This window comes from Linepithema humile, chromosome 5, assembly GCF_040581485.1.
Source record: "Linepithema humile isolate Giens D197 chromosome 5, Lhum_UNIL_v1.0, whole genome shotgun sequence".
NCBI classification, from domain to species: domain Eukaryota; kingdom Metazoa; phylum Arthropoda; class Insecta; order Hymenoptera; family Formicidae; genus Linepithema; species Linepithema humile.
The window spans coordinates 13,508,723-13,580,811 of NC_090132.1; the positions used below are offsets into that span (position 1 = coordinate 13,508,723).

Sequence of the window (72,089 nt, forward strand, 5' to 3'; positions counted from 1 at the left end):
GTAGGTTTTTGAGGTGGCGTAACCCGGTTGGTGTTAATTAGTATAGGTGGGGTGCATCTCAGCGTCTTAAGATCTGGGTGGGCGTAGTCTTTAGACCATACGATGGAACGATGGGTGGTCTATAGAAGTGCTTACCCCGATTCTCGGCTTTCGGATTGGATGGTTAAGAATTGGTATATAAGTTCGCAAAGCCTTGGGTCACTGATCTAATAAATTTGACAGTTTACGACTGTCGCGTGCCCTTGGTGTCGCGTGGAGAGTGCGACTAATGCATCTCGGTTTCCCAGACCTACTAAACACGTGCGCCGTATCAGGTGTCGCGCCTTCTCGGCATGCGACTGCGGTCATTCCCCGATCGTTACTCGGTAAAACCCTATCTACTAGCTAGAGTTCCCGTAGGTGGAATCCAAGAATATGACTAGTTGGTGCCAGTTTTTCTTTTTATCTCTTACTCTAACCGTCTGGAGTCGGTTAAGGACTCCAGCTACCGCGAAGTTTTGACTTTTACGGTTTTTCTGGCGACGATAGGCACGCTGAGCGGCCAAGGTATTTTGAAATATCCATGCTATTTTTCTCTGTGAGAAGATTCGAGCTTCTGGTGTCTCATGAGAAAAACAGCTCTGGCGTTATAATATTTCTTAAGAGTTTTTGTTGGTTCCGCGTTTATTAGGTCTGGTATTTAATGAAAAGAAAAGAATCGTGTAGTCTGATCAGGACGTAACAAAATTTAAACGTTAATTACTTGATTTGGCGAACAGTTTCCTCAACACATAATCGTCATCCGCGATCGAAACCGATTCTTCTCTCTCACGAGAACGTAATATGCAATATAATTTATGTGATACATAATAGTCATAATCATTACGGAGCTCGCAGTGACAATTTGAAGTGTTGTAACTTTAAAGAATATGTGCAAACAATTTTCTCAGCAAGCATATTTCTACTTTTTACATAGTGTGTGTATGTTATGTTCAAATAATTAAAAATTATACTATTCCTTGCATAACGTGTTATATTTTGTTATATTTTTTAACCTTTCTTATTGTATTGCCCTGTAATAAGTTATATTATTGTTTTCAGAGCGTCTCAGTGTAAATTCTCTCCATATCCTCATTTCTGCAAAATAACATTGCGCTTGTATGCCTTTGTAAAAAGAGGAAATAAAATAATCAGGAAGACATGTATCAGAAGTTAAAATAATTATATTTAATATTTGTAACAAATTCTTTGATTTTTAATTAGTTATATCACTATTTTAAGCAAGTGTTGTATGTTTATCTAAATACTTTTTAATAAGAAAAGTTTAGTGATTTATTACATTATATTAATTTATTTATAACAATATCTTTCAATAAATAATTAATTTTTGTTTTCGATAATATAACAGGTGTCAATATGATGGTAAACATATCATTGTGCAATATCCATTAGTGCTGTGAGAGAAGTCATTTACAATGCAAGTTGCTGTTTCAGAAGTTTTAAGATTTCCTACATACTAAATCTTAATAGAGTATGTATAGTGATATGTGCTAATAAAGTTCTATTAAAATTATTGTGCTTATATGAAATTTAAATATATTGTGCTATTTAAAATCATTAAATGCCTATTTCAGATTTAAAAGAGCTTCAAGTCATATATTCTGTGCATCCAAAATAATTTACAAGGCAGCTCTCTAGCTGTTATCAAGTATTAGAAGAGAATCCATTAACAAGACATGAGATTCTTTTAAGCGAAAGTTTTTTTAATATTTTATCCGCTATTAGAATCTTTGTGACATGTTGTGCAAATATCAGCGTTCATCCATATAATTTAAAGATTTCCTTGAAATATTAAAGTCTCTTTTATTGTTACAATATTTTAGGATGGCATACATTTATTTTCTATAGAGATAATATACATATATGAATTAAAATGTAAAGCATGTATTTTAAAGTGTTGCATTCAAAAACAAATACTATGTATTACATGGTGTATTCGTTGTTAAGTACGACAGATGTCAAATACTTGTGAGTTTCTGAACAAGAATTTCTTTTACCATTGTATAAATAAACAAATTTTTGAGTTATTAATTGACTACAAAAATAATTCAACCTACATGAAGAACATTTTAAGAAAAATAAAGATAAAAATTTAATACATGATTTAAAAATAACATTGAAGTTTCTTTTACTATTATTTCTTGGATCAAGCATGATAATTTTTTTTCTTTTCTTGGCTAATTATTTATAAATTTAATTCTTAAAAAATAGATAAAAACTGACCCAAGTAAAAAATGATATAATTAATAGAAAATAAAAACTTCTCTTATTAATTTCTTTTCATGGAGAAATCCTCTCCACATGAGATTTTGATAATTTTCAATGTAGGAAAATTGGATATGGATTACTTGTTAGTAATCCATATCCAAAAGCTTTAAATTTATAATTTTATGGATCATTCTTACATTATGACTAATTAAAGAAAATGCCATGCACATAAAAGCTTCTTTAACTAATGACTTAATCCAAGTAGATTTAATAAAGTATGACAGTTGTCATATTTTATGTAGATATGCTATATATATCACATAATTCAAGGCTTAAATTGATTACATTTTCACTTACATACATGTATTTGTAAAAATACATAGATATAGCAGATACGACACATATTGTTTGAGTTTTAAGTACTGTGATGTAGATAATATATTACTCTGCATTCTATGGATAACCTACAGACTATTTTAAAGTATACACATACATGCATTTACTGGATAGGAACATTAATACTTTACATACGAACATACGTTAACTGTAGAAGCACGTTGATTCTTTAATAAACACAACTTAATTTGTTAAATGGCCTTAGGGAGCTCCGCAGGGAGGGGGATATCCCTCCCGGCGCGGTCGACCGTATGAGACGGCGGGCCCGGGCTCGGGCCGTCCGCTCTTGGGAGCAATTCCTGGAGCGGGTGGTCCGGGTGGAATACCATATTGTTAAAAACAGCAGATAATTCCATAACATTCCATAAAATTCTTAAAAACAGAGACAATAATGAAGAACTCTCACTTAATAGAATTTCATACCTTGTCAATAGATTCTCTCTTGATATTTGATCAGTTAAAAATTTCATTTGTAATTACTACAGATGCAAGGATATGTCGCTCTTAACTTTTTTAAATGTGATTAATTTTAGATGTGATAAATGAATTTGATATTTAATAATCTAAATTAAAAGCATTATGTTCAAAAGCAGAATTTCATGTACAGGTTATAATTTGATTAAAAATGTTGTATTAGCATGTATATTTTATTAAAGTTTATTAATCAACTAATGTAGAGATTAAAAATAATTATTTTAGACTATAAATACATATTTCTTACAGCACTGTTATTACGTTGACACAGTGATATATAATTTGTAGCAGTAATGTGGTAATTAGTTGTACTATTGAAAGTCTAAAAGAGAGTAATTAACAATTGGAACACAAAATATCGCTAATTTGTAATCTTGGATCATTATTTAATTTTAGTAAATAACACTTATAAATAACAGTGATATACTTTATGTGTAAAAAAAAAAAAAAAAATTATTTGAAATTACTCAAATAAGCAACTTATCACGGTTAAAAGTATACTTATGCAAAATGACCCATAAAGATCAATGTATGTAAAAAATTTTAGTCGTAGTTATTAGGACGTTAAGGCCTGTTTTACAATGCATCGTATATCACAGTCGAATATCCCATGCAAACGAATCAATTATTATCAAATATTCTTATGAAAATGTTGTGAAAATGTTTAATTTTGATTAGTAGTTAATTTGCCTACAGACTTACGAATACAACTAAAACTTTTTCATGTATAATGGTCCTTAGCATTAGCCACAAGCAATCGTGCGGTCTCCAATCGTGCGGTGTCCAATCGTGCGGTGTCCAATCGTGCGGTTTCAAATCGTGCGGTTTCCAATCGTGCGGTTTCCAATCGTGCAGTATGCGTTTCCAATCGTGCGGTGTCCAATCGTGCAGTATGCGTTTCCAATTGTACGGTGTCTAATCATGCGGTGTCCAATCATGCAGTGTCCAATCGTGCAGTGTCCAATCATGCAGTGTGCGCTTCCAATCGTGCGGTGTCCAATCTTACAATATGCGTTTCCAATCGTGCGGTGTCCAAACGTGCGGTGTCCAATCGTGCGGTGTCCAATCGTGCGGTGTCCAATCGTGCGATTTCCAATTGTGCGGTGTCCAATCGTTCCGTGTCCAATATTACGTGTCCAATCGTGCGGTGTCCAATCGTTACGTGTCTAAACGGGTGTCATCCCTGGCCGTGGGTCACACGGTCCAGAGGTGCCCAAGCACAGAGGATCGCCGATTCAACTGCTACAAATGTGGCCAGGTAGATCATAAGGCCATAGATTGCAAAAATAAAATTACCTGTCCGGTTTGCCTTGAGAGAGGGTTGAATGCGGATCATTTGTTTGGAAGCGCCTCCTGTAAGCCGGTACCGCCCACCAGGATCTCATCTGTAAATAGCAAAATAGTTAATGACAATTCTAATGGAAAAGTAAATAGAAATAACGATGGAAATGAAAATGTTCATTCTAATGTAGAAAACACTGAGAGTCGGAGCTCTCAGTGCACAGCGGGACCCTCCGCTGCAATGGATTGTGATATTTTAACCTAGATTATGTTTATTTTACAATGCAATGTAAATCTATCCAAACAGGCGCAGGATAATCTAACTCACCTGATGGATGAAAGAAATGCCGCTCTAGCGGTAATAAGCGAACCGAATTCGGTGCCGGAGGATGACAGGTGGGTGACAGAATTAAATACTCCCCCCAAAGCTCCCATCCTATGGCGAAGGGTCAAGGACAAATTCTCTCCTATGGTAAAATTACACCAGGGCAGAGGCTTTTGCGCGGTCAGATGGAACGATGTAGTAATTCTAAGTTGTTACTTTTCACCAAATGCACCACCTCCTGCATTTAACGATTTCTTGGACGACTTATATGCATTCCTAGTGGAATATAGAAATTCCCCCATCCTTGTACTTGGGGACTTTAACTCTAGACACCCGGATTGGGATGGGAGAAGAAGTAATAGTAAGGGGAACTTGCTGAAGCACTGGCTCGATAACTTGGATCTTATTATTCTAAATAAATACGTCTCAACATGTATAAGACCACGGGGTGAATCCGTCATTGACCTTGTCATCTGCAACAGAAAAGCGAAGAAAATGGTCAATAGCTGTATAGTTGACATAGATGCAGTCACGGTCTCTGACCATAGATTAGTAGTCACTGAGATAGACTCTAAACTAGCTGGGAAGAAAGCTAGAGATGTTGGTCGCAGCTTTCCTAAATGGAACGCCAGAAAAGTGGATCTAGATGCGCTTAGGTCGGTAGCGATCCTCAAATCGTGGGGATACAAAGAATCCAATTTTAATTTGGCAGAGGAATTAGTTACATGTATTAATGCGACACTGAAGCAAATATGTAATCACTCAATGCCCAAGAATAGCGGCAGAAATAAAAAATCGGCCTACTGGTGGAACGAAGATCTTGCGGATCTTAGGAGAACTGTGACCGATTCCAGAAGAGTTCTATCAAGGGCTAGAAAGAAACGGGGCGAGGAAATCATTAAAAAAAGATATAGGGAGTACCGGTCTTCTCTTCTCAAATATAGAATAGGTATTAAAACTGCCAAGATTAGGGCATGGAACGAACTAATTAAAGAATTAGAAGAAGACCCTTGGGGTCTCCCGTATAAAATTGTCTTAAAAAAGTTGAAGCCCGTCTCACCACCCATATGTGAGACATTACAGTATAAAGATATATTGCACATTGTAGATGCACTTTTTCCGAGAAGAGAGGACAAGGTTATAGATAACTATACGAGGTTCTCGGACTGAAATGAGGATTTGCTAGTCTCTGAAAATGAACTAAAGGAGGCGGTGAAGAAGATTAGAGGTTGCAAAAAAGCTCCTGGATCAGATGGGGTTCTGGGGGCGGTATTAAGCGGTAGCATGGGGGATCTCATGGGGGCATGGCTCTCCTGTTTTAACAGATGTCTCAGAGAGGGCATTTTCCCTCGAGCGTGGAAGAAGGCTAGATTGGTTCTGTTGAGGAAGAGAGAGGGTCCACCGACTGATCCCAGAATCTACAGACCGATCTGCCTTCTAGATGAACCCGCTAAATTACTGGAAAGGATTATTGTGTCAAGAATACATGACCATCTGGAGTTGACTAACTCCCTCTCGGTTAACCAATTTGGTTTCAGGAGGGGAAGGTCGACTCTAGACGCGATCTTAAAGCTAAGGGAAATCGTTAGAGGGGAGTTAAGTGGGGAGAAAGTGGTGCTCGGAATTAGTTTTGACATTGAGAACGCCTTCAACTCTATTCCATGGGGGGTGATTAGGGGAGCCATGACTACTATGGGATTCCCAGATTATCTATATAAAATCATATGCGCCTACCTGTCCGATAGGAGTCTATCCTTTCTCGACTGCGACGGTGTCATCCGGGTATCCCGGATGTCATGTGGAGTCCCGCAGGGTTCGGTTCTCGGACCCACCCTGTGGAACATAGGGTATAACGGCATATTCGATCTTTCTCTGCCTGAGGGCTGTTGGACGTTGGAATACGCGGATGACACCATCCTGTTGGTCTCGGGGATGGAGTACGCGGAAACGAGGAACAGGGCGATGTTAGCAGCGGGTATAGTTGTGAGGGAGATTGAGAGGTTAGGTCTGAAAATCTCCCCACATAAAACTGAAATCATAGGTTTCCCGGCCTCTCTGGTTGGGCGTGGACCTCCCAGAAGCCTCTTTATTAAAGACAGGGAAGTTAAAATTACTAAAAGCATCAAATATCTTGGAATAATTATAGACGGGGATTGGTGCTACACGCAACACTTTCGATACGTGTCGGCGAAGGTAGATAAAATTATTAGGGCTTTATGGGGGATTATGCCCAATTGTAGGGGCCCGGGGGAGAGGAAGCGAAGACTCTACCTCAATGTAATAATGTCGATTATTCTGTATGGAGCGCCGCTATGGTACGGTATCTATTGTTCCAACAGGGCCGCAAAGACCCTGATAAAAAAAGTACTTAGAAGAATAACGCAGAGGGTATGCTGCACATATCGCACCGTTTCCTTCATGGCGTCCATGGTTCTGTCGGGTACTCCGCCTGTGGAATACTCTGCCAGGAGACTGGCGGTGTTCTTCAGGTTAAGGGAGGCTAGATCTATGGGAGAGGAAATTTCCCCCAGATCTAGGGAAATTGCATGCCTCGCGGCAAAGGAAGGGGCTATATCGGCCTGGAAAAGGGACCTGGAGATGCTGGGCGACGATCAATCGGGGTATCGAGTGAGGAGGGCTATAGTCCCGGTACTCACCGAATGGGTTAACAGGAACCATGGCTGGGTCACTTTCCATATGGCCCAGATTTTTACAGACCATGGGTGCCTGAACGAGTTCCTTCATAGAATCAATAAAGCGGATTCACCGCTATGTCAACAATGCTTCGCAGGCAATGACAACGCCCAGCATACTCTGGGGGCTTGCGAAGCCTGGGCTGCAGAGCGCGAAGAGCTTGCAGAGGTGTTGGGCGTGGACTTGAATCTACCATCGGTTGTAGAGGCCATACTGGGGGATCCTGAGAAGTGGAGGGCCTTCTCGGGATTCTGCAGCAGAGTTATGTCCAGTAAGGAGGCGGACGAGCGGTATCGTAGAACTAACGAGAGGAGGAGAAGAAGATGAGGGGCTGGTCACTGGGACTCCGAAGCCCCAGAGTAGGACTTGATTATAATTATTGTTGTTCTTATATTTTATTGTGCAATTAAGAAACAGGTAGCTCTCCTCCTGGTCTTAGTCTGTATATATAGTTAGGGTATGATTAAGTTATAGGTTAAGCATTATAAATTACTATATATCATATATATAGGATTTTTATAACCACTAGAAGTTCCCGTATAAAAACCTTAAGAAAGGGCTTTATTTTAAAGCATAGTTAGGGGATGGTTGGAGTAATGCTCCCGCTAGTAATCCCAACTATCTTCTATATGACCTAAGGGGGGCGTTGAGGTGAGTTGTTTAACTGGTAGGCGGTCGGGATGGTCATCGGGATTCGGTAGATGCGGGGATGCGCACTCCGTCCTCTCTGGGTATCCAACTATTCCGCTACCCGCATAGAATGCTGGAACCTGGCCAGGATGAGAGATGGTCATCTTGTCTGGGTTTTGCTGTAATCCTCGATGCGAGCCTCGGTCAAATCCAGCACTATCCTGGAGTACGGGCTCCAGGATGTCTTTAGAAGATTTTTCTCATCTCCCGAAACAAAAAAAAAAAAAAAAAAAGCTTGCCAGTAATGTTCTCTGAACGTCTCCTCGAGATGGTAGAGTTCAGCTATTGCATGGCGAACATACACGCCCCAGTTTCGGAGGCCTATCTGCACCCCTCTCGTTGTGCGCCACCTTGTCGTGGTGAGAGGGCTCACCGTGGGAATACCTGAAAAGGTGTTTCCACGGTGCTAAGAGCGCACAGTTCCTTCTTAGGAGGGAACAGGGAGTCCGGCGGCTCCCCAAGGCACTTTTCCCATCCGCCGGTAGGAGACGGGGACTCTGACTTCAAACCCCCGGTGGCACGGCACCGTTAGGGGGAGATTTCTATCTCCCCTCCGTGCACGGGCGGCCAGGCTCGTTAGCCCAGTGGGGCGGCTGGCCAGGGGGGTGCTCCCCCCACGGTTGAGGCCTGTCCTTGTCGGGGCTGCTGCTCCGGCGGGACGGGTCTCTGGTGGGGTCACCTGTGGTGGCCCTGTCTAAAGGGGTGGATGTGGGTGCCGGTCCTCTCGTGTCTGGGGCCGATCCTTCTTCTCCCAATCGGGGGGGATGGGATTCGGTCTGGCACGGGGAGAAGCGGTGTCCCACAAGGGTGGCCCTTCCTCTCCGCCCAAACGACTCGTGGACGTGGTCCACGAGTACGCGGGCGTGAAGGAGGGCGACAGGGACGTACACCCCGGCATTATTGCCGGAGTGCAGACCGTAACCCCAATTTTATTGGGGCCGGGGGCCGTTACTTGCATTGAGCTTGCACGGGTCGCGAGGGTGGTACAACCTTTATAAAAAAACCCGGGCAGGACGGGTTCGTTAGTCTTGGTAGACAACCGTCCTAGTGGAAGGAAAACCACGATAAAAAACCCGGAGAAGACAACTCTGTCAACAAATAACAACCATGGATAAATACGATGACAACAAAGAGGACGACTTTACCGCCCCAGGGAATTCGGACCCCCAGGGGCCGGCGTGGGGGGTATCCGGTCCCGGTGCCCCCCTCGTCGTCATCGTGCGACGGGCCATCTAGGGCGTGCCACGCGGGCGCCCTAGACGAAAGGGTTACCGCGGATGGAGACTTGTGGGCAGAGGCCCACAAGATCTTGCGGATTCTCCTCGTCCTCCTCGAGGAGATCCGCGGACGACGCGGGCGGAGTGAGCCCGTAGGAGGGGGTAAACGCCCTGGAGGGGAAAGGGACCCCGCATCCCTTTCCACCAAAAAGACGGACCGGTCAGCGCCGGGCAAATGCAATGCCCAGACGCAGACCTGGGGAAGGGTGGGGCCACAGCCCGCCCGCATTGGGAAAAGGAGGGGGTCAGGTGATTCCACCCTCCCCCCTCGTTGTTTCAGATGCCTCACGAGGGGGCATGAGAGGTGGCGGTGTCCCTCGCAGGTGGACAGCAGCAAATGCTGCCACCACTGCGGGGGCGCCGACCACTTGGCCGGGGCATGCTCGCGCAGGAGGGCGAGCTGCCCCGTGTGTAAGGAGGCGGGCAGGGACTCGGCCCACCGCATTGGTGGCCGAGTCTGCCCGATCGTCCCCCCAAAGAGGAGACGAAGGAAGAGGAAGAGGAGGGAAAGGGGGGGATACCCCCAATTACCTTCCCAGGAGAAGGAGGGGGACCACCCCCCCTCCACCCCAATTATGGAGGTAGAGAAAACGGTGGAATCCTCGGGGGAGGGGGAGTGTGCGGGGGGGGGAGAAGTTTCTCTCATCCCCATCATCACACTCTCTCCCGACCCTGTGATCATGGAGGTGGAGACGGAGGAGGAGGGGAGGAATTCTTTCTCTCCAATTTCTTTGCCTATGGAGGAGGAAGGGGGGAAGCCCCTCGCTAAAAAAGCAAGGGTGTCCTCACCTCCCCCTTTCAAAAAAGGAAGGGGGAGGGAAAAGCTGAGGGAGGGGGAGAAGAAAACCCCCCCATCCCCTCAGGGAGGAAGGGATTAAGAAGGGTGTAACTAACACCCCTTATAAGGAGGACACCAACAGGGAACGGGGAGAATAAACACTCCCCCCTCCTCGGAGGTTACCCTCCTATGGAAGAAATGTGGCCCATACATCTTAGACTCATGTAAGCCGTCGGAAACGAGGCCACACTACAAGGACGTAATCGAAGAGGTTCAATACTGGTGGGGAACCTATGAGGATGCCCACCGGGACATGGACCTCGGTACCCTGGACACTTGGCAAAACCGGAAGAAAGGGGGGAAGGATACTCCCTGGTTGAGGTTTCGGTGCTGGCCTGGTGATGGTCTTTACCGACGGATCAGCACCGGGCTTCTCGGGAAAATATTCCAGAAGATAAATCTGGAATACCCCAAATGGGAGCTAAAGGCGGAAACTAAGCCTCTCCTGGTAACAGCAGCGACAGCCCCAATAGGACTGGCTGGGGCTGGGGACAGTAGAAAGGAGGATAATGGTGAGGGGGGGGAGGCTTCACAAAGCCTCCCTCTTCCTCCCACTATGGATAGAAAGGAGAGTGATGAGGGGAAGGCCCCTAGGGGCCTTCCTCTTTCCCCCACTGGGAGTGGGAAAGAGGATGTGGAGGGGGAGGGGAGAGCTATTAAAAGCCCTCCTCTTCTCCCCGCAAAGGAAAAAGGGAAGAAGGCAGATGGGGATCACCCCCCCTCTGCCCCATCACCTTCCCCACTTTCGAAGTTGGGGAGCACAAAGCCCCCACAATGCCCGAAGGTGGGGAGGATAGAGGGGGGAAAAAAGGAGAAATCACTCGTCAAGGCGAGGATATCTCCGTCCCCTATCCCTATCAAGGGAGGGGAGGAGGTAAGAGGAGAAGGGAGGGAGACATCCTCCCCTACCTCTAAAGAAGAAACGACGAGGGGAGAGGCTAGTGATACCCCCCCCCTATGGGAGTGCGACTCTGTCGGGGGATGAGATACGTCTCTCCCCCCCCCCCTCGGAGGTTGTCTTCCGTTGGAGGATGAAAAGCCCCACCTTGCCCTGGGAGAATCATTTTCCTGGGGATGGGGAGGTGGAGCAATGGATAAAGTGCGCTCCACCTAACGGGAAGACGATGGCCGGTCACGTCGAGAAGAGGTGGAATGCCCTTCAGAGACGTGACCTAGGTCAGATCAGGTTTGGGAAGATAGGGGATAACCCCCGGAAAGACCAAACCTGGTTGGTTGTACAGTACCGGGACGTGATTGGTCGCAGTCACGTCTGCGGTACAAAACAACTAAGGAGGGTGGCAGCGGACATCGCCCGGGAATTCCCATACTGGGAACTTATGTCTGAAATCCGGCAATTAGCCGGAGGAAGGCCTAACCCGGCGATGTCCATCAAGGCCGCCAAACCTCCCCCACCTTTGGGGGAGATAAACAAGTTCTTCCTGGCCGGCCTGGGGGGAGATGTGGATCTAGATGGATTCGATCCATCCCAGTCCCCCTCCCAAGGGGCCGTGCCGGAGAGGAAAAAGGGAGGGAAGAAGGGGGGGCAGGAATAATGAGGGAGAGGACTTTGCTCCTTCCACTCCCTGCCTCTTCCCCTTCTGGATTCTTTTCCCCTCTCCAATCAGGAGAGAGAGAGGGAGCCGTAGTTGGGGGGGCCGATCAGGGGCGGGGGCCCCTGATCGACATTAACCCCTCAACAGACACGGGATGACGGGGAAAGGTCGTGGTAGTCCGATCTTTTCCCATGGAAAGGATTAATCCTCTCCTGGGAAGAGGCCGACACTCGGCCAAACCCAAGAGGGGGTGAGATGAATGCCGCTGGCGATGCCTTACCCCCTCTTACTATGGGTTAGGAAGGCTACCGGCAGGGGTTTTAGTGGGTATACCTCAGGGACACCTTCCCTGAGGGACTCCCACATAACCCTCGGGCTCTCCCCCGAGACCCGAGGGTATCCATAAAGGATTTCTCCCGCCTTACCAAAAAAAAAAAAAAAAAAGGCCTATCTGCACTGTCTCATCTCCGTTCATCTTTGTAACGATGCCGCGTTGCCATCCTCCGTTCGTTTCGAGGGCAACAATGTCGCCTAGTTTTGTATTCGAATGAAAAAATCGGCGTTTGTTCATCCGCTGGTTGAAATCCTCCATCATTTTTTGGAAAGATTCTTTACTATTTTCCAGGTGAATCCAAATCAACGTGGGCGAAAACACCCTTACTATTTTAACAGCAAACGGCGAGCGGCTCAGTGTTTGAGTATCGAGGTGTTCGATCTCCATGTTTCTATAAACAAAAAGGTGGTGTTGGGGTTAGGTGCGAATTTCGGGTCGCAACCGCGAGACCTCATAATAAGGAGCAAAACAGATTAAAATGAGATAAAACAATAAAATGCGTAAATAAGAAAAATAAGAATCGTCAGAGTTGGCGCTTATGTAAGGTTGGTAGGGAAGCTGTTGTTTATGTATTTTTTTTCCTTTTCTTCTTCCTATTTCCCTCTCTTCCTTTTTTTTTTATCCTCTCTTTTATTTAAGGGAAAGAGAAATCAAGCGGTCAGTCCTTCAGTGCGAATGTATAAGTGGATGCGTTCTTTGCAGGTAGTAGGGGGTAGGTTTCCCCCCTTTGTGAAGAGTCTTCTATCGGGTTTCGTTCTGCGGACGGTTGCGTAGTTTCTCTGGTTCAATCTCGTGGTTTTTTCAGTTTTAAGTGTAATAGGAGCTGAGTTAACGAGTCCCAAATGGCTCCAAGCAGGTATATGGACCATCCGTATACTGTGTGTAGAGCATAGCCATGCACAATGGTATCCAATATTAGTTTTACTGCTCTTACTGCCAAGTAAATTCCTAAAAATCCAGCGCTTATATTGCCGAAAATTAGGAATCAAAATTTCTGCCATGCTGAGATAGCTATTTTTTCAACTGATGCCTCATCTAGGAAGTTTGCAAAAGATCCTCCATCGTGCATAATCGTAGAGTGGCCCATCATTCCTCTGGCCAAAGTGTTTAACATTGCTGGTCTCTCAGCAGGAAACATAATATGATCCCTGAGATCGCTTAAATCTCCTTCAGTATATATGCCGCTGGTAGCAAGTGATCCGGGGCTAATATATTTCCAGCTAGGTGTTGTCATCGGTTTCATGGTCATCGGCGGTACTGTATGTATTGGTTTAGGAGTGAGTTTATACCATACATCTCCCAGAAGATACATGGGTGGTGCGAATAAATTGCACGTAATCTGCGTTTCTTGTCGTAACAGTATATGGGTTTGCGGTGTTAAAAATTGTGTTCTGTTTTCTCGCGTCACAGGCAATTGATCATAGCATTCTTCGGTGTGTGCTACTCTTACTTCGACAGGCACACATTTTACTATGTGTATTACTTCGCCAGCCAGTAGGGCCATGTATCCTGGTCCCTTCATGAAGTGATAAGCGAAGACATCCGGCGATTGGGTGGCTATGGCTAATGAATTGTGTAATATTTTCTGTTCGAGCTGACATTGTTGTAGTAAAATATTCTTGTATAGTTCACTAAATTGAGTCTGCACATGTTTCTCTACATATACAAATTTAGAGTTCATATAGGTGAAGATGTCCAAATTAGCTATGCGTGATTCTTTTTTAAAAATTGCTACGCCTGGCGAAGTTTTGAAAATTACTAATTTTGGGTGTTCCGTGTGGAAAAGAGTGTATCCACAATTCGAATAGGAGTCTCTGCTTGCCAATGCAAAAACTGTGTCTTTTGTAGTCATGGAATAAACAATTTGCTGTTGTTTGTTGACGACGTCTATTATTCTGTGTGCATATCCTTCATATAATACTCCATAAATGCCGAGCCTGCAGGTATCCGTGGGCATGGATGCCCAGTAGGTATCTCCACCCTCGATGTCAGTGCAATGTGTTGCGCTCAACGCGCAGGTTACTCCAGACCTCAGTTGGACTCGGTTTGTGTTTATCTTCACGTCAGCTATATAATCCTGTAGTGTAATTTTTATGTGCGAGTACCACGGTTTTTTTCCATGTGCCAAATGGATCGCTATATATTGTTCCGGAACAGGTGCCATCATTGTTTACGTGTCCGGCCAGTGTTACCGGTCGTGTTGCAGTTTAATTGGATTTCAATCCTGTTATTCGAGTGTTCTCAATTTCGTAAGTACCATACATATGCATTCGTTGGCAGGCGTCTCTTGATACTTCTTCTATATACGCGTGCTTTCCGTTGTACACGTCCATGGAGTGAGAGAACATTCCGCATCTCCTGATTAATCTGTCTATTTCTATTTTGCATTGTATAACTCTCGCGGAGGTAAATTCGTTAATTTGTAGCAATTGTATATAAATCTTCTGAGCTGCTACTTCTGGCTGTGGTATATCACATTCCTCTATCCTCAGTAATGATAGAGTCGTAATGTTCGTCGATGCAGATCCGCAGTCATATCCTATTATGCCTTTAGTGCCGCGTAACCAAAAATTTAGCACGGCAATTATGAAAAATCCTCGGAGATCCATCTGAAATTTAGCACGTCTAAGCAGTGCTGCCAGTCGGGCCGGGTTGCCCCTCCGTTGTTTAAAGTCCCGCGCGCGTAACCATGGTAACCGCAGTAACGTGTTATGGGCGCGCAGCTGTGGCGTGACCGCGTGATCCCAGTAAACAGATAGGCGGTAGACGGTAAGACGCAAGACAACGTGTGATGGTGTGATGTGACATGAAGAAGAAGAAATAGGAAAAACAAATAGCTAAGTAATTGTGATATGTATATCTGTGATAATTATTTGTAATTATCTGTGATATTAGCTGCAATAGCGGCAGCGGCAGCGGCAGCGGCAGCGGCAGCGGCAGCGGCAGCGGCAGCGGCAGCGGCAGCGGCAGCGGCAGCGGCAGCGGCAGCGGCAGCGGCAGCGGCAGCGGCAGCGGCAGCGGCAGCGGCAGCGGCAGCGGCAGCGGCAGCGGCAGCGGCAGCGGCAGCGGCAGCGGCAGCGGCAGCGGCAGCGGCAGCGGCAGCGGCAGCGGCAGCGGCAGCGGCAGCGGCAGCGGCAGCGGCAGCGGCAGCGGCAGCGGCAGCGGCAGCGGCAGCGGCAGCGGCAGCGGCAGCGGCAGCGGCAGCGGCAGCGGCAGCGGCAGCGGCAGCGGCAGCGGCAGCGGCAGCGGCAGCGGCAGCGGCAGCGGCAGCGGCAGCGGCAGCGGCAGCGGCAGCGGCAGCGGCAGCGGCAGCGGCAGCGGCAGCGGCAGCGGCAGCGGCAGCGGCAGCGGCAGCGGCAGCGGCAGCGGCAGCGGCAGCGGCAGCGGCAGCGGCAGCGGCAGCGGCAGCGGCAGCGGCAGCGGCAGCGGCAGCGGCAGCGGCAGCGGCAGCGGCAGCGGCAGCGGCAGCGGCAGCGGCAGCGGCAGCGGCAGCGGCAGCGGCAGCGGCAGCGGCAGCGGCAGCGGCAGCGGCAGCGGCAGCGGCAGCGGCAGCGGCAGCGGCAGCGGCAGCGGCAGCGGCAGCGGCAGCGGCAGCGGCAGCGGCAGCGGCAGCGGCAGCGGCAGCGGCAGCGGCAGCGGCAGCGGCAGCGGCAGCGGCAGCGGCAGCGGCAGCGGCAGCGGCAGCGGCAGCGGCAGCGGCAGCGGCAGCGGCAGCGGCAGCGGCAGCGGCAGCGGCAGCGGCAGCGGCAGCGGCAGCGGCAGCGGCAGCGGCAGCGGCAGCGGCAGCGGCAGCGGCAGCGGCAGCGGCAGCGGCAGCGGCAGCGGCAGCGGCAGCGGCAGCGGCAGCGGCAGCGGCAGCGGCAGCGGCAGCGGCAGCGGCAGCGGCAGCGGCAGCGGCAGCGGCAGCGGCAGCGGCAGCGGCAGCGGCAGCGGCAGCGGCAGCGGCAGCGGCAGCGGCAGCGGCAGCGGCAGCGGCAGCGGCAGCGGCAGCGGCAGCGGCAGCGGCAGCGGCAGCGGTTTGCAATATTATTTGTGTAATATATATATATATTATTTGTGCAATATTATTGTGATAAATTTAAAAAATGAGTAGTCTTAATAACGATAATAATAATATTGAGAAAGGAGCTATTAAAAAAAAGTTAAAGTTAGAAATTTTAATCAGTCGTGGTTAGAGGAAGATATTTTTAAAGGATGGTTAGCTCCCCATCCAGAAGAAAATAAAGCTTTGTGCGTTATATGTAATAAAACTATCAGATGTTGCAAAACGGATTTAAGACAGCATTCACAGACGGTTACACATATATATAATATGAAGTGTCAAACTCAAAGTCTCGATAATCATAACAAGCATTCTTTGCAATATAATGAAAGAGTAAAACGCGCGGAAATAAAATTAGCAGCTTTTTTTGCCAACCATAATGTAGCTTTTTCTACTGTAGATCATTTAATACCGTTAATAAAAGATATTTGTTTTGAACCTAAAATTGCACAAGATCTTACACTAGGCCGAACTAAATGTATTCGTATTGTTAAAAATATTATTTCAAAGCGCGAAGAAGAAAAATTAATTTCTATTTTGCAAACATGTAAATTTTCCATTTTAATTGATGAAAGTACAGATATAACAAATACAAAATTCATGTGCCTGCTTGTTAAATATGTTTCGCCAATTAATAAAAAAGTAAAAACACAATTATTAGAGTTATTAGCATTAGATGCTACAAACTGTACTGCAAGTAAAATTTTTGAAGTTTTTAAAACATTTTTAGAAGAAAAAAATATTAATATTAAAAATATTATTGGAATGGCAAGTGATAACGCTGCAGTAATGACCGGGTGTAATAATTCTTTTTTCTCGCGTTTAAAAACTGAAGTACCTGGTGTAGTATTATTAAATTGTATTTGTTATTCATCCGCGATTGTGGCTAGTAAAGCTTGTGAAAAATTGCCACAAAAATGTGAAACTACCATTAGAAATGTTACAAGTTATATTTCGGGTAGTGCAAAAAGATGTGCAATTTTAGAAATGGTTCAAAACTCTTTAAATGTTGAAAAACATAAAATGTTAAAATTATCTAATACAAGGTGGCTTGCTTTACACCAATGCGTGACTAGACTTCTTGATAATTAGGAAGTTCTGCAAAATTACTTTCATTCGGCCGTTGTAGAAGAAAAATCTAGATCTGCAGAAACTATTCTTGCGCAATTAAATGATAATGCCATTAAAGCCTATTTATTATTTTTAAAATATTCGTTAAATTTTTTCAATACATTTAATGCTCTTTTTCAGTCACGCAAAATTTTAGTACATGAATTATATTCTAGTAGTCAAAAAATAATATTTAATATGGCTGATAATTTTATGATTTTAGAGACTTTGGATGACATCTCTACTTTAAATGTAGATGATGAAAATAATATGAAACAACTGACCGATATATGTGTGGGACCATTATGTGAAAGCTTTTTGCAAACTCAGCCTTTAGAATTTGTGCAAGTAAAATTAAAATGTTTAGATTTTTATAAAACAGCTGTTAAAGAAATGATGAAACGTTTACCTTATAACGATCCTTTATTTCAACAATTAACTTTTTTAAATCCTAAAATTGCATTTTATCGTGAAGGTAGAGTTCAAATTAAAGATTTGTCATTTATTGCTACGCGTTTAAATATTGAAAATATTGATATTAGCAAATTAGCTGTAGAGTGGAGAATTTTGCCAACTTCTTTTAATGATTTAGAAAAGAAAGAATTAGTTATTTTAGAAATTGATGAGGTGTGGAAAAAAATATTTGATCTTAAAAATTTTAATGAGGAAAAGATGTTTCCAAATTTAGAGTTATTAGTTAAGTCCGTTCTTACTTTTCCTCATTCAAATGCCGAAGCGGAACGGATCTTTCCAATAGTAACGGACACAAAAACTAAGAAAAGAAATTGTTTAGCTGATGATACAATTTCCGCTATTTGTAAAATTAAATCTAGTTTTCAGGCTGAGAATATTACTTGTGTAAATTTTGAAGTAGATTCGCGACATATAGAATTGCACAACACGCAAAACTTATATCCGAAGCAACATACATCTGATAGTAATTAATTTTTTTATTTTAATTTTTTTAATTTTTTTTAAATTTAAATTTAAATTTTCATAGTTTTAACTTTTTTATTCGCACATGTAGCAATTTTTTTAATTAATTATAAAATATTAATGTTCTTTTTTAATTTCAGATATTCTTGTCTAGTCTTTAAGATCTTTTTATTTTATTTTATGATAATAATATATTTTATTTCAGATAAGAATATTTTATTTTAGTCGTTCATAATAATTATAAAGTTTATTTTATGTTATAAAAAAAGATGAAAAAAGACTGATAATTTATAATATTAATATATTAATATAATATTAATATGTAATATAATTTATAATTATATAATTTATAATATAATATTTTATTTTAATGAAATGTTTATTTTTATGTTATAAAAATATTATAATTTTTGTTTTCATGAATACTGGTAAGGTTTTTGGCAGTTTTCCTTACCCTTGTAACAAATGTTGGTATTCATTATTTATTATTTCTGCCAAATAAAGCATTTCTTCGTAATTATAAAAATGTGTCTTTACACTTATTTTCCTATTATATTCTATTCTATCCTATTCCTTTCTTTTAAATAAATATTTTTATCGCTTCCTATTCTCATTCTAAAATTCTTTCCTTATTATTAAAAAAAAATAAAAATTTAGATTTATGTTTACTGGGATCCACACATCTTACAATACAGTACTGTGCACGGCCTGGTTTGTGGAGGGGATTGGAGGGGCAACCCGGCCCGACTGGCAGCACTGCGTCTAAGGTATATTAATATAGCGCACCTTTAATTGTCAAACTTGTTGTTATTATTATTACTTATTTACTTATTTGCTAACTAATTTATTATTTATTTATTTATTATTATTTTTTTTTATTTGTTGTTGTGTAAAATATATTTATATATATTTTTTATAGTTACTTATTTTAATTAATAAAGTTACTTAATTATTAGGAGTTGGTTTGATGTGTGAGATTCGTAGGCGATTAGGGTGTACAACGCGACTGTTCTTTTTTATTTTAATTCTTACGTTATTTCTATTCAATATTTCTAAGACCTCATGGGGTCCTGTGTATTGATCTCCAAATTTGCCAGGTTTAGGGCTTTTTAATAAAAAGACTTGATCACCAAGTTTGAATGTTTGTGGGTTTATTTTTTTATCATAGTGTCTTTTCGATTTAATTTTTGCTTCGACAACGTTTTCTCGGGCATTTTTCTGAATTGTGTGGAGTTGACTAACTAAATTTACAAGATATTCGTTGTAAGTTGCTAATTTATCGCCAGGTGCTAGAGGTTCATTTGACGGAATTCGTGCTATTTTACCGAAGATTAATTCGTAAGACGTGTGTTTAGTTGCTTCATGTACACTCCCAAGTCGAAATTTAAAACCTACTATAAACCTCATACATGGTTATTTGTGCCTCTAATAATGTTCCTTGGCCTACAAGTTCTATCTTGAAAGTGTTATGTCTTCTTTTGGCCTTTCTTTAATCTTGTTGTCCTAGAAAACCCTTATTTTTATTGATGTTAAACATACAATTCCTACTTTCGTTCTTACAACTCCTACCTCTTTTGAATCTCCAAATCTTATCGAAATTTCTAGCAATAAAAATATTAATATTCAATCTATAATTGAGTTCAATTTCTATTATATCAGATTAATATAATGTTATAATCAGAGGCGGACTGGACAGGAGAGATACCGAGAAATTTCTCGGGGGGCCCTATGTTTTTGGGGACCCCAGTGGCCCCCAAATCCAAATTTTTTTTTTTAAATTTTTTATGCAAAAAAATAATAATCTAAGTTCTAAATTATCAGATTGCGACAGTTGAATAACGACGTGCTTTCTTTCTCTAACCAAGATAGCGCTGAGCACGAGTTAGCGTTAGTCAACTATCTGTAGTGCGTCACTGTCTTTCGTGTTCTCCTTTCATTTTTTCTTATAATTCGTCTGAAAGGTTATGGCAACTGACAATTTATAAAAGAATATTTACTAAAAGCCAAAGAAATATTATTTTATTATTAAATAAAATACATGCATTATACATGGTTATTTATTTTACGTATGCTACCTTTACTACAATACAAAAAAATTTACAATAAAAACAACATCAAACAAATTAAAGGACAAAATATCTCCAAATTTCATTAAAACACGTTTGACCTTGAACTAAAAAAATTTTTTGCCGCGGCGCTTTAGAGTGGGGGCCCTTTTTACAAATTTTCTCGATGGGCCCTGGTGTTCCAGTCCGACCCTGGTTATAATATAAAATAAATAATAACAAATGAATAGTAAAAAATATTTTTAAAAATTAAGTGCAACTCAGTATTATATTTAGTATTATAAATAACTAAAAATTTATTCGAATAAACAAAAAACAATTAAAATTCAAAATTTTATTTAATATTTTATTACATATCTGACCTATAATTCAAAATTATTTAATATTCTATTACCACATTTACTTTATTTATATTTAATGCATATCTTAATTTCAATAAGCGCAATACATTAATTATGTAATTTACTTAACTGCAGATAGATATGTAAGAGATAAGTGAATATTATTTATATAATATTTGCTTATAGTAGCCTATTTACAGTTAAGCAAATTATAATAATTAATATATTGTTTATTGAAATCAAGATACATTAAATGCAAGTAGAGTATATGAGATAATAGATTATTAAGTAATTTTGAATATTTATTTTCTAGAAATACATATTTATAGAACCTGAAGCCTTTTTAGAGGTTCTCAGTAGATACTCTTTTGAGCTTTCACATGGAAAAAACGGCAATAAGCAACAATTTTTAGTATCAAAGGAGGGCAATAGCCAATGTAATGTTATATCTATATATATGAATTAAAACTTACATTGGTTCTCCAAATTCGACAAAACTTGTAGGTTTAATCTAGGCTAAAAATTTCGACTCGGGCTAGTGTTATAATTATACATCGCGAGACTTATCCATCTATCCCACTGTTTTTGTTCTCTTGCATATTGCTTTAAATATTCTCCTAATGCGTGATGTGATCTTTCTAATGAGCCGTTTGATTGAGGATGGAATGCGGTTGTACGGAATTTACAAATTTTAAATATTTTATCTACCTTTTTCATTAAGAGGATGCTGAAGTCATATTGTTACCGACCGAACTTCTAATTTTCTGGAAAGTATGGCATTTTTTATTGCTTTGATAGAATTACAAATCCTTTGGTGTAAGTAAAGTGCACATGCTAATCTTTCGGTGGATAGTGAAATTTAAACCAAAAAATAAAAAAAATTTTTGAAAATTTATCGACAATGTCACCTCAAAAAATTATATCTTTTATATCAAAATTATACTGCTTCAATCTGCAAAACAAGAGTGTGTGCCGAAGAAGAGCGTATGAAACAATAATGGAAAACCAAAAAAATAGAGCTTAGAGACTTATTTTTAAAATGCCATACTTTTCCAGATTTATGCAAAGCATGCGTGCAATATAGAAGAAAATGGTAAAAAAGAGCTATAGATTAGTTCCGCGATTTTGGGATAGAGGCGCTATACAGTTCTCAGTGCTATCTGTCATATACAGAATCTTTTAGGTTAGTTATGTGTGTTAGTTGTGCGTGTGTGTGTGTGTTTGTGTTATGTGCTACAAAACCCGGCTGAAAAAAATGGGTTGAAGGCACTCTGAAGGATAAAAAAGTGTATGTATTATACATAAATTTTGCAACATTTTTGCAAATATTTATATTATTTAGTTACATACATTCATATTCTAATTTCTGTAAAATACTTTTATTCATGTGCTTCATGTGTTTATATTATATATATTATGTGCTCCATATTATGTATATTCACATCAAAGTATCTATGTAAAAAGTTAATATTATTTTGTATATTGTATATATTTTTATAATAAATGTATATGTCATATAACTTATTTATAAAGCATGAAATATAAAGGTATTTTTAGTTTCTTGTATGTATCACGTGTAAAAAAATTTGGATAAAAAAAACATTAATTTTGTGACTTGCAATAATCTGTTTCAATATATACTTCTTTTAAATACTGACAATTAGCCTTATTTTATGCGTTTACCTTGGTATCTAAAATACACATCAAAATGTAAAATTAATTTCTAGTTCAGTAGAAAAAAAACATTGTAGTCTTACACCAGAGAAGAATGGTAAAATATCATGTATATGTAATAACAAATAAATCACTCTTCCACTGACATTATACACAACTTTGCAGAAATAATTTTATTCTGTGAATTTTGAATGTGTGGTGCAGTTTAAAACACACAGTCAAAATATGTTTATATTTTTTAAATAATAGTTCTGATTTTTCATGAATCACAGTGGTTTTATAAAATGTTCAATTTTAACAGTTTTTATTAGACTGTACTTTAGACAATATTATATTTTGCCATTTCTCTCTGTTGTAAGACAAGAATGTTTCGTTTCTACTGTAATACAAATACATTTTTGATTTTGATACGTATTTTAAATACCAAGTTAATCACATAAAATAAGGCTAATTGTAAGTATTTAAAAGAAGCATATAATAAAACAGATTATTGCAAGTCGCAAAATTAATGTTGTTTCTTTTATCAAGATTATTTTACAAATAATAGACACAAAAAAATAAAAATATCTTTATATTTCATGCTTTAGAAATAAAAAATATGGCATATATCATACATTTATTGTAAAAAAAGTATATAAAATAATGTCAATTTCTTAGAAAGATATTTTGATATGAATATAGATAATATGGAGCATATAATATACATTATATATATACATAGAGCATATGACGTAATAAAAGTATCTTACAATAAAGAATAAGACAAGCCAGAGGCGGTTTTCTCGTGGACTGGCATTAGAAAATTCTTATTCTTGTCTTCAAGTCAGAAGCGGTTTTCTCGTGGATTGGCATTGGAAAATACTTATTCTTGTTTTCAAGCCAGAGGCGGTTTCCTCGTGGACTGGCAATATAGAATAAGACAAGCCAGAGGCGGTTTTCTCGTGGACTGGCAATATAGAATAAGACAAGCCAGAGGCGGTTTTCTCGTGGACTGGCATTAGAAAATTCTTATTCTTGTCTTCAAGCCAGAGGCGGTTTTCTCGTGGACTGGCATTAGAAAATACTTATTCTTGTTTTCAAGTCAGAGGCGGTTTCCTCGTGGACTGGCAATATAGAATAAGACAAGCCAGAGGCGGTTTTCTCGTGAACTGGAATTAGAAGAAAATTCTTATTCTTGTCTTCAAGCCAGAGGCGGCTTTCTCGTGGACTGGCAATATAGAATAAGACAAGCCAGAGGCGATCTAACGTCAGCTAACAATTTTTAATAAATATAGTCAGAGGCGATCTAACGTCAGCTGACTGTTTAGAAAAAAGACAGCTAAAGGCGATTTATTCGTGAACTGGCAAATTGTAAGAAATATAGTCAGAGGCGATCTATTGTGAGCTGACAATTTTAAATAAATATAGTCAGAGGCGATCTAACGTCAGCTGACAGTTTAGAAGAAAAAAAGCTAAAGGTGATTTATTCGTGAACTGGCAAATTGTAAGAAATATTGTCAGAGGCGATCTATCGTGAGCTGACAATTTTTAATAAATATAGCCAGAGGCGATCTAACGTCAGCTGACAGTTTAGAAAAAAGAGAGCTAAAGGCGATTTATTCGTGAACTGGCAAATTGTAAGAAATATTGTCAGAGGCGATCTATTGTGAGCTGACAATTTTAAATAAATATAGTCAGAGGCGATCTAACGTCAGCTGACAGTTTAGAAGAAAAAAAGCTAAAGGTGATTTATTCGTGAACTGGCAAATTGTAAGAAATATTGTCAGAGGCGATCTATCGTGAGCTGACAATTTTTAATAAATATAGCCAGAGACGATCTAACGTCAGCTGACAGTTTAGAAAAAAGAGAGCTAAAGGCGATTTATTCGTGGACTGGCAAATTGTAAGAAATATTGTCAGAAATGATCTAACGTCAGCTAACAATTTTTAATAAATATAGTCAGAGGCGATCTAACGTCAGCTGACTGTTTAGAAAAAAGAGAGCCAAAGACGATTTATTCGTGAACTGGCAGATTTTAAGAAATATTGTCATAGGCGATCTATCGTGAGCTGACAATTTTTAATAAATATAGCCAGAGGCGATCTAACGTCAGCTGACAGTTTAGAAAAAAGAGAGCTAAAGGCGATTTATTCGTGGACTAGCAAATTGTAAGAAATATTGTCAGAAATGATCTAACGTCAGCTAACAATTTTTAATAAATATTGTCAGAGGCGATCTAACGTCAGCTGACCGTTTAGAAAAAAGAGAGCCAAAGACGATTTATTCGTGAACTGGCAGATTTTAAGAAATATTGTCATAGGCGATCTAACGTCAGCTGACAGATTTGAAGAAATACGTATTTATTTTAGTTAGCAATTTACTGCACGTGTGGTCTGTTTATATTTTATCAGATAATTTATAAGGTCATTTAACCTTTTTTCTCGCAATTAAAATTCTAGCGTATGGCTGAATGATGTACATACGAGACAAAATAGACTTATACAAGGTGTCTAATAGATATAAGTTAGATATGATAAAATATTTTATTTGAAAAATGTATGTATAATACTATATATCTAATTGGAAAAATATGTTATATGCTTTTCCTAAATTTATTCTTATGTAATTAATACAAAATAAATAAATAAGTTAATTAATTATTGAATACATACATATACATATTGAATATAGTTATCTTTATTTTGTATTTTATATAACTGAAATGATATATACTTCCATTATTTCAGTCATTATCATATAAAATACAAAATAAAGATAACTATTTATTGAATATATGTGTATATGTATATATTAATTAATTGATTAATTAGTTATTTAGTATTTACTACATAAGGATAAAAATAAGAAAAGTATATGACATTTTTCTTCAGTGATATATATAGTATTATATGTATATTTTTCATTTATTATTTTGTCATATTTAGTTTGTATTTATTTGACACCTTGTATACGTTTATGTTTTCTCGGACATTATATTGCAGCCTTGCAACGAAATTTCAGTCGAGGAAACAAGCGCAAGCATCGTTTGTTTACAAACTTCCGATGACACACATACACAGACCACACGTCAGTGTAGTGAGTCACCACTACAAACAAATGCGTACACACGGACCTACGCGGCATAGGTCCGTAGGCTGCGCCGATAATGTCATTTCATTTTTAGTACCATCGAAATGATGACGCTTTCGCGTCGGAGTTCGCCCGTCACTTCAGCATCCTCTTAAGTCACTGATAAAATTTCTACCTTGGTCTGTTAAAATTGCCTTCGGAGAACCGAATACACAAATAAATCGATCGACGAAAGCTTCGGTTACCGTTTCGGCAGTTTGGTCAGATAACGGTATTCCCATGCTGAATTTAGTGAGTTGGTCTTGTAGAGTTAAAATATATTCATTGCCACGTTCGGTTTTAGGCAAAGGTCCTACGATATCCATGGCGACCTTATCAAAACATGATCCGGGTGTATTGGTAATTACCATAGGTTGTTTAGTTTTTACGCGAACTAGTTTCTTTAATTAGCAATGTAAACATTGTTGAATAAAACGCTGTACATCTATTTTTAGATTTTCCCAGTAATAATTATGTTTGATTCTATTATACGTTTTAGTTACTCCGCGAGTCCCCCAGTGGGTAAACAGTGCATTTCTCCTATTATTATTGGTCATAGATCTCTAGGTGGATATTTAACTAATCCATTGCAAATAATTAATTTAATTGGTGCGTCAATGAATATTAATTGTAGCTGATTTTTGATATTGTTCCACGGTACATTGTTAATGAAATCCGTTTTAGCAATACTAAGTGTTTCAATTTTTTAATTTTTAACAGTTCCTTTAAGTTATTTAAAGCGGTTATGATTCGAGATAAAGTTAATGTTGGGCCTTCTCGTTGTTCTTCGCTTATCGGCAATATTATATGATAATAATTTTTCACTTTAATGGTTTTAGGTTGGTTTAACGTAAGATTATTTAAATTTGGAAGTTTGTTTCGTTCGAATAACCTTTGCGAACCGGAATCTAAAGGTTTACCGTTTGTATCAACAAAATATGCTATGTTGTCTTTACGTAAGAATAATAGATCGCGAGATTCAATTATATTATTTTTCATTATTTGTTGATTATTAATAGTGGGTTTACTATAATTTCTGATATTGATCTCTTGGTTATTGTCTATATCTTCTTGTTCCTCGTCTTCATCACTGTTTTCTTTATCAGGCGGATCATTTCTATCGTCTAACGATATAATGTTATCGTCTATTTGTTCTTTTAATAAATCGTCTTGATGGGTAATTTGATGTCGTGCTGTCCGACTTCTTGTTAGTATTTTGTCATGTGTAGGTGGACTGTGAATTAATGCTCTCTCTATTATTTGTTGATTTGGTTCATCTAATTCTTCTTGGGTAAATGGTATTGAGTCTGTATTATTTTTAATTGCATTTTCGTTTTCTTTGGTGTCGGAAAAATGTAATTCATAATTTTCTTTTTCGCTATCAGAAAGATGCGATTTGTAATTATCATTTTCTTCAGTATTAGAAAGGCGTAGTTCGTAATTATCATCTTCCTCTGAAGAATCGGAGAGGTACAATTTATAATTATCTTCTTCGTCAAATTCTCTTTGCGTTTTTAAGGTTGTTTTAGCATTTTCAGAAATTTTTCGTTTCCGTCTGCTTTTTCTAACTGGTTTACAATCGACTTCTTCAAGATTTATGGGATTTTGTGATAATGCATCTGCGTTTACATTCATTTTACCTGCTTTATATTCCACTTCATAATCGTATTCCGCTAATTTTAGTCTCCATCGTAATATTCTCATATTTGCATCTTGGGTATTCTCAGTGATGCGATATCTACTACCGGGCTCGCGGCTCTCGAGCCCCAACACAAGTAAGAAGCGCTTACGTCACGCGTCTGTGTGCGCTCGGCCATTCGGCTATAGAGAGAGAGCGGACGTCTCTGTCTTGCTACCATCGAGCCGACGTAAACACATTGTGAACGGCAAATGCTCAGAAACAAGCGCTTTTAATCGAGTAAGGCGAGTGCCTAGCGGATTCGAAGTCCCGTATTCGAGACTTGATTTTCGCAACTTTTTTTTTTCTTTTTTCCACATTTGTTTTTAACAGTGTAAGTTAGTTAATAATGTTTTTTTGGCTAAAAAATATTATTTCGTATATTAATAATATATTTGCATATGTTAAACTAATAACTAATTATTTTAAAAAGAATACTAATTTGCTATTATAAATAGAAAAATGAAGTCATTTTACAACATACATATTGCAACAAAGTGCAATTTAACATGTGCAATTATTGTTAATAAATATAAAATAATATTTTTTAGCCAAAAGCATTATCTAATGATTCACTTGATGGTACAGTGCTAGAAACAAATATCGAAAAAGAAAAAAAATGTTACAAAAGCAGTTTTCAAATACAAGATTTTCAATATTCCTGCCACTCGCCTTAATCGATTAGCCACGCTTGCTTCTTAACATTTATCTCTATCGAAAGATTACACACCTGGAAAATTTTTAACTATTTATTTTAAATTACTGCATATTAGCAAAAGTTACTGTACTGTGGAGATTAGTGGAGAAACGGTAACATACAATGCAGTCAAATACATCTTACAAATGCAGTCAAATAGATCGAAGATTTATTGCACTCTTGTTAGCATGTTAAAGTATGTGTAGCGTATTATTAGTTCATTAGTAATTTTAAGTGTTATTAATAGTGGTCTTCTACACCACCTTTGAGATTCCACTAACTAGGCGCGTTCGATTTTTTTTAAGTGAATCGTCGCCTGGAGCCCTATCGTACCACTTTTTTAAAATTATAATTTAAGGTAAAAGTAATTTTTATTGTCTTGATGTTGATGGACCATATCTTGTGCAAAAATAAAAGAAATAAATATAAAAATAAAATAAATAATTAAAGTTAAAATAAAAGTAAATTTCTCTAAATTCTTGACCGTCTATTAAAAAATTCTTTTATGGTTTGAAGATTGTTATAAAGTAGTATAAAGTACATATAGAGAAATAAAATGTATAAAGAAATTATTGAAAATAAATGTATGAAAGTTTAGTGTTATATGTAATTTAATTTTCAACAATTTCTGTATATATTTTATTTTTCTATTAAAACAGCTGAATACAACAACAGCTGAATACGAAAACAGCAATCTTAACACACTTCTTCCGTCTTCGTCTGTTTCAAGATTTTGCGTTTATTCACTCGCACGTCTCACGGTCAATTCTGTATACATCTATAAAATATAATTCCTAATATCAAAACACAATGCTCACTTTCTTGGTTGTTACCGTCGGTTACAGTCCAGTAAAAATCTTTAAAAATCTTTGTTGAATACGTATATTTATTTTCCCAGTGCTATAATTATTATAATAATTATAATTTAATATTTTACGAGACATTGTTTCGCTGCGTGTTGCTGTTTGAAGAAGATACTATAGCCGTAACTAGTGAGATATAAATTATATTTCTTTTTTCTTTTATTATATTTTTTTAAATGTTTTATTATTATATAGTTTTTTAATTATTGGCGCATTGGCAAACGAAACGGGAGTCTTAAAGTCCTGTTACTTTATACTTGCAAGTAAATATTTTATTTATATTTTATATTTTATATGCATTTGTAATATTTTCGTGTTCAGACAGTTAACTCGTATTGCAGGGATTCCGACTGCGATCGTGCATTTCAAATTATTCTATATTATTCTCTAACTTCTATTTTTTACTATAAAAATGAGTGACAAGGCAAAAAATACACGTAAACGAAGTTTTTCGGAATCTTGGCTTTAAGATGATCGTTTCAAATCTTGGATTCGTAAAGTATCATCGGACGAAAGTCTTTTTTATTGTATTATATGCAATAAAGAAATGTCTTGCTATTCATCGCATGTTGCAAGACATGCAAATTCTGCGAGTCATAAGGACAAGATGAAACAAAATATATCAGATGACGATATAAGTCCAAGAACCAAAATTTCAAAATATGACATTAAATTTCAAAAAGAATGGTTGGATATAGCATTATTTAAGCCATGGTTACGCGAAGTGTCAAATGACAAGCGTGCATTTTTTTGCACATTTTGCAACAAATCATTTATTGGAGATTTATCTAACGTATATCGTCACGCATTTTCTAAAAAACACGTGGAACAAAACAAACAACAAGAAACAGACAAAGATGTCGATATGATAGAGGAATCGATTTCACTTAAAGAGCGAAGGAAATTGGCAGAAATTCGATATGCAGCGTTGATCGCAGATAGAAATATTCCTTTCCAAACTGCGAAAGATATTCTCAATTTTTTCCAAGAGATAGGAAAGGATTCGGACGTATTACAAAAAATGAGTATGAGCCGAAAGAAATGTACAAACATTATTTCAAATGTACTATGCCCAATAGAAACAGATCGTGTGGTTGAAAGCATTCGAAATACCAAATTTTCTATTTTTATAGACGAAACGTCTGATATTTCTAAAGAAAAGTGGATGACGTTTCTTGTTCGATTTGTTGATTCTAAAACATTAGATATTCGCACGCAATTAGTAAAATTAATTAATATTGACGCGAAAAGTAGCAGTGCGGACAAAATATTTCATGCATTTCAAAATGAGATGTGGAGATTACAGATTCCATTTACAAATATTATTGCTTTATCATGTGACAATGCGCCTGTTATGGTAGGAAAATATACGTCATTTAAAAGAAAATTAGAAGAAACTTGTAAACATTTACTAACATTTGCGTGTCCATGCCATTCTGCTGCATTGATTGCACATTCTGCATGTGCAAAAATACCAGAGTATTGCGAAGAATTTTTGAAAAAAATTTCAAATTATATTAATAGTAGTCCTAAGCGTTCAGCTATTTATAGAGACTTTAGTGATTGCTTTTTGGAAACAAGTCACAACATTTTAAAATTGTCTCATACGCGATGGCTTTCTCGCCATTCATGTATTGAAAGAATTCTTGAATCTTGGGATGCTATCAAGCTTTTTCTCACTGATATGGCGTTGGCAGACAAATCAAAGTCTGCAAAAGATTTAATGTCTGTAATGGGAAGTTACGATGTAAAAGCATATTTTTTATTTTTAGAGCATATTTTAGATTATTTTAATTCATTTAATGCATTTTTCCAAGCAACAGAAACAAGAATTCATTTATTGCAACCAAAGTCAGTAAAATTTTTAACAACAATATGCAAATACTTTTTGAAGCCAGAATTATTGAAAACCGTATGTACTAATATTAAATTTTCTGAAAAAGAGAATCAAAAATCTTTACAAGAAATAAATTTGGGATCCGAATGCAAGGAATATCTCGATGAATTAATAAAAGAAGGATCTACAGACACGATGTACGATTACAAATGTAACATAATTACAAATGTACTGTTACGTCCTGATAGATGTAGAATTTTTTCGTTGGGCTCGGCGATCGACGTAAACGGACCTGACCGCACGAGCCGAGCGGCACGTTTAGGACTTGCGACGGGTCAGCGACTGGAAGAGTCGTTTTTACTCCGTCAACAAGTCAACCGCTCGTGGTTCCCTTTTTGGGTCAAGGAATTGAATCCCTATTACCCGGGGCGGAACCTTTGTGCGCAATTTGAGAGGGAAGGTGTGAGGGGGTGACGAACGAGGAGGGTGTGGTTAAATGAAAAAGAACAAAAGTTTAATTTACTAAAGACAACATTTTAATTTGATTGAATTTATAATTAGGATACAAAAACTTAATTCTTAATCGCATATGTTAATAATTTTATTTATGTATTCTTTACAAGTGTGTGTGTGTGCGTGCGTGCGTGCGTGCGTGCGTGTGTGTGTGTGTGTGTGTGTGTGTGTGTGTGTGTGTGTGTGTGTGTGTGTGTGTGTGTGTGTGTGTGTGTGAGTGTTTTATTTTTCCGGAGGGAGGACAGAAGAAATAATAAAATAAAGAGAAATGAACTGACTTACTCGTTGCAGAGTAGTTTCGGATCGCGTTGAATATGTTCGGTGGTTCTGAGCAGGCGCCCCGTTGAGGGAAGGTGTTGTATAGGCGTCGGACCCTTTTGTAAACGAGTGGGCACCCTACTGCGGGATGGTGTCGTCAAGGTAATGGACCCTCTACTTGAGATGCACCACGAGATGGTCGCGACAAAGTATCAACTGATTTTACTCTTTGATTCGCGCCCCCGAACTACTCGAAAAACTGTTTCGAGAAACTGAGCTAAACGGAATAACTGCGCAAACTGCTTGAAAAACTGTGTGTGATTGTGTTCGGAGCCACCAGAACACGGGTTTTTATACTTTTTCTTTGGGGTAGATCCCTTTGGAAAATCTTAGGTTTTTGGAGCGGGGATCGAATAGGAATTAGTCTTGCGAGAAAATTTTTAATGTGGGGGAGGATGGCGTCATTTTTAGCTAATAGGATTGGGTTTAGATGATTAGGTTACTTGAAATGAGATAGGAAGAAAGAGGCCCTAACGAATAAGGAATAGCGTCGTTTCGGGTCCATATATGATGGGGGTAGGTTTTTGAGGTGGCGTAACCCGGTTGGTGTTAATTAGTATAGGTGGGGTGCATCTCAGCGTCTTAAGATCTGGGTGGGCGTAGTCTTTAGACCATACGATGGAACGATGGGTGGTCTATAGAAGTGCTTGCCCCGATTCTCGGCTTTCGGATTGGGTGGTTAAGAATCGGTATATAAGTTCGCAAAGCCTTGGGTCACTGATCTAATAAATTTGACAGTTTACGACTGTCGCGTGCCCTTGGTGTCGCGTGGAGAGTGCGACTAATGCATCTCGGTTTCCCAGACCTACTAAACACGTGCGCCGTATCAGGTGTCGCGCCTTCTCGGCATGCGACTGCGGTCATTCCCCGATCGTTACTCGGAAAAAACCCTATCTACTAGCTAGAGTTCCCGTAGGTGGAATCCAAGAATATGACTAGTTGGTGCCAGTTTTTCTTTTTATCTCTTACTCTAACCGTCTGGAGTCGGTTAAGGACTCCAGCTACCGCGAAGTTTTGACTTTTACGGTTTTTCTGGCGACGATAGGCACGCTGAGCGGCCAAGGTATTTTGAAATATCCATGCTATTTTTCTCTGTGAGAAGATTCGAGCTCCTGGTGTCTCATGAGAAAAACAGCTCTGGCGTTATAATATTTCTTAAGAGTTTTTGTTGGTTCCGCGTTTACTAGGTCTGGTATTTAATGAAAAGAAAAGAATCGTGTAGTCTGATCAGGACGTAACACCCCCCACCTTAGACAAATGTTGGGGGTATGCAACATTTGCAATTAAATTAAAGATAGATTCTTTTCTTTTCTCGGTTAACATTCCCATTTGAGATGCCGAATCGTTCTTACACTGCTTGTTTGTTAAAGAGAAGGAAAGGAAAGGCGACCTCCAAAACCCCTTCCTTATTCCTTTCGTTCTTTTTGCTGTCGCTTACATACTGCATATATTTTTTCTTTTGACTCTATTTCTAATAATAAAAATCTACTATAAAGGATTTGATGAAGCCTTCTTCCGTGGAATCCTTTCAAATGTTCGATAGAACATGGTAAAATGAGTAAAGAAAAGAAAAGATGGAGTTTTATTTACGTGATAATCGTGTCCCAGAATGTCACGTGCAAAGGTCCGTAGGTCAGTCCAACCACACGTACCCTTTTATTGTTTTTCTGGGTAGCCACTTATCTTCTCCATCCCTTGGTCCAGCTCGGCTTTCATCTTTATACAGGAACCTTTTTGTACAGTCTTCTTATCTTCAATGTTATTAATAAAGTTTCAGTTATTATCTGTGATTATAGAATTAATTATGTATATATCCTTATGCGTGATAATAAGGGTGTGGTGTTTAACTCAACGCGGATGGTACGGTGTGTGTGGCTATATTCGCTATTTTTTGCGCGACTCCTAATTCTATTAATAAGTCTCTGAGGTTGTGGTAGACGTTGTTAGTTTCGTTCTTAATATCTAATTTGATGAGTGCACCTTCGTCACGAATTGGTTTGATTATCTGCATAATTCCGGTTTGCTGTTCGGCGATGCTTCTGGTAACATTTATGGCCCTGCGGGACCATGTGGGTCCTGTGGTGGCAGGGGCTGTGTAGGCTAAGCTACATGGCACGGCTTGCCAGAAATGTTCTCTGAACCTCTCCTCGAGATGGTAGAGTTCAGCGATTGCATGGCGGACATACACGCCCCAATCTCGGAGTCCTACCTGCGCTGTCCCATCTCCGTTCATTTTTGTAACGATGCCGCGTTGCCATCCTCCATTCGTTTTGAGGGCAACAATGTCGCCTAGTTTTGTATTCGAATGGAAAAATCGGCGTTTGTTCATCCGCTGGTTGAAGTCTTCCATCATTTTTTGGAAAGATTCTTTACTTTTTTCCAGGTGAATCCAAATCAGCGTGGGCGAAAACACCCTGATTATTTTAACAGCAAACGGCGAGCGGCTCAGTGTTTGAGTATCGAGGTGTTCGATCTCCATGTTTCTATAAACAAAAAGGTGGTATTGGGGTTAGGTGCGAATTTCGGGTCGCAACCGCGAGACCCCATAAGAAGGAGCAAAACAGATTAAAATGAGATAAAACAATAAAATGCGTAAATAAGAAAAATAAGAATTGTCAGAGTTGGCGCTTATGTAAGGTTGGTAGGGAAGCTGTTGTTTATGTTTTTTTTTTCTTCTTTTCCTTCTTTCCGTTCCCCTCTTTTTTTTTTTCAAGGGAAAGAGAAATCAAGCGGTCAGTCCTTTAGTGCGAATGTATAAGTGGATGCGTCCTTTGCAGGTAATAGGGGGTAGGTTCCCCTCTGTGAAGAGTCTTCTATCGGGTTTCGTTCTGCGGACGGTTGCATAGTTTCTCTATTTCCATCGCGTGGTTTTTTCAGTTTTAAGTGTAATAGGAGCTGAGTTAACGAGTCCCAAATGGCTCCAAGCAGGTATATGGACCATCCGTATACTGTGTGTAGAGCACAGCCATGCACAATGGTATCCAATATTAATTTTACTGCTCTTACTGCCAAGTAAATTCCTAAAAATCCAGCGCTTATATTGCCGAAAATTAGGAATCGATCCCAAAATTTCTGCCATGCTGACATAGCTATTTTTTCAACTGATGCCTCATCTAGGAAGTTTGCAAAAGATCCTCCATCGTGCATAATCGTAGAGTGGCCCATCATTCCTCTGGCCAAGGTGTTTAACATTGCTGGTCTCTCAGCAGGAAACATAATATGATCCCTGAGATCGCTTAAATCTCCTTCAGTATATATGCCGCTGGTAGCAAGTGATCCGGGGCTAATATATTTCCAGCTAGGTGTTGTCATCGGTTTCATGGTCATCGGCGGTACTGTATGTATTGGTTTAGGAGTGAGTCTATACCATGCATCTCCCAGAAGATACATAGGTGGTGCGAACAAATTGCACGTAATCTGCGTTCCTTGTCGTAATAGTATATGGGTTTGCGGTGTTAAAAATTGTGTTCTGTTTTCTCGCGTCACAGGCAATTGATCATAGCATTCTTCGGTGTGTGCTACTCTTACTTCGACAGGCACACATTTTACTATGTGTATTACTTCGCCAGCCAGTAAGGCCATGTATCCTGGTCCCTTCATAAAGTGATAAGCGAAAACATCCGGTGATTGAGTGGCTATGGCTAATGAATTGTGTAATATTTTCTGTTCGAGCTGACATTGTTGCAGTAAAATATTCTTATATAGTTCACTAAATTGAGTCCGCACATGTTTCTCTACATATACAAATTTAGAATTCATATAGGTGAAAATGTCCAAATTAGCTATGCGTGATTCTTTTTTAAAAATTGCTACGCCTGGTGAAGTTTCGAAAATTACTAATTTTGGATGTTCCGTGTGGAAAAGAGTGTATCCACAAGTAGAATAGGAGTCTCTGCTTGCCAATGCAAAAACTGTGTCTTCTGTAGTCATGGAATAAACAATTTGCTGTTGTTTGTTGATGATGTCTATTATTCTGTGTGCATATCCTTCATATAATACTCCATAAGTGCCGAACCTGCAGGTATCCGTGGGCATAGATGCCCAGTAGGTATCCCCACCCTCAATGTCGGTGCAATGTGTTGCGCTCAACGCACAGGTCACTCCAGACCTCAGTTGGACTCGGTTCGTGTATATCTTCACGTCAGCTATATAATCCTGTAGTGTAATTTTTATGGTTGCGAGTACCACGGCTTTTTCCCATGTGCCGAATGGATCGCTATATGTTGTTCCGGAACAGGTGCCATCATTGTTCACGTGTCCGGCCAGTGTTACCGGTCGTGTTGCAGTTTAATTGGATTTCAATCCTGTTATTCGAGTGTTTCCGATTTCGTAAGTACCATACATGTGCATTCGTTGGCAGGCGTCTCTTGATACTTCTTCTATATACGCGTGCTTTCCGTTGTACACGTCCATGGAGTGAGAGAACATTCCGCATCTCCTGATTAATCTGTCTATTTCTATTTTGCATTGTATAACTCTCGCGGAGGTAAATTCGTTAATTTGTAGCAATTGTATATAAATCTTCTGAGCTGCTACTTCTGGCTGTGGTATATCACATTCCTCTATCCTCAGTAATGATAGAGTCGTAATGTTCGTCGATGCAGATCCGCAGTCATATCCTATTATGCCTTTAGTGCCGCGTAACCAAAAATTTAGCACGGCAATTATGAAAAATCCTCGGAGATCCATCTGAAATTTAGCACGTCTAAGGTATATTAATATAGCGCACCTTTAATTGTCAAGCTTGTTGTTATTACTTATTTCCTTATTTGCTAATTAATTTATCATTTATTTATTTATAAAATTTTTTTTTTTTTGTAAAATATATTTATATATATTTTTTTTATAGTTATTTATTTTAATTAATAATAATAAAGTTACTTAATTATTAGGAGTTGGTTTGATGTGTGAGATTCGTAGGCGATTAGGGTGTACAACGCGACTGTTCTTTTTTATTCTAATTCTTACGTTATTTCTATTCAATATTTCTAAGACCTCATGGGGTCCTGTGTATTGATCTCCAAATTTGCCAGGTTTAGGGCCTTTTAATAAAAAGACTTGATCACCAAGTTTGAATGTTTGTAGGTTTATCTTTTTATCATAGTGTCTTTTCGATTTAATTTTTGCTTCGACAACGTTTTCTCGGGCATTTTTCTGAATTGCGTGGAGTTGACTAACTAAATTTACAAGATATTCGTTGTAAGTTGCTAATTTATCGCCAGATGCTAAAGGTTCATTTGACGGAATTCGTGCTATTTTACCGAAGATTAATTCGTAAGGCGTGTGTTTAGTTGCTTCATGTACACTAGTGTTATAATTATACATCGCGAGACTTATCCATCTATCCCACTGTTTTTGTTCTCTTGCATATTGCTTTAAATATTCTCCTAATGCGTGATGTGATCTTTCTAATGAGCCGTTTGATTGAGGATGGAATGCGGTTGTACGGAATTTACGAATTTTAAATATTTTAGCTACCTTTTTCATTAAGTCACTGATAAAATTTCTACCCTGGTCTGTTAAAATTGCTTTCGGAGAACCGAATACACAAATAAATCGATCGACGAAAGCTTCGGCTACCGTTTCGGCAGTTTGGTCGGATAACGGTATTCCCATGCTAAATTTAGTGAGTTGGTCTTGTAGAGTTAAGATATATTCATTGCCACGTTCGGTTTTAGGCAAAGGTCCTACGATATCCATGGCGACCTTATCGAAAGATGATCCGGGTGTATCGGTAATTATCATAGGTTGTTTGGTTTTTACGCGAACTAGTTTCTTTAATTGGCAATGTAAACATTGTTGGATAAAACGCTGTACATCTATTTTTAAATTTTCCCAGTAATAATTATGTTTGATTCTATTATATGTTTTAGTTACTCCGCGATGTCCCCCAGTGGGTAAACAGTGCGTTTCTCCTATTATTATTGGTCGTAGATCTCTAGGTGGATATTTAACTAATCCATTGCAAATAATTAATTTAATTGGTGCGTCAAGGAATATTAATTGTAGCTGATTTTTGACATTGTTCCACGGTACATTGTTAATAAAATCCGTTTTAGCAATACTAAGTGTTTCAATTTTTAAATTTTCAACAGTTTCCTTTAAGTTATTTAAAGCGGTTATGATTCGAGATAAAGTTAATGTTGGGCCTTCTCGTTGTTCTTCGCTTATCGGCAACATTATATGATAATAATTTTTTACTTTAATGGTTTTAGGTTGATTTAACATAAGATTATTTAAATTTGGAAGTTTGTTTCGTTCGAATAACTTTTGCGAACCGGAATCTAAAGGTTTACCGTTTGTATCAACAAAATATGCTATGTTGTCTTTACGTAAGAATAATAGATCGCGAGATTCAATTATATTATTTTTTATTATTTGCTGATTATTAATAGTGGGTTTACTATAATTTTTGATATTGATCTCTTGGTTATTGTCTATATTTTCTTGTTCCTCGTCTTCATCACTGTTTTCTTTATCAGGCGGATCATTTTTATCGTCTAACAATATAATGTTATCGTCTATTTGCTCTTTTATTAAATTATCTTGATCGGTAATTCGACGTCGTGCTGTCCGACTTCTTGTTAGTATTTTGTCATGTGTAGGTGGACTGTGAATTAATGCTCTCTCTATTATTTGTTGATTTGGTTCATCTAATTCTTCTTGGGTAAATGGTATCGAGTCTGTATTATTTTTAATTGCATTTTCGTTTTCTTTGGTGTCGGAAAAATGTAATTCGTAATTTTCTTCCTCGCTATCAGAGAGATGCGATTTGTAATTATCATTTTCTTCAGTGTCAGAGAGGCGTAGTTCGTAATTATCATCTTCCTCTGAAGAATCGGAGAGATACAATTTATAATTATCTTCTTCTTCGTCAAATTCTCTTTGCGTTTTTAAGGTTGTTTTAGCATCTTTAGAGATTTTTTGTTTCTGTCTGCCCTTTCTAACTGGTTTACAATCGACTTCTTCAAGGTTTATAGGATTTTGTGATAATGCATCTGCGTTTACATTCATTTTACCTGCTTTATATTCCACTTCATAATCGTATTCCGCTAATTTTAGTCTCCATCGTAATATTCTCATGTTCGCATCTTGAGCATTCTTAAACCACATTAAAGGCTTGTGATCGGTTACCAGTGTAAATTTTCGTCCATATAAGTATGGTCGAAAATGTTTAACGCAATAAACTATTGCTAATGCTTTCTTTTCATATGTATCGTATTTCAGTTCGTTATCTGTTAAAGTACGAGATGCATAGGCCACTGGACGATCCTTATTTATTTCTCCTTGCGATAATATTCCTCCTACTGCTATCCCAGAAGCATCCGTTGTTAAAATAAATGGTTTTGAAAAATCAGGATATTGCAATACGGGCTCTTTACATAATAATTGTTTCAATATTTCGAAAGATTCTTCTTGAGTAATCGTCTATTTAAATCGTGTATCGTTTTTTAACAAATTAGTTAATGGTTTTGCCAGTTTTGAAAAATTCGGTATAAATCGTCTATAATATCCAGCGAGTCCTAAAAATTGTTTAATGTTTTTTGGTGTTTTGGGCCTAGGAAATAATTTTACTGCTTCTAACTTCTTAGGATCAGGTTTAACTCCATTTTTACTAATTATATGCCCTAGATAAGTTACTTCTGTTTTTAAGAATTCGCATTTGTCCGGTTGTAATTTTAAATTGGCCTTTCGAAGCCTTTCAATTAATAAATTGTATTTCCTTTCGTGTTCTTCCAATGAGGCGGCGTAAATAACGATGTCGTCCATATAAACAAATAATTCCTGGCCTTGTAGTCCTGATAATACTAGATCCATTAAGACTTCCGTTTCCGGCGCAGTAGCGAGAGGCACGTGGTGATTGAGCGTGAGTGAGTGACGGAAAGGAGAGAGTGTGTGGAAGGAGAGGAAAGGTAGGAGTGTGTGGAGGAGAGAGTGGAGGTGTGAGTGAGAGCGTGTGAATGAGGTGGGCATAGGGAAGGGCAGGATAGAAGGGAAAAAGGGCCCAGAGTATAGAGTGACAGGTGGGCAGGTGGGCTGGCATAGACTACGGCGTGTAAAGAGAGGAAGAGGTGGTGCGAGTGGGCAGGGATGGATGGTAAGGCGCGATCTGGCGGGATAGAAAAGAGGAAGGCAAGGGAAAGATGCATGAGCCTGGGGAATGTTGAGGAAATGTTTAAGAGGAAGAGGGAAAAATCAGGGGAGAGAAGGAAGGAGGAGGAGGATGAGGGATTTAGGAAGAGTAGGAAAACGCAGAGATCGCCAGGGAAAATGGAGGGGGAAGGAGGGGGAGAGACAGAGGGACAGAGGGAAGGAGGGGCAGAGGGTCTAGAGGAGTTGATCAGGAAGTGGAAAAAGGAAATGGAGGAGGTAATGGAGGAAATGAGAGGGGTAAAGGGATGGAGGGAAGAATTAAGGGCGATGAAGGAGGAGGTGAAAGAAGGGATTAAAGACAATGGAAGGATGGTAAGGGAGGAAATGGAGGAAATGAGAAGAGAATTTAGAGAGAGAGAGAGGAGGTGGAAGGAGGAAAGGGAGGTCATGAAAAAAAGTATAGAAGGACTGGAGGAAAAAGTGGAAAGAATAGAGGGGAGGAAGGCGGAAAAGGGAGAAGAGGGAAGGAGAGAGGGGAGAGAGAGCGAGGGGGAAACAAAGGACAGACTAAAGAAAGTAGAAAGAAGGATAGAGATGAAGGAGAGAGAGGAGAGGAGGAAAAATATATTGATTAAAGGGGTAGAGGTGAAGGAGGGGAAGAAGAAAGAGGCGGTGGAGGAGATATTTAGAGCCGTGGGGGCAAAGGTAGAGATCAAAGAAATTAAGGGATTAGGAGGAGAGGGCGGAAAAGGAAGGGAAATGCTTTTGGTTAAGTTGGGGAACGAGGAGCAGAGAAGGGAAGTGTGGGCGAAGAAAGGAATGTTGAAGGGCAGGAGAGAAAGGATATTGGAAGACTGGACATGGGGGGAAAGAAGGATGAGATGGAGGCTGGAGGAAGTAGCACGGAAGGAGGAAAGGGAAGGGAGAAAGGTGTGGATAGGATACGGCAAGGTTAGGATTGATGAACAATGGTGGAGGTGGGACGAGGAGGAGGAAGTGCTGAGAGATGGGAAGGGAAACATAAGACAGGGGGGACAGGGGGAAGACGGAGGAGGAGGGAAGAAGGAGGAGAGGAGGTAGGAGAGGGGGGAGGGAAAAAAGAAAGGGAAGGGCAGAAGGAAGTAAAAAAAGGGTGGAAAGGGTGGAAGGTGGCGTTCTGGAATGTTGCGGGGATGGGAAGGAAGGACATGGATTTTTGGAGGAGCATAGAGGAGTGGGACGTGATGATTCTCTCAGAGACGTGGTTGGATGAGAAGGGATGGAGCAGAATAAAAGAAAAGCTGCCAAAAGGATTTAAGTGGGGGGTACAGTTAGCGAAGAAGAGATGCAAAAAAGGGAGGGGGATGGGGGGAATGGTGATGGGAATCAGAAAGGAATTGTGGGAGAAGGGGTCAAAAATAGAGGTAGAAAAGGATGGGATGGTAGTAGGGAGAGTGAAAGTAGGTAGGGAGAAGTGGAGGATAATAGGGGTATACGCGGGAGATGGAATAGAAAGGACGTTGCAGGGGATGGAAGAATGGGTAGAGGAGAAAGAGGGGGGAGTGAGGGAGATAATAGGGGGGGATTTTAATGCAAGAACGGGAAGAGAGGGGGGAGGGGGGAGAGGGGAAGAAGAAAAGGAGGAGGGGGAGACGGGAAAAAGGCGATCGAAAGACAAGAAGATAAATAGAGAGGGGAGGAAGCTGCTGGAATATATAGAGGAAAGAGGGTGGGAGATCTTTAATGGGAGTATAAGAGGGGACTGGGAGGGGGAGTATACATTCACAGGAGGGAGGGGAAACACAGTAATCGATTATATAATAGGGGAAGGGGAGATAAGGGACAGGTTAGAGGAGATGAGGGTAGGAGACAGGGTGGACTCGGATCACCACCCGGTAGAGTTATGGGTAAGGGGGAGGTGAAGAGGAAGAAAGGGAGGGAAGAAGGGGGTAGGGGCAGAAGGGGGATATGGGATCGTGAAGGGAGAGAGAAGTTTGCGGAAAAAATGGGAAGGATACGGATAGAAGGGAAGGGGATGGGAGAGGAGTGGGATAGTTTGGAGAGCAGGATAAAGCAGGCGTTGAAGGAGACGGAAGAGGAATTGGGAAAGGGGGAAGAGAGAAGAAAAGGATGGTGGGATGAGGAATGTGTAAGAGAAAAGAAGCGGGTAAGGAAGGAATTAAGAGATTGGAGGAGGAAAGGGGGGGAGGGAGAGAGGTATAAAAGGGAGAAGCGGGAATATGGGAAACTGTGTGAAAGGAAGAAAGAGGAGGAGAACAGAAGATGGGAAAGACGAGCGGAAGAGGCGAGAAGAGAGAGTGAGGTGTGGGAGATTGTAAATAGGGAGAGGAGGAGGAGGAAGAGAGTAAATGAGGGAATAGGGATGCTAGATTGGAAGGAGCATTTTATGAGGATATTAGGGGGAGTGGAAGGGAGGGTGGTTAGAGGGGGGGAGAGGAGTGGACAGGGGGAGGGAAAGGAGGAGGAGGAGATAAATAGGGAGGAGATAAGGAGAGCATTGAGAACGATAAGAGACGGAAAAGCGGCGGGGATTGATGAGATACCAGCGGAGGTATGGAAGTATGGAGGGGAAGAACTGGAGGAGTGGGTATGGGAATTTTGCAATAGGGTTTGGAAAGGGGAGGGATGGCCGGAAAATTGGAAAGAGGGGGTAATAGTGCTGATAATGAAAAAGGGGGAGGGAGAAAAGGTGGAGGAATATAGGGGGGTGACGATGATGCCGACCTTGTATAAGGTGTATGTGATGGTGTTGGCGGAGAGAGTGAGAGAGGAGATAGAGAGTAGGGGAATAATGCCGCACAATCAGACGGGCTTCAGGAGAGGAATGGGGACGATAGACAATATATATGTGTTAAATTATCTGGTAAATAAGCAATTGGGAAAGAAGAAGGGAAGGATGGTGGCAATGTTTGTCGATCTGAAGGCGGCGTTTGACTCAGTGGAGAGGGGAGTTTTGGTGGAGGCGATGAGGGAGCGTGGGATAAGAGAGGGATTGGTAGTGAGAGTGGAGGAGATTATGAGGGAAACGAGGAGTAGGGTAAGGGTAGGAGGGGAAATGGGGGAGGCATTCTGGACGGCAAGAGGGGTGAGACAGGGGTGCCCACTTAGCCCGCTACTTTTTAATGTGGTAACGGCGGATTTGGAGGAGGAGATGGGAAAGATCAGATGGGGAGGGGTGAGGTTGGGGGAAGGGAGAGTACACACCTTAGCTTACGCGGACGACATAGTCATGATGGCGGAGAATGAGGAGGAGATGGGGAGTATGATAGAGAGGCTGGAGGGGTATTTGGAAAGGAAGAGGCTGGAGCTAAATTTAGGTAAGACTAAGATTCTGAGGTTTAGAAAGGGGGGAGGAAGGATGGGGAAGAAAGTATGGAGGTGGAGAGGGAAGGTGATAGAAGAGGTAAAGGAATTCAGATATTTAGGATACACGCTGAAGAGGAACGGAAAACAGGAAGAGCATGTAAGAGAAAGAGTAAAGAGGGCAGCGGCTATAATGGGGCAGGTGTGGGGGATAGGTAAGAGAAGGTTTGGGAAGGATTGGGGGAGGAGAATGTGGCTTTTCGACAGATTGGTATGGACGGTGATGGGATACGGAGCGGAAATATGGGGGTGGAAAGAAAGAAAGAAGATGGAAAAATTGGAGGAGAGATACATGAAGTGGGTGTTGGGGGTAGACGGAAGAACGCCGGGATATATGATAAGGGAGGAGTTGAAGAGGGAAAAATTGAGAGGAAGAGCAGGGAAAAGGGCGTGGGATTTTGAGAAAAGACTGGAAGGGGGGAAGGGGAGTGAGCTGGCGAGAAGGTGCTGGGGGGAGATGAGGGAAAGAGTAGGAAAGGGAAGGGCAAACTCAGAATGGGAGGGAGAGAGGAGAAAGTTCTTCGAGGAAAGGGGAATAGAGACGGAGGAGGAGGAGGGAAGGAGGGAAAAAGAGGAGTTAGAATATGGGGAGATTAGAAAAAAGGACAGGGAGATACAGGAGAGAGAAAGAGAGGAAAAGATAGGAGGATCAAGATACAATAGATGGTATGGAAAGGTGATAGGAGAGGGGGTACCGGGTTATCTTAAAAAGGGGTGGGGAGAGAGTAGATGGAGGAGAGTGGCGAGGTTTAGGTTGGGAAGTGAAATGAGGGAGGGAAGGTACTGGGAGACGGAGGAGAAGAGGAAATGCAGGTTATGTGGAACGGAGGAGGAGACATGGGAGCATGCGTGGGAGAGTTGCAGGGAATGGAAGGAGGGAGGAGGAAGTTGGCAGGAACAAGTGGGAAAGATTTTGGGAGAAGAGGGGGAGGGAGAATGGTGGATGAGAGAGATAGAGGAGGAGAGGAAAAGGGAGGAGAGTGGGAGGGAGAGAGGGGGAGAGGAAGAGGAGAAGGGGGGGAGGGAAAGAGAGTGAGAGAGAGAGAGAGGGAGAGAGAGAGAGAGAGAGAGAGAGAGAGAGAGAGAGAGAGAGAGAGAGAGAGAGAGAGAGAGAGAGAGAGAGAGAGAGAGAGAGAGAGAGAGAGAGAGAGAGAGAGAGAGAGAGAGAGAGAGAGAGAGAGAGAGAGAGAGAGAGAGAGAGAGAGAGAGAGAGAGTCGGGGAAGGAACGGGAATAAAAGATGGAGATAAGAAAGGCGAGAGGAAACGGAAGTCACCTTTGCGAGCGTGTGTGTGTGTGTATAGGTAGAAGGGAAAAGGGAAAGGGCGCAGCCGGATGAAAGCATGTTGGACGGCAGGGCGTCTAGACCCGGATCTCGCAGTCGGGAGGATAAGGGCAGGAGTAGTATAAGATAATTTTAAGGATAGTCTTAAGTAGGTTTAGTAATAAGGTTAGAGTTAAGAATAATTGTAAGGATAGTTATAAGTTAGGTTTAAGTAAATGTGTATTGAGGATTAACCCCAAGGGGAAAATAAAGACACTACTACTACTACTACTACTAGATCCATTAAACGTTGAAAAGTAGCAGGTGCATTTTTTAATCCAAAAGGCATTCTATCGAATTCATAATGTCCAAAAGGAGTGGTGAAAGCAGTTTTATGGCCATCTGCAGGATCCATTTTTATTTGATGAAATCCGGAAGCTAAATCACATACGGAGAAGTATTGCGCTCCTTCTAATTGATCAAGAATATCGACAATATTCGGTAATGGATAAGCATCTCCGATTGTTTTATCATTTAAAGCTCGGAAATCTAAAACCATTCTCCAGCGTTTATTTCCTTTCGAATCTTCCTTCTTGGGTACTATCCATATGGGTGTATTATACGGTGATTGTGAAGGTTTAACTATACCTCCTGTCAGCAGTTCTTCTACTTGTTTATTTATCTCTTCCTTATGAGATTGCGGAAATCTATATTGCCTTGTGTTTATCGGTCGATCATCCGTTGTTATAATTTGATGTTGTAATATTTGAGTGGCAGTTAATTTTTCTCCAGGTATGTGAAATCGGTCTTGACTCTGTGTAATAAGCCTTATTATGCCTTCTTTTTCTCGTGTGTTTAAGTGTTCCAAACGTAGTAGGTCGACGATTTTTGTAAGACGATCCTTTCCAGATTTTTCTGCTACTACTAGACACTTGCTACGGGCTGGAGTGTTAACAGCGTCTTGATTTAGATTTTCACGCGGAGTTAACTTCTCCATGCAATCTTTCACTAATTTTTTCACATTTTCATGTTTATGTTTAGATTTCCTCCTGCGCATAAATTTATCTATCGTTTCCTGAGTCCTAATTTTCGATAACGCCAAATTTTTCGAAGATGGTTTATTTTTACTCTTAACATTAATCGTTATTTTTGGATTAAAATGTTAGATTTTATCCAGTAGCTCTTCAATTGTTACATATGTAATCTGATTTTCTTTTCCATTATTTTTCGAGAGTGATCCAACCTTTGGAAATTTTATATCTTTTAGGGAGGATAGAAAACTTCTCCCCTTTAAATTTTTAAAAGAAGATTGTGCCGAACCCTAACAGCACACGATATCCTGCGTATCATCCCATTTTCATACTTATTTTACTGTGATTATCCGTTAAATACTGAGATCAATCCTATAATATCTTTTGCAGTATTATTCGGTTTTCTTTCGCACACGTATAATCTCAGGTTTGACTCAAACGTACGAAAGTGATACGTACGCACTTCTATCGCGCGCGTATAATCTCAGATTTGACGAGACCAGCACTAACCTGCGCCATTTACATACGTAATTCTTATTTCCGGTCTTTTCCCGCTTGCCCGGCATCAAGTGACACCACGCAACACCACGTATCCGAGGTTTTACTGATATCGAAGGTGATCCTTTTTTCCTTTAAGTTTTATTTCACAAAATAGTGAATAAAGTGTAAAAGCTAGATAGTGTTTGTATATGATTTTTGTAATATTTTTATTATTTTTTATGTACTTGTTAAATTATTTTGCTTAAAATATTTTAAGGTTATGTTCGTAAACTTGCATTATAATTGCCTCTCACCTCTTTAGTTCTTGGTTAAATATACAATACATTTTCTTAATTATTTTATCTTTATTTCTTCTATTCTATATTTCTATTCTATACTTCTATTCTATATTTATTCTATTCTATATTTTATCTTTAGTTCTTCTATTTTATCTTTATCGGAGTTAGACCTCGTTGTCATTCCTACCTCTCAAAAATTGCACTTTTCATCCCGGACGAGCCCCCAATTTTTATTCTTTCTATCAAGTCTGTTACGTCCTGATAGATGTAGAATTTTTTCGTTGGGCTCGGCGATCGACGTAAACGGACCCGACCGCCCGAGCCGAGCGGCACGTTTAGGACTTGCGACGGGTCAGCGACTGGAAGAGTCGTTTTTACTCCGTCAACAAGTCAACCACTCGTGGTTCCCTTTTTGGGTCAAGGAATTGAATCCCTATTACCCGGGGCGGAACCTTTGTGCGCAATTTGAGAGGGAAGGTGTGAGGGGGTGACAAACGAGGAGGGTGTGGTTAAATGAAAAAGAACAAAAGTTTAATTTACTAAAGACAACATTTTAATTTGATTGAATTTATAATTAGGATACAAAAACTTAATTCTTAATCGCATATGTTAATAATTTTATTTATGTATTCTTTACAAGTGTGTGTGTGTGCGTGCGCGCGCGCGCGCGCGCGCGTGTGTGTGTGTGTGTGTGTGTGTGTGTGTGTGTGTGAGTGTTTTATTTTTCCGGAGGGAGGACAGAAGAAATAATAAAATAAAGAGAAATGAACTGACTTACTCGTTGCAGAGTAGTTTCGGATCGCGTTGAATATGTTCGGTGGTTCTGAGCAGGCGCCCCGTTGAGGGAAGGTGTTGTATAGGTGTCGGACCCTTTTGTAAACGAGTGGGCACCCTACTGCGGGATGGTGTCGTCAAGGTAATGGACCCTCTACTTGAGATGCACCACGAGATGGTCGCGACAAAGTATCAACTGATTTTACTCTTTGATTCGCGCCCCCGAACTACTCGAAAAACTGTTTCGAGAAACTGAGCTAAACGGAATAACTGCGCAAACTGCTTGAAAAACTGTGTGTGATTGTGTTCGGAGCCACCAGAACACGGGTTTTTATACTTTTTCTTTGGGGTAGATCCCTTTGGAAAATCTTAGGTTTTTGGAGCGGGGATCGAATAGGAATTAGTCTTGCGAGAAAATTTTTAATGTGGGGAAGGATGGCGTCATTTCTAGCTAATAGGATTGGGTTTAGATGATTAGGTTACTTGAAATGAGATAGGAAGAAAGAGGCCCTAACGAATAAGGAATAGCGTCGTTTCGGGTCCATATATGATGGGGGTAGGTTTTTGAGGTGGCGTAACCCGGTTGGTGTTAATTAGTATAGGTGGGGTGCATCTCAGCGTCTTAAGATCTGGGTGGGCGTAGTCTTTAGACCATACGATGGAACGATGGGTGGTCTATAGAAGTGCTTACCCCGATTCTCGGCTTTCGGATTGGATGGTTAAGAATTGGTATATAAGTTCGCAAAGCCTTGGGTCACTGATCTAATAAATTTGACAGTTTACGACTGTCGCGTGCCCTTGGTGTCGCGTAGAGAGTGCGACTAATGCATCTCGGTTTCCCAGATCTACTAAACACGTGCGCCGTATCAGGTGTCGCGCCTTCTCGGCATGCGACTGCGGTCATTCCCCGATCGTTACTCGGAAAAAACCCTATCTACTAGCTAGAGTTCCCGTAGGTGGAGTCCAAGAATATGACTAGTTGGTGCCAGTTTTTTTTTTATCTCTTACTCTAACCGTCTGGAGTCGGTTAAGGACTCCAGCTACCGCGAAGTTTTGACTTTTACGGTTTTTCTGGCGACGATAGGCACGCTGAGCGGCCAAGGTATTTTGAAATATCCATGCTATTTTTCTCTGTGAGAAGATTCGAGCTCCTGGTGTCTCATGAGAAAAACAGCTCTGGCGTTATAATATTTCTTAAGAGTTTTTGTTGGTTCCGCGTTTACTAGGTCTGATATTTAATGAAAAGAAAAGAATCGTGTAGTCTGATCAGGACGTAACAGTACGAGAAAATTGTTTACAATTTTACGTCACCGCTGCTGAAGAAATTAGTAAAAGATTACCAATTAATGACAAATTTTTGTCCACATTGACAGTTTTAGAAGCAAATGTAGCTTTATCAGATAATGATAGAGAAATATCATTTAACGATGTTTCTTTTATTGCCAAAACTATAGGCGGATTTGACGAAAACGGTTTGCGGGAAGAATGGTTGAAATTACATGAAGATTTTACTGAGACAGACAAAATAAATTTTTCTAATTTAAATTTTGATGATATGTAGAAAAAAATTTTACGAAGTAACAACACTATAAAATATCCTAATATGAAATCTTTGGTGAATGCTATTCAAACACTGCCTAATTCTAATGCAGATCCTGAAAGGATGTTTTCAGTTTTATCTGATTTAAAAACCAAAAAACGCAACAAACTTTCGGTCACCAATGTTAACGCTCTTTGTGTTTTAAAATCAGTATTAAAATCGCGTAAGGAAACAGTGTTAAATATGGACATTAATGAGAGGCATTTGTCTTTGATGTCGGCAAAGACACTGTACGCCAGTAGTCCTGGGAAAATAAAAAAAAATATAACGTTACATATTGCAGATGATGGTCCATCAACATCAAAACAATAATAATTACTTTTATCTTGAATTTCAATTTTAAAAAAGTGGTACGATAGGGCTCCAGGCGACGGTCCACTTAAAAAAAATCGAACGCGCCTAGTTAGTGGAACCTCAAAGGTGGTGTGGAAGACCACTATTAATAACACTTAAAATTACTAATGAACTAATAATACGCTACACATACTTTAACATGCTAACAAGAGTGCAATAAATCTTCAATCTATTTGACTGCATTTGTAAGATGTATTTGACTGCATTGTATGTTACCGTTTCTCCACTAATCTCCACAGTACAGTAACTTTTGCTAATATGCAGTAATTTAAAATAAATAGTTAAAAATTTTCCAGGTGTGTAATCTTTCGATAGAGATAAATGTTAAGAAGCAAGCGTGGCTAATCGATTAAGGCGAGTGGCAGGAATATTGAAAATCTTGTATTTGAAAACTGCTTTTGTAACATTTTTTTTTCTTTTTCGATATTTGTTTCTAGCACTGTACCATCAAGTGAATCATTAGATAATGCTTTTGGCTAAAAAATATTATTTTATATTTATTAACAATAATTGCACATGTTAAATTGCACTTTGTTGCAATATGTATGTTGTAAAATGACTTCATTTTTCTATTTATAATAGCAAATTAGTATTCTTTTTAAAATAATTAGTTATTAGTTTAACATATGCAAATATATTATTAATATACGAAATAATATTTTTTAGCCAAAAAAACATTATTAACTAACTTACACTGTTAGAAACAAATGTGGAAAAAAGAAAAAAAAAAGTTGCGAAAATCAAGTCTCGAATACGGGACTTCGAATCCGCTAGGCACTCGCCTTACTCCCTCTCGTTGTGCGCCACCTTGTCGTGGTGAGAGGGCTCACCGGGGGAATACCTGAAAAGGTGTTCCCGCGGTGCTAAGAGCGCACAGTTCCTCCGCTGGGGGGAACAGGGAGTCCGGCGGCTCCCCAAGGGACTTTTCCCATTCGCCGGTAGGAGATGGGGACTCCGACTTCAAACCCCCGGTGGCACGGCACCGTTAGGGGGTGATTTTTATCTCTCCTCCGTGCACGGGCGGCCAGGCTCGTAGTCCAGTGGGGCGGCTGGTCAGGGGGGTGCTCCCCCCACGGTTGAGGCCTATCTTGGTCGGGGCTGCTGCTCCGGCAAGACGGGTCTCTGGTGGGGTCACTTCGGTGGCCCTGTCTAAAGGGATGGGATGTGGGTGCCGGTCCTCTTTTGTCTGGGGCCGTTCCTTCCTCCTCCGATCAAGGGGGTGGACAGGATGCGGCTTGGCATGGGAGGAAGCGGTGTCCCACAACAGGGGTGGCTCTCCCTCTCCGCTCAAACGGCACAGGGACGTGGTCCCTGTGTACGCGAGCGTGAAGGGGAGCGACGGGCCGTCGATGTCCCGGAATTCACCGGGCTCGTCGGGCCGGGCCGTTCCGAGCCGCTCGGAGGTAATCCGAGGCAGGGTCGGACGGTGGGAGGGGCTGGGGCGGATTCTGGGAGCATAGCTCGCGGTTTCCGGCCCGGCCTGGTGGCTGCTCGAGCCGCTCGGAAATATTCTGAGGTCTGGGTCGGGCAGCGAGGACTTTGTACTCCCGGAGGGCGCCCCAGCCCTTTTAAGGGCTGGTCCCGGTGTACATAGTCGAGGAGCGGTTTGCTGGTCGCCACGGCGGGCAAGGCGGTTGATCGGGTCGCCACGATCCTCCGCCCCAACCGTCCGTGGGGCCCCCCGCGTAGCGGCGCCCGTCACGGTGCCCACGTTGTCGGAGGCGTGGGACCCCTGAAAGTCCCTGGTGGAGTCAAACCCACCAGGGGGGAGTAAGGGGCCGGAGGCCAGTGCACCGGATGATTAATTCCCGGTGCCCTCGCCATATGCTGACTCCCCGGGGGAACTCGGGGCTCTTCGGAGGGGCATGCCCGGTCAGCGGAGCCGTGACGGGTGGTGGGATTAATTTCAAAATGTCTTTTTATATCAAACCCACCAACCACATCAACGACGATCCGCCTGAACACTTCGGTGACGAGGCGAGGGAGGCTTCCGCTCAACACGAGCGACGGATGGAGGCCACACCTCCCCTTAGAATAAGGGGGGGCGCGGATCCCGCACAAGAGGAGCTGGGAGATGAACTATCTCTCCCCGGCTGCTCCTCAAAGAGGGGCCAAATAGAGAGCTACCTAAAGGGGCTCCCCTCCAGGGAACCTCCGAGAGGAGCCAAGAAGATCCGCGACTCGGAGTCGGACAGCAGCAACACCGTTGTCGACCCCGACGAGCGCAACGGGAACGCAGAGATGGACTTTGACCGGCAATCGGTCATCTCTGTCTCCTCCTCCTGCTACGGAGTGGACAGCGATTGCTCCGGCGTCGTCAAGAGAGGGAAGAGGAAGGCTGTGACAAAAGCCCTCTCCTCCTCGGAGGAGGACCGGATATCCCCGATCCCCTTCGTCGAGGAGAATAAAAGGCTGCCCGGTAGACCGGCCAAAAATCCAGCCCACGAGGGCCTCTTCACCAAAAGGAACATGGCCGCAAAGAAGAGACGCAGGGACGAACTGGTCAACAACAGGCTGGCGACGGACATAGCAAAGGGCAAGAGCGCAGGCATCGACAAGATGTCCAGAAGGTACCACACCCACGAGGGCATGGTACAGCGACAACTGGACGAGTTCCAGGACACCACGATTGAGGAGGTCATGAACACCCTCAACACACAGGTGGAGAAGATAATGGAGGTGGCAGGCAAGAGCAGAGGCCTCTCGGGTCCTCTCCAGAAGACCCTCTACACAGCCGCCTCCGTTCTACAAGCTGGGGCGAGCAACTTGGCCGCCCGAACCCAAAAAGGGGCATATGATCCCCAATCGGGAAGAATCCCCTCCACCGTCGATCCAAGGGTGGAGGAACTTGAAGCGGCAAATCGCCGCATGGAAGCGGATCTCATCGCTCTCAGAAGAGAGTTAAAGGAGATGCACAGAGACTCTCCCCCTCTCTCCCCCATCGTCACCCGCTCACAGATGAGGGGGGAAGAGGAAGAGGAGGAGTCTAAAGACGAAGAGGGAGATACCATCATGGGGGAACTTAGGGATCCCCCCCTGGAACCCCCAGCCAAGATGGTCATCTCCCAAGAAGATCTGGAGCGCTTTCCAGCTAAGAGGCCTCCAGTACTCGGGAAGAGTAAAGTCCTGGTGGACCGCCCGCTCCCGGTGATCACCAGTGACCACCGCATCCCTGGAGATGGGGACTTCGTCGGGAAAGTGGCCGACGAAGTCCAAAAAAGAATGCAGGCGCCCCTCCTCAACATGCTTGAGGAGCTTTTAAAGGAGAGGCTTCCTTCTCTCTATGTCCCACCTCCCCCCCATAAGCCGGCAGGCGGACCACCCCCGACTAAGGGGACCCCCCTGCCCGTTGGCAAACAGGAGGGAACGGTGGGGAAGAAGAAGGGAAAGAAGAAGGAGAATACGAAACCCGCGATGGGAGAAAAACCCATAGCGGGCCCCCCTCCCTCCTCGAAAGGGAAGAAAAAGGGCTCGGCACCCAAACCGGGCCCTCAGACTTCCCCCGGAGGAAGTCAGACCACCCCACCTCCCCCAGCTGCAACACCGCAACAAGGGGGACTTTCCTTCAGTGAGGTGGTCAAAAGGGGTGGCAAAAAAGCCCCCCCCCCCAAGAAGACAGAGAGCCCTCCAGCTCCCAAAGTCCCTTCCTCTCCCCCCGCTCAAGGGGCAGGGAAGAAGGTTCTCCAGCCCCAGGAACCGCACGGGCCAAACAGGGGCCTTGATAGTGGAGATCCCGGGACCAGAGGGAAGGGAGAAGGCAAAGAGGTTGGCGGACAAACTGTCCCAACTCTTTGCCGACAAGCCTGGGGTCAGGATCGCCCAGCCCCAAATAATGGGGGAACTAAGGGTCAGCGGCATGGACCCATCCGTGACAACGGACGAAATAGGGAGAGCAGTCATCGAACAAGGTGACTGCTCCCCCACAGAGGTTAAAGTGGGAGAAATCCGCCGAGTGGGAAACTCGGGCACAGCCTGGGTTCGATGCCCACTTAGAGCGGCCAAGAAACTGGCTCAAGTGGGCCACATCAAGACGGCGTGGTTCCCCATTAAGGTGGAACTTCTAGAGGCACGCCCCCTCCAGTGCTTCAAGTGTCTGGAGAGGGGCCACGTCCGGGCCAAGTGCCCCAACAACGTGGACCGCAGCGACACCTGTTACCGCTGCGGCACCGCGGGCCACTTGGCCAAGGACTGCACGGCGCAGGCTAACTGCGCTGTGTGCAAGGCGGCTGCCGCCAGGCCTCCCACAGACTCGGAGGCCCAGCGTGTAAGGCCCCCAAGTCAGGGGGCAGGAGGAAGGGGGGAAAGGCTGCTTCGGCACCCTCCCCCCAATCAGAAAAGCTGCCGGCGGGAACGGCGACCCCGCCCGGCGCGAGTGGGCCTAGCCCACATGTTAGTATGGAGGTGGAACCCTCGCCGGCAGCCGCTGGCGAGGAGAGTATGGAGGTTGGCCCACAGGAGTGATGGGCGGTAGACATCAACAATGTCTATAAGGCTCTTGCAGGCCAACCTCAACCACACCCGCAAAACACAGGCCCTGTTCCTTCAGGACCTATGCGGGTGCGACGCGGGACTTGGGGTGATCTCGGAGCCACTTCAGGTTCCAGAAAATAACCCCAACTGGGTTTCAGACCTGAGTGGCTCCGTAGCGATCACCAGGAGACACTCCCCGCGCTCCCCTCCCCATCTCCCTTGTGGAGAGGGGAAAGGGGTACGTCATAGCGCGGTGGGGTGTTCTTAGGATAGTGGGGGTCTATGCCCCACCCAAAGTACCCTACCCCGACTTTAACAGTCAATTACGGGACATGGGGGCAGGCATACGCCGATGCCTCCCCCATCCCGTGTTGGTGGCCGGGGACTTTAACGCCTGGAACGAGGCGTGGGGTTCCCGGTTCACCAACACAAGGGGTAGGCTACTGGCGGACTGGGCGGCGGGTCTGGACCTCCTGATACAAAACAGGGGGTCCACCAGCACGTACGTCAACTCCCGGGGGGAGTCCATCGTCGATCTGACTTGGGCCTCCCCCCGGGCCGCGCGAATGGTGGAGTCCTGGAGGGTGATGGACAGTGAGTCCCTTTCGGATCACCAATACATAGAGATGGTCCTCGCTCGCACCCCCCAGGACGGGTCGTCCAGCCACCAACAAAGGGACTACGGTCCCCCGAGAAGGTGGGTCCTGTCAAGGATGGACCTTGACAGACTGGCGGCGGCAACCTCGGTGGAAACGTGGTCGAAACCAACCGACCACGTGGAACCCGAAGAGGAAGCGGAGGAGATAGTGAGCATGGTCACGCGCATATGCGACGCGGCCATGCCTCGCTCCAGACCTGCCCCTCGTCGGGCAGCCTATTGGTGGAGCGAGGAGATCGCGGAGTTGAGGACCCGAGCCACTCAGGCTCGCCGCGATTTCCTCAGGGCCCGACGAGGGGCGGGCGGAGACAGGAGGAGGACTGCCGGGCTGGGTGGCGTGTACTTGGCCGCAAAGTGCACGCTTCAGTCAGCCATCGGCAGGGCCAAGGCCAAGGCTTGGGAGGAACTTCTAGCGGAACTCGACCGGGATCCATGGGGGCGCCCTTACCGGCTGGTCCTTAACAGACTCAGACCGGCGGCGCCTCCAATCTCGGAGACGCTGGATCCCGACTTCCTCGCCCAGGTGGTGGGGACTCTGTTCCCTGTAAGGAAGATTAATATCCCCCCGAAGGGGGACCCTCCCCCCTGGAGCGAGGAGTTGGAGATCACAGGACGGGAGCTCTCCGAGGCAGCCAAACGGCTGGGGGCAAAGTCCAAAGCCCCCGGCCCGGATGGAATACCCGGTCGAGCCTGGGCCTTGGTCCTTGGCGAGGTGGGTGCCCGTCTTAGGAGGCTATACAACACATGCCTCCGGACGGGCACATTCCCCTCGGTGTGGAAGAGTGCCAAACTGGCACTCCTACACAAAGAGGGGAAGCCGGCGGAGCAGCCCTCTGCATACCGGCCAATATGTCTGCTGGACGAGGTCGGCAAACTCTTTGAGAGACTAATTGCCGGCCGAATCGTCCAGCACCTGTCGCGGGAGGGTCCCAACTTGTGCGAGGACCAGTTTGGCTTCCGGGAGGGCCGATCAACCACAGACGCAATCATGCGTCTGAAGGCCTTCTCGGACCAAACCATAGGGGAGGGAAGGGTGGTGTTGGCGGTGTCATTAGACATCGTCAACGCCTTTAACTCCCTCCCCTGGGACTACGTGGGGGCAGCCATGGATTATCATGGCTTCCCCCAATACATCAGGGACGTAGTCTGGGATTACTTCCGCGGCAGGACGCTCCAGTACACCGACGGACTGGGGCGGGCCAGCAGAAGGGACATGTACTGCGGGGTTCCACAGGGGTCAGTTTTGGGCCCCCTACTGTGGAACCTCGCGTACGACAGGGTGCTCCGTACGGCACTCCCCCGGGGCTGTCGTCTGCTATGCTACGCAGACGACACCTTAATCATGGCCCCGGGGGGAAACTGGATGGAGGCTCGGAACGCCGCAAATGAGGCGTGCCGAGCGGTCGTGTGCTCCATAAGAGCCATGGGGCTCGAGGTCGCCCCGCAGAAGACGGAGGCCTTGTTTTTCTACAACAAGGCCCTGGGGCGGCCTCCCCCCCTCCAAATGTGGGTGGGGGAAGTTCGCGTCCCGGTGGGATCCCAGATGAAGTATCTGGATCTCACCTTGGATGGGCTCTGGGGATTCGAGCAACATTTTGCCAACATAATCCCCAGAGCGGACAGGATGGCGGCCGCACTTGGTCGCCTCCTGCCCAACGTGGGTGGACCGGACCATAAAGTCCGGAAACTGTACGCCAATGTCGTGCAGTCGGTGTCCCTGTACGGGGCACCGGTATGGGCCGATAAGGTAGCGGCCAGTCGGAGGATCAGAGCGTCGATTCAACAACTTCAACGCCGACTGGCCGTGAGAATAATACGGTCCTACTGCACGACATCGTTCGTGGCGGTCACAGCCCTGGCGGGCGTTATCCCGGTGGAGCATCTGGCGAAATTGTACGCCGAAGTCTATCGGCGTACAAGGGACCCGGACCGCCCGGGAAGCGCCCGTCTAAGACCAGGGGCTGTGGAGAAAATAAAGAAGGAGGCCCGTCGCAGGGCGATACTCGCGTGGCAAGCTGCTATCGAGAGCTCTGCGGCGGGGAGATGGACCACCCACGCCATCCAACCCTGTCTACCGGAATGGGTGGACAGGCGGGGACGGGGACTGGGGTATCATCTTACACAGGTTCTCACCGGATACGGTTGTTTCGGTGATTACCTGTGTAGGATTGGCCGGGAGCACACGACAAAGTGCCACCACTGTGCGGCCGGTCGGGACTCGGCGCTGCACACTCTCACCGAGTGTGAGGCATGGACGATCGAGCGTCGAGCCCTGACCGCAGTGGTCGGCGAAGATCTATCCCTCCCAGCATTGATTCAAGCAATGCTGGGAGGAGAGGAAAAGTGGCAGGCCGCCTTCTCCTTCTGTTCGCAAGTTATGCGAAAGAAGGAGGAGGCGGAGAGGATTAGGAGAGGAGAGGCGGAGGACCCTAACCTCCCCTCTCCACCCCTCTCCCAAAGAGGGGGCAACATCAGGGGCGGCGGCGGCCCTCCTCAGCCAGTTAGGCGAAGGAGAACACCCCGTCGTCGCCCGGCCCACTTAAGGGCCTGAGAGCCAGGAGGAGGTAGGAGTGGAGCACGCCAAACGCTCCACTCCTCATAGGAGTTGGTCGGGATCGGGGGATCTCAGCCAGCTCCAGCCCCCCACAACATCACGGGAGGGCCGGGGGAGGTCGCGGTGACCCGACCTCCCCCAAGTAGTAGGTGCAGACACAGAGGGGTGGGACATCACAAGTCCCACTCTTGAGAAGAGGCCAGGAATGGCCAAGCCGGAGGGGAGGTAGGACGAATACTGCTAGTGATACCCTACCTCCCCTCAATATGGCAAGGATGGTCACCGGCGGGGGTTTTAGTGGGTATGCCCAGGGACACCTCCCCTGGGAGAGTCCCACATAACCCCCGGTCCCCCCCGAGGGACCGTGGGTATCCGTAATGGATTTCCCCCGCCTTACCAAAAAAAAAAAAAAAAAAAAGGCACTCGCCTTACTCGATTAAAAGCGCTTGTTTCTGAGCATTTGCCGTCCGCAATGTGTTTACGTCGGCTCGATGGTAGCAAGACAGAGACGTCCGCTCTCTCTCTATAGCCGAACGGCCGAGCGCACACAGACGCGTGACGTAAGCGCTTCTTACTTGTGTTGGGGCTCGAGAGCCGCGAGCCCGGTAGTAGATATCGCATCACTGGGTATTCTTAAACCACATTAAAGGCTTGTGATCGGTAACTAGTGTGAATTTTCGTCCGTATAAGTATGGTCGAAAATGTTTAACGCAGTAAACTATTGCTAATGCTTCCTTTTCGTATGTATCGTATTTCAGTTCGTTATCTGTTAAGGTACGAAATGCATAGCCCACTGGACGATCCTTATTTATTTCTCCTTGCGATAATATTCCTCCTACTGCTATCCCAGAAGCATCCGTTGTTAAAATAAATGGTTTTGAAAAATTAGGATATTGTAATACGGGCTCTTTACATAATAATTGTTTCAATATTTCGAAAGATTCTTCTTGAGTAATCGTCCATTCAAATCGTGTATCGTTTTTTAACAAATTAGTTAATAGTTTTGCCAGTTTTGAAAAATTCGGTATAAATCGTCTATAATATCCGGCGAGTCCTAAAAATTGTTTAATGTTTTTTGGTGTTTTGGGCCTAGGAAATAATTTTACTGCTTCTAACTTCTTAGGATCAGGTTTAACTCCATTTTTACTAATTATATGCCCTAGATAAGTTACTTCCGTTTTTAAGAATTCACATTTGTCCGGTTGTAATTTTAAATTGGCCTTTCGAAGCCTTTTAATTAATAAATTGTATTTCCTTTCGTGTTCTTCCAGTGAGGTGGCGTAGATAACGATGTCGTCCATATAAACAAATAATTCCTGGCCTTGTAGTCCTGATAATACTAGATCCATTAAACGTTGAAAAGTAGCAGGTGCATTTTTTAATCCAAAAGGCATTCTATCAAATTCATAATGTCCAAAAGGAGTGGTGAAAGCAGTTTTATGGCCATCTGCAGGATCCATTTTTATTTGATGAAATCCGGAAGCTAAATCACATACGGAGAAGTATTGCGCTCCTTCTAATTGATCAAGAATATCGACAATATTCGGTAATGGATAAGCATCTCCGATTGTTTTATCATTTAAAGCTCGGAAATCTAAAACCATTCTCCAGCGTTTATTTCCTTTCGAATCTTCCTTCTTGGGTACTATCCATATGGGTGTATTATACGGTGATTGTGAAGGTTTAACTATACCTCCTGTCAGCAGTTCTTCTACTTGTTTATTTATCTCTTCCTTATGAGATTGCGGAAATCTATATTGCCTTGTGTTTATCGGTCGATCATCCGTTGTTATAATTTGATGTTGTAATATTTGAGTGGCAGTTAATTTTTCTCCAGGTATGTGAAATCGGTCTTGACTCTGTGTAATAAGCCTTATTATGCCTTCTTTTTCTCGTGTGTTTAAGTGTTCCAAACGTAGTAGGTCGACGATTTTTGTAAGACGATCCTTTCCAGATTTTTCTGCTACTACTAGACACTTGCTACGGGCTGGAGTGTTAACAGCGTCTTGATTTAGATTTTCACGCGGAGTTAACTTCTCCATGCAATCTTTCACTAATTTTTTCACATTTTCATGTTTATGTTTAGATTTCCTCCTGCGCATAAATTTATCTATCGTTTCCTGAGTCCTAATTTTCGATAACGCCAAATTTTTCGAAGATGGTTTATTTTTACTCTTAACATTAATCGTTATTTTTGGATTAAAATGTTAGATTTTATCCAGTAGCTCTTCAATTGTTACATATGTAATCTGATTTTCTTTTCCATTATTTTTCGAGAGTGATCCAACCTTTGGAAATTTTATATCTTTTAGGGAGGATAGAAAACTTCTCCCCTTTAAATTTTTAAAAGAAGATTGTGCCGAACCCTAACAGCACACGATATCCTGCGTATCATCCCATTTTCATACTTATTTTACTGTGATTATCCGTTAAATACTGAGATCAATCCTATAATATCTTTTGCAGTATTATTCGGTTTTCTTTCGCACACGTATAATCTCAGGTTTGACTCAAACGTACGAAAGTGATACGTACGCACTTCTATCGCGCGCGTATAATCTCAGATTTGACGAGACCAGCACTAACCTGCGCCATTTACATACGTAATTCTTATTTCCGGTCTTTTCCCGCTTGCCCGGCATCAAGTGACACCACGCAACACCACGTATCCGAGGTTTTACTGATATCGAAGGTGATCCTTTTTTCCTTTAAGTTTTATTTCACAAAATAGTGAATAAAGTGTAAAAGCTAGATAGTGTTTGTATATGATTTTTGTAATATTTTTATTATTTTTTATGTACTTGTTAAATTATTTTGCTTAAAATATTTTAAGGTTATGTTCGTAAACTTGCATTATAATTGCCTCTCACCTCTTTAGTTCTTGGTTAAATATACAATACATTTTCTTAATTATTTTTTAAACAATGTCTTAAAAAGATGATTTAACATAAAACTGTTTTCAGTTCGCAGTATCGTTCCTTTGAAGTTCTCTAGCTTAGGCTTCTAGAACTTTATTTTATATTGTAAGTTTTATGTAAATATTTTTACGTTTACGGTCGTAATTTTGAAATAAAAATATCAATTAATAAGAAATTGACTGATTAATTAACCTAATCTAAATTATCCTATACAATATATAAACGCGCGCGCGTTTCAGCGCTTGGCTGTGTAAATGTGTGCATGTATATGTGATCTACTGCAACATTCCCATTTTTATCCTATCTTGATACTGTCTTTAAACTATAGACCTTCCTCGAAATTCTATGGAAGATGGTACCGCGGACATACGATGATTCCTAGAACGTATTACGTACATCGCAGTACATTTGAGAATGTTCTGAGAATATTACAATTATACTTCTGCGATATTCTCAGATTGTTCTCAGCAGAGAGAAGACTGAGAGTGGACATGCCCGCATTTTTCGTGTTTCTGTGGGCTAGCGCCTCTACGTACACAAAACGTGCACATTGAACTACGTAGCCAATGTCCACGAATCCCGTAGGTAATGTCCACGATCTTTTGGGTCTCTTCCGTGCTATGTCCACTTTTTGGTTCCGATATGTGCTATATCTACAAAGTGTCGGTAATGCATACTTGTAAAACATGATTATGTATATCAATCAGATTTGAAATATAAATACACACGTATTGTAAATACATGTATTGTAGCATTTATTTTTGCATTTACAGTTTATTTAGCAAAAGATCAGTTATTTTCAATAACCTGTGTAATTTGAAAATGTACATTTAAATTATTTTAATAAATTACTTCTATAATTTTGTGTGTGTGTGTGTGTGTGTGTGTGTGTGTGTGTGCGCGCGTGTGTGTGTGTGCGTGTGTAAATAAAATGTTGCATTTTTGTCAATATTTAAAAAGATGATAAACTCTTATAGATATTTCATACAGTAATGACCAATAACTTATTTTGAATAGTAAAAGCCAGGGTTGGGCGTTTACACGTAAACTATAATAGATGCAAAAATACTCGCATATTAAACACGAATGCAAGCTAAACAGTAAAAACAATCTTTTCATCTATAATTTGAGAAGACTATAGTTATGAACCGTCGCAAGAAAGTGTGCAAATTGTAATCTTGAATTTTAGAGTACAATTTACGAAAATTTACGACATAATGTAAAATAAACAAAGATATACATTTTTAATTAACAATCTAACACATATAAAGGAAAGGCTCAAATGATAGCTATCACATAATATAATAGAAGGGCATTGAGAGCCGTCGCGGAATGTTAGTGCGGAATTTTAATTTTTCTTAAAGAAATTAATTTATTAGTCTACGTGAGACAGTTAACTTTGTACACCGATTTCTGGTTTGAGATACTTAAAGTATATGAAAATTTTAGTACATTGTTCTCACATATGGAGAATCAGTACATACTTAATCAATAGACCATGTTATTTCATAATCGGGATATGATGCTATTATTTTTCCATCGCAATACAAATATTTATGTTTTCTTAACAAGCTTGCCAATCTTTTTACCAAATGTGGAAAATCAAATGATGCGTAATATTTTTTTTTATTATGTATAAAATATGTCTTATCTGAGTGCACACCAAGTTGAGCATAAGCGCTTTGATTAGATAGACCTTGATCGCACATTATAAGTCGTACATCAGCAATCGTTTTGCTCAATCTATCTAAGCATTCTTTCATTAAAATCACTATTTCTTCCGCTTTCATACATTTTCCTGGGAGAAAATATGCTAGCGGTTGACGCCATGGATGAAGCGCATTTATACTATCCACACAAAATACAAATACGCATTTTGTCCTTTCACTTTTCCTTCCTAAAGGCCCAAGATCAACGAGTCCTTCTATTTGATCCAGACTAAATGAGTATTCTTCATATGATTTTATATACATTTCATCCCATTTTAAAGCACAAACTCTTTGTTCTACAGGCAACTTTGAAATTTTTTCCTGCAATTTGCGGAATATAACATCACAAAATCCTGGCATTATATTAAATTCTTCGTGCCATCTTCTAATAGTTCGTTCTGCAGGAAAATTGCAACCTACCTTTCGTAAACGACGCAATGCAGATGCCGAATAATAAAAAAGCTGTTTCAAAAGAGTTTTTTCTTCCTCTGTATATGCCGCATGTGGAGTATGGAGTTGTTAATTAATTATTGCTTTTGCAACGGAATGCAGATTTTGTTCATTAATTAAATTTTGTATTTTCTTTTTGTTATTTTTTTTATTTATTTTTTTCTTAGGTACTTGGCGACGTTGTAAACGCAATTTTAAACGCTTTATAGTCTGCCGCAAACGAATATTTTCACGTTTTAAATTTTTAATTATCTTTTCTGGATTATATTCTTTTTCACAATTTTGTCATTAACAGATCACACTTATCAATGTTTCATATCTTACAGGTTCTAAATCCATCCATTCTGTAATATCTTCCTCTTCTAATGATTTGTCAAAATTTAATTTTGCTGGAAGATAAGTTTGTTTGAATCGATCTAATAATTGCTTATTTATTTTGTCATTATGATTGATATTAAATGATGTTCCTGCAATTGCGTTATTATATGTATTTCCTACTTCTTCCATTTCTTTTATTTGGTTTTGTTCTTTTTTTGCTCTTTGCATCTCTCCTATTTCAATAGCTGCCTCAGATTTTTCTTCTAAATTTATCAAATCATTAAATCGAATTGGCACAGCATCGCGTTTTAATGTTTTCTTGCCTTCTCCCTTAAATGAGTTAGCATTAAATGATCTGCACACAGACCAGCACGACGAAATGAATTGACAGTGTGGCGGCTCACCGCCACACCGCTGCACTGACGCGGTATAATACATCGCGGCGCCGCTACGCGCCGCAGGCCTTCTACCAGTTACAAGCTTGCGGACCCACCGCCAGGTTGCGCAGGCGGTGAAGAACCTTCTCGCGATCAAGCTTCGATCGACGAGATATAAAAGAGCTGCTCCGCAGATCTTTCCTCACTCACTCGCTTCAAGGCGAGCTCTCCCCAGGGCCCTTGAACTGAGTCGTACTCTGCCTCGGCAGAATCTAACAGAGACACATAGTCTCGCCGTTTTTCTCACACTGCCTCGCAAGGCGTGTAAAAAGAAAGCAGAGTCCCAGCATCGGCCACGCACTTCAACCAAGCGGCCCGCGGATACTCCACTTTCGCCGTCACCTCCTCAGTCTCTAGTGTGGAAATTAATCCCACTAGAGTTCTGCGTCCGGTTGACTCGACCACCAAGGGACACGCTCACTCAAGGCGACATCCGAATTCGGAGACCTCTCTCTCCTCGGTACACGGAGCAATCCGTAATTCCGAGAGCCGAGACGGTTGCCACCACCAGCACACCAGAGACTCGATCCATCGCAGTACAGACTTCACCGCTCAGAGCCTGCTCAGAGAGCAGTTGTCAGACGGAAGACCACTTCCCGAACGGAGTTCCACCGACGCCGGGAAAGGGGCTGCAACGAGCTAACTCAGTTGAACCGTCCTTTTTAGGACCCGTTCAACACACTAAGACGCGGCCGGTAATTTCTTACCGCGCCCGTCAATTTTTCTTTTGATTCTCGGCCTTACACTCTTGCCGAGAAAGCGCCTCTGGCGCCCTTAATCAAATCAAACACAAAACTTGTACATTACTCTACTTCTCTGACGAGGAAAAATAAAATATATTTTTCTAAGAAATTGGTCTCAATATCTTTCAACCAAGTCGAACACAATCCTTAGGCAATACGCCTATAAACTGGTGACCCCGACGACTGGTTAAAGCAAAATGAGCCAATCAGAGAAGGCCGGCGATATGCCAGGCGCCGACGCAGCACAAATCGGCAGAGTATCGGTGCGAGTACCACCTTTTTGGCCGGAGGAACCAGAATTATGGTTCGCCCAATTAGAGAGCCAGTTCCTGCTGAGCGCCGTCACGTCGGATTCAACCAAGTACGCATACGCAATCTCGCAAATCGAAACAAAATACATTAAGGAAATCAAAGATGTGATAACGAATCCTCCGCCATGCGGGAAATACGAAGCCGTAAAAAGGGCACTCATTCAAAGGCTGAGCGACTCACAGGAACACCGCATCCGCCAATTATTAGAGCGAGAGGAACTTGGCGTCCGAAAACCATCGCAGTTCCTGCGCCATCTAAGGACGCTCGCGGGCAATGCCGTGCCTGATCAACTCCTGCGCACGCTATGGCTGGGGCGTTTACCGGCCCAAATGCAGATCATACTAGCGACGCGAGCTGACGATCTTCTCGAGGACGTGGCGGAACAGGCCGACCGTGTCTACGAAGTCACATGCCGAACAGTCGCAGTTTTGGACAAGCCGAAGGAGACGAAATCAAAACCTACCGGCTCGCTCGAGGACCAGATTCAGGCATTGGTCAAGCAAGTCGCCGCACTCAACACGCGATTGGGCCGGCAGGAGCACCGCCACAAACAACAGCGCCACAGATCGCGCAGCCGCAGCCGGACCAAATCAAATTCGGAAGAAGACAGCGAGTTTTGCTTTTTCCATCGGCGATTCGGCAGCAAGGCAAGAAAGTGTACAGAGCCATGTACATATAAGGAGAAGAAGAAGGACAAAACGGAAAACTAGACGGTCCGGAATCAATGGCGGCAGACGGCCCGGACCCGAAACCATGCCGCCTTGTAATAACCGAGCGACATACAAAAGTTCGGTACCTCATCGACACGGGATCAGACATAAGTGTCTACCCGCGCTCGATGGTACGCGGACGGATGTCCGGAGCAACGCAAGCCCTGTTTGCAGCCAACGGAACTGTCATTCACACCTACGGGTGGATCGCGCTTCAGCTCAACATCGGATTGAGGCGCGCCTTCCAATGGAAATTCATCGTAGCTGACGTCACACAGCCAATCATCGGCTCCGATTTCCTTGGGCATTTCCATCTCCTGCCGGATGTAAGGAGAGGCAAACTTTTGGACGCTACGACGGGATTGGCCACAAACAGCCTGCAGAGCAGAACCGGACAAACATCAATTAAGACATTACTGCAGGAAACAGCTTTTCACGCCTTATTGGCTGAATTTCCACAGCTCACTAGACCAACCGGAAAGACGGAATCCGCGCCGCACTCAACGATGCATTACATCGAAACAACACCGGGACCACCGGAAGCATGCAGGCCGAAGAGACTGGCGCCGGAGAAGCTAAAAGAAGCAAAACAACAGTTCGATCTTTTACTGCAAGAAGGAGTAATCGCGCCGTCCAAGAGCGCATGGGCCTCACCGTTGCATATGGCACCGAAGAAAGGTGGCACGTGGCGACCATGCGGCGATTACAGGAAGCTCAACAACCGAACGGTGCCGGACAGATACCCGATTCCGCACATCGAGGATTTTACACAGGCTCTTCACGGGAAAACAATTTTCTCTACACTGGATCTGGTTAGAGCTTACAACCAGATTCCGGTAAACGCTGAAGACGTGCCAAAAACGGCAATCACCACACCGTTCGGTCTGTTCGAATTTCTCAAAATGCCTTTCGGGTTGAGAAACGCAGCGCAAACGTTCCAGAGATTCATAAATGAGGTGATACGCGGACTCGATTTCTGCTACGCCTACATTGACGACATCCTGGTAGCATCTCACAACGTTGACGAACATAAAGCACATTTAACAGCTTTGTTCCAGAGACTCAGCAAATACGGAATTCAACTAAACCCAGCAAAATGCGTGTTCGGAAAAGAAACCGTAGCATTTTTGGGCTACCAAGTCTCAGCAGAAGGGACGCAACCACTACCGGAAAAAGTCGAGGCCATTCGGAAATTTCCAAAACCGATCACCGTCAAGCAGCTGCGGCAGTTCCTCGGAACCTTAAATTTTTACAGGAGATTCATTCCAGGAGCGGCCATAGACCAAGCAATTTTGAATGACGCGCTAAAAGGGAACAGACCCGGGAAAACACCAATCGAATGGAGCGCAGAACGAGAGGCAGCGTTTGAAACGTGCAGAGAAAGCCTTGCACGGGCAACGCTCTTGGCACATCCGGACCCGAAAGCAGAACTCTCCTTAACAACCGACGCCTCAGATTTCGCAATCGGAGCAGTAATCCACCAACATGGAAAACTCGGACAGCAACCGGTGGCGTTCCTCAGCAAAAAGCTGACCACCGCGCAACAAAAGTACAGTCCGTACGACCGAGAGCTCTTGGCGATATATGCAGCAATTAAGCATTTCCGGCACTGGTTAGAAGGAAGGGAGTTCATCATTTACACGGATCACAAACCGCTCGTGTATGCATTCCGAAAAGATCCTTTGCAGAGCTCACCGCGGCAGACACGGCACTTGGAACTGATCGGGCAGTATTCAACCGACATCAGACACGTGGCGGGAAAGGATAACATCGTAGCAGACACACTATCGAGGACGCAGGCTGTCCAGCAAGCAGTAAACTTTGCAGAGCTCGCAAAATCTCAAAAAGACGACGCCGAAATACAAGCATTACTCAAAGGGAATACGAAGTTGCAGCTTAAAGAAACCGTAATTCCCGGCACAGATATCAAACTGATTTGTGATACATCGACGGGCATCCCACGACCATACGTCACGCAACAATTCCGAAAGCAAATCTTTAAGCATTTGCACGGACTCGCGCACACCGGGATAAAAACCACCGTCAAATTGATCACGCAGCGCTTCGTGTGGACCGGAATAAAAAAGGATTGCCGCAGATGGGCGCAGGCTTGCATTCCCTGCCAGAAATCAAAGGTCCACCGACACACCGTTTCACCAACAGGAAATTACTTGGGGCCTACCAGCAGGTTCCAGCATATACACATGGACATCGTCGGACCTTTGCCTCCATCTCGAGGGAAGAAATACTGCCTCACAATCATTGACAGATTCACACGATGGCCAGAGGCATACCCGATGTCCGACATCACCGCAGAAGCGATGGCTCGCCTCTTATTTGAAAACTGGATTGCGCGTTTCGGAGCGCCGGCACGAATCACCACGGACCAGGGACGGCAGTTTGAGTCGGAACTATTTAAGCAGTTGGCCAGACTGACCGGATCGCAACACATCCGAACTACCGCGTACCATCCGGCAGCCAATGGCATGGTAGAGAGACTACACCGGCAACTCAAAGCGGCTATCAAAAGCCACGAAACAGAAGCATGGACGCAAATTCTTCCAGTCATTTTATTAGGCATCCGCGCCGCAGTAAAAGAGGACATCGGAGCCACACCAGCAGAATTAGTTTTCGGAGAGACTATTCGGATTCCCGGACAATTCTTGGACCAAACCAGTAACGAGCAGCCAACGGACGAGTTTGTCCGTCATTTACAGGAAAAAATGAGCAAACTCCGTCCACACTTGCGACGCCATGGCCACCGCAGCACCTTCGTACACAAGGATCTGGCCACATCAGAAAAAGTTTTCGTCAGACACGATTGCCCGACCAGAGCGTTACAGCAACCATACGACGGACCATTTAACGTTTTAAGCAGAAACGACAAAGTCTACAGGCTATTGGTCAACGGCAAGCCAATCAACGTCTCGATTGACCGATTGAAACCGGCTTACACGTTGGACGACGATGAGCAACCAATCGAACCAACACCAGCCGACCAACCAAAGCCCTCCGCAACCAACAAGACGAGGAGCGGCAGAACTTCAAAACCAACCGTGCGTTTCCAGGCTTAAAAACTGCCAAGGGGGTCCTGTGGCGGCTCACCGCCACACCGCTGCACTGACGCGGTATAATACATCGCGGCGCCGCTACGCGCCGCAGGCCTTCTACCAGTTACAAGCTTGCGGACCCACCGCCAGGTTGCGCAGGCGGTGAAGAACCTTCTCGCGATCAAGCTTCGATCGACGAGATATAAAAGAGCTGCTCCGCAGATCTTTCCTCACTCACTCGCTTCAAGGCGAGCTCTCCCCAGGGCCCTTGAACTGAGTCGTACTCTGCCTCGGCAGAATCTAACAGAGACACATAGTCTCGCCGTTTTTCTCACACTGCCTCGCAAGGCGTGTAAAAAGAAAGCAGAGTCCCAGCATCGGCCACGCACTTCAACCAAGCGGCCCGCGGATACTCCACTTTCGCCGTCACCTCCTCAGTCTCTAGTGTGGAAATTAATCCCACTAGAGTTCTGCGTCCGGTTGACTCGACCACCAAGGGACACGCTCACTCAAGGCGACATCCGAATTCGGAGACCTCTCTCTCCTCGGTACACGGAGCAATCCGTAATTCCGAGAGCCGAGACGGTTGCCACCACCAGCACACCAGAGACTCGATCCATCGCAGTACAGACTTCACCGCTCAGAGCCTGCTCAGAGAGCAGTTGTCAGACGGAAGACCACTTCCCGAACGGAGTTCCACCGACGCCGGGAAAGGGGCTGCAACGAGCTAACTCAGTTGAACCGTCCTTTTTAGGACCCGTTCAACACACTAAGACGCGGCCGGTAATTTCTTACCGCGCCCGTCAATTTTTCTTTTGATTCTCGGCCTTACACTCTTGCCGAGAAAGCGCCTCTGGCGCCCTTAATCAAATCAAACACAAAACTTGTACATTACTCTACTTCTCTGACGAGGAAAAATAAAATATATTTTTCTAAGAAATTGGTCTCAATATCTTTCAACCAAGTCGAACACAATCCTTAGGCAATACGCCTATAGACAGTCTATTTTTCTAATTTAATATTCCCTAAAATAAAGTAATGAAAAACGATTGACAAATAGTAAATATTTTGAAAGTACTTTCAAAACATAATTATTTTATTTTCAAATAATAAATGAGATAATAATTGAGGGCGCGGATCAAAGAACTCGCTCTGCGCTCAAATCGTGTAAAAGTATTGTCTAAACGTCTCAGACCATAAAAATTTTGAAAGTCGCAAAATTAATTTTTTTTTAATATAGACTTGTAGAGAACGACGAGACGGAACTTTTTTTTTGCAGTTTTTTTGTTTGATGCTTATTTTTAATAATAAAAATAAAAAACTGAAAAATTTTTATCCCCAAATTCAATAAGATTTTAAGATATAAATGGTCGTAATTTGGTCAAATTTTATTGAAATTGTTTGAAATTTGGTATACGCATGCAGTATAGTCTAGCGATGCCTACAAAACAATAAAGAAGCTGAAAATCGCCTATTGTTTAATAATAATTAATTGCAAATTGAGGCCAATCGGTAACCATGTTTTTTTAGTTTCGCCAATAAAAAGTATCGAGGGAACTTGAAATTTGGAACAACTTCCAGTAATACATTTGTTCCTCACCACTGAAGGAAGATTTCTGGAAATTTTTAGATCGATTCATTGAAAATTTGCGGAAATATGCATTTTATAAGAAAACATGCGACGCCAGCAATGATAGCTTCGTGAGCGCTGAGCACCATCAGGCAGCGTACTCGTCGTTCGGTTTTCCAGGACTCGATTTTATAATAATTTTTTACAACTTTAACTATTGTTATTTGTTAAATTACTATCGTCCTAAAAACCGCGTCTCTGGAGTGTATGTGAAATATTTCGAAATAATAATAATAAAAGTATTTAATTAAGAAACCGTATAAATAATAGTTCATCATTTCGATATTTCGTGGGAAATGAGCGATTGTTCAAATGTATAACCATTAAAAAATCATTATAAAATCGAGTCCTGGAAATCCGAACGGCGAGTACGCTGCCTGATGGTGCTCAGCGCTCACAAAACTATCATTGCCGGTGTCGCATGTTTTCTTATAAAATGCATATTTCCGCAAATTTTCAATGAATTAATCTGAAAATTTCCAGAAATCTTCCTTCAGTAGTGAAGAACAAATGTATTACTGGAAGTTGTTCCAAATTTCAAGTTCCCTCGATACTTTTTGTCGGCGAAACTAAAAAAACATGGTTACCGATTGGCCTCAATTTGCAATTAATTATTATTAAACAATAGGCGATTTTCAGCTTCTTTATTGTTTTGTAGGCATCGCTAGACTATACTGCATGCGTATACCAAATTTCAAACAATTTTAATAAAATTTGGCCAAATTTCGACGATTTATATCTTAAAATCTTATTGAATTTGGGGATAAAAATTTTTCAGTTTTTTATTTTTATTATTAAAAATAAGCATCGAACAAAAAAACTGCAAATAGAAAAAAGTTCCGTCTCGTCGATCTCTACAAGCCTATATTTAAAAAAATTAATGTTGCGACTTTCAAAATTTTCATGCTCTGAGATATTTGAACAATACTTTTACAGGATTTCAAGCGCTGGGCGAATTCTTTGATCCGGGCCGTCAATTCTATCTATCTGTTACGCTCGGTCGACCCGCTGAACTTATTTTTAGCCGAGCGCGCGTCACACAGGTACAGCGTTCGTGTGTGCGTGAGATGTGCTTGGGCTCGAAATCCCGCTGATCTTATCCGCACGCGCTTATATTGTACTTTATTTAACTATTCTTTAATGTTTTTTTTATAAACTTCTTATATCAAAAAGTTTAATTTTTTGTGAAATCTTTACATATTCAGCAAGCACTAAAATACATATTGATGCGCGAAAGATGCCGAGATCATCTCTCTATTGTGCAATATATAATTACCAGGAAAATATCAGAATAACAAAAGTCTTAATTTATTTTATCCATAAGTTTGTAATACGTTCTTTAGCCTATTAAAAATCAAATATCAAATAACTTTGCTTCACAAGATATCAAAACTCGAATTAAGAGTATCATTTTTAAATCATTTTGTAAACAAATTTAAGATTGTTACTTTTACTTATACATTCGACAGCAAAATTAAAGTATCACTCATTCTGCTCTCTAAAAATAGGCAAATTTCGAATGAGTGTAACTTTGTCAAAAATGAGCATAATGAAATATTCCATATTCAAATTTTAAATTTGAAATCTTTACTTTTCAGATTGGTACTTTATTAAACAAGTTACTGATTTTTTACGAAACTATACGGATGTTACGTCCTAACCTGGAGGGAAAGGAGCGGGTCAGGTATACGGACGGACGCAACAATAAAAGTATAAATTTGTGGTGTTTGCTCGCTGGTCGTTATGAGGACAGGCGACCGCGCGAGCCGAACAATTTTCCTTGGCTGAGAACAGGTCAACGATCGTAAAGATCGATATTACCCTGTTAGAGGCTTCAACCAATCGTTCGTGGTTCCCTTTTCTGGTCAAGAGAATTAACTCTTTTTACCAAGGGCGGAACCTCGTGCAATTTTTCAAAAGGAGAGGTGTTTGAGAGAGAGAGAGGTGAGAGAGAGAGAGATGATTGTGAAAATTAGACTTACTACTTGGATGTCTTCGAAATGTGTTTAGATCTCCAATCCTAAAGTCCAGGTGTAGTCGGCCTTGAGGTGTACTTGATCCTCCTGGGGTCAGTTAAGCCTTGTGTCCACGATACTAGAACTCGGTCCGAGATCTCGGACCGAGGGAAAGTTACTAAAACTCGGATCATGTACACACTGAATTTGGATGCAAAACTCGAATAAAGCCTTGTGTCCACGATGCTAGAACTCAATCCGAGATCTCGGTCCGAGTCCTCGAACAATAATATTTATACTTGGCTGAATATAGTTAGCGTTGTAATCGAGTTACGATTCTTTACGATGATTTTCTGATCTATGTTATATTGCCAAGTTGGTTTATAGATATCATCAAGTGATGCACCGCTTGATTTCGAATTTTTTATTTTATTTAGATGGTCCAGATATTGTGATCTTTAATTATTAATTTTTTTTTTGCAATTTCAGTTGTTAGTGGTTGTCCTGTTAATTCTTTGTACTGATTACAGATTATCTGTAAAGCTTGATCTCGTTTTATACGATTATGATAATCAACACTTTTTGTAACATATAAACAAGAATGTTGTTGATATAACATTAATAAAATTTTAACATTTTCCTTATTATCCATTTTTTATTATAAAAGAAGTTTTTTCTGAAAATCAATTTTATATATTATTATACTTTTCTTGAAAAATAATATGTATATATAGGTTATAATATATTTTTAATGTCTAATTTAATCTGCATTAAAACTAATAATAACTACTTATGTAAATCTTATTAATTATTAATCTTATTAATTTATTTTATTTAAGAATTATATTTCTCTTATTTTTTCAATTCTATAATTACTTACTAAAATATTATTTATATTGTTCACAGTATCTCGTATCACTATAAGTATCTTATATTTTGTCTTGACAGATAGTAAAAGAAACTAGTAAAATCTAATAACTCGCAATAACTCGTACTGAAAAATGGGACGCAACGCATTTTTTCGTTTGAGCTTCTTATTCGAGTTTTGCATCCAAATTCAGTGTGTACATGATCCGAGTTCTAGTAACTTTCCCTCAGTCCGAGATCTCGGATCGAGTTCTAGTATCGTGGACACAAGGCTTTAGTGGTATCAGCACTGGGTCGATCGGAGACTGATTGCAGCTGAGGGGGATGAGAGTGAAGGGCCACGGCCGATGAGCGTTATATCCTTCGCGCCGGGAAAACTGATCGGAGGCGTTGCACAGATCCTCGTATTCGTAGTCAAAATAATTTCTTTGAACACCGATGTATTCTGAATTGTCTTTCGTAACCGGTCTCGTGTACTGGAGAAGTAATTGGCGCGCACGGTATTTTACTCCCCCACGTCGCGTCTTAGATTTGGGCATGAAGGATAATGTCGTCAATCTGAAAATTCCAGGCTAAAAGCGTGCGGTGGTCCGCACCACGATTAGCGGGGATACAGAAACCAAGTACAACGTGCGGTGGTCCGCACCGGAGCAAATAGTTCTGAGTGCTGATTCAGAGAGATAACTGGGTGGTTGGGTGCTAGGTAGGGTGTAGGTTGTACACGAGAAAAGAGATCGAATAGTTTTAACAGACACTT

The 72,089-nt window shown here is 42.3% G+C and overlaps 3 protein-coding genes and 1 pseudogene across 3 annotated transcripts; 3 read left to right on the forward strand and 1 right to left on the reverse strand.

Annotated features, from left to right (window-relative positions):
• Nucleotides 1–14,440: 14,440 nt before the first annotated feature.
• On the forward strand, nt 14,441–22,842 carry LOC137000175 (zinc finger BED domain-containing protein 5-like; annotated as a pseudogene).
• A 6,802-nt stretch (nt 22,843–29,644) lies between these two features.
• Nucleotides 29,645–35,343, reverse strand: LOC137000224 (uncharacterized). The gene has a single exon (XM_067356261.1). It carries the CDS (start codon nt 35,326–35,328, stop codon nt 34,027–34,029), a length of 1,302 nt encoding a protein of 433 aa, XP_067212362.1. The 5' UTR covers nt 35,329–35,343; the 3' UTR covers nt 29,645–34,026.
• Nucleotides 35,344–39,384: 4,041 nt separating this feature from the next.
• LOC137000176 (uncharacterized protein PF3D7_1120000-like) lies at nt 39,385–40,467 on the forward strand. Its single transcript, XM_067356129.1, has one exon. It carries the CDS (start codon nt 39,385–39,387, stop codon nt 40,465–40,467), a length of 1,083 nt encoding a protein of 360 aa, XP_067212230.1.
• Nucleotides 40,468–63,005: 22,538 nt separating this feature from the next.
• LOC137000177 (uncharacterized) lies at nt 63,006–63,830 on the forward strand. Its single transcript, XM_067356131.1, has one exon. It carries the CDS (start codon nt 63,006–63,008, stop codon nt 63,828–63,830), a length of 825 nt encoding a protein of 274 aa, XP_067212232.1.
• The last annotated feature ends 8,259 nt before the right edge of the window (nt 63,831–72,089 follow it).

What these genes read in the sequence shown, in the direction of transcription:
- LOC137000176 (XM_067356129.1), top strand. Translation starts at nt 39,385, where the DNA reads ATGGATGGTAAGGCGCGATCTGGCGGGATAGAAAAGAGGAAGGCAAGG.
- LOC137000224 (XM_067356261.1), bottom strand. Translation starts at nt 35,328, where the DNA reads ATGCCCACGGATACCTGCAGGTTCGGCACTTATGGAGTATTATATGAA.
- LOC137000177 (XM_067356131.1), top strand. Translation starts at nt 63,006, where the DNA reads ATGAGCCAATCAGAGAAGGCCGGCGATATGCCAGGCGCCGACGCAGCA.